Source organism: Cibotium barometz, chromosome 37 (assembly GCF_041138505.1).
Source record: "Cibotium barometz isolate CiBa-2024 chromosome 37, ASM4113850v1, whole genome shotgun sequence".
Taxonomy (NCBI): Eukaryota; Viridiplantae; Streptophyta; class Polypodiopsida; order Cyatheales; family Cibotiaceae; genus Cibotium; species Cibotium barometz.
Window position 1 is genome coordinate 11,998,187 of NC_141082.1, and position 72,089 is coordinate 12,070,275.

Sequence of the window (72,089 nt, forward strand, 5' to 3'; positions counted from 1 at the left end):
GCGGAGTTTGTCTTAGGGGAGGAGGTCGATTACACCAGCCATCGTCCGGGTGGTGGTGCTGGCCGAGGCCGTCTCCAGGACCAGGGTAGGCGGCCTCCACCAGCCCTTCGTGTAGCACCTACCACAGATCCTTCATTTGTGCCATTGTCGACAGTAGAGGCTCTTGGCACGCAGGTCGGCATTGACGTACGGAGTACCACGGAGAGCATCCAGCACGTGGTGCGCCTATTCTCACGATCTATACCGACGACAGATGTGGAGGTATTTACATATATATTACGTCTTAAGTTTTTTTGGTCATTTATCTTCATGTTTATATGTACTTTTCTATATTTTTACATGAGCAGCATGGTTGATTGTGTCACGCAAGTTCCCACACCTACCACTGAGAGGCTCACTCAGGAGTTGGTAGAGGCGAGAGCGGAGATTGACCGCCTCCGAGCTGCATTACAGATGGCAGGGGCAGCTACTGCAGAGGCACAGCATCTGAGAGAGTCCGACATCCAGCAGGTAGGTTTCTCTTGCACGTAAAAGAGTTATAATTAAGGTCCTAAGTTATAAATTTCTTTAAGTAATACCTAATGAGAGACTAATCAATTATTTTAATGCTTTACTTTTTTGCGTAGGCTCGGACCGAGGTAGAGAGCTCCAGAGCTGAGGCACAGCATCATCAGATTATGGAGCAGATTGCCCAGCACAGGGCAGAGCAGCTGATGCTGCATGTTTGAGAGTATCGTAGATCCTCGGACGTGACAGTGCCTTACCTACCGTTATATCCACGGCCTGTCACAGAGGTTTTTCGACGACCTCTCCCGCAGGATGCACCACCCTTCCTACGTGATGCGTGCTGCTGTTTATGTATCGAGGACATTGATAGTACAGGAGGATATGCCCTGGGATGTGGACATATTTTCCACTTGTCTTGCATCACCCAGGAGCTAGTCCGGTTCTCAGCATGCCCATCCTGCCGTGCACGCGTCGACCTAGCGACGTACAGGGTATTGGGCATCGATGATCTTCACCTAGGTCTTGTTCGAGTAGATGCCGGGACTGGCAGGCCTGTCGACTTTACATCGGCTATGGACTTGGGACTCGACGCCTTCGACGATAGAGCCCAGGAGCCTGAGGTGCCTCCTGAGATAGAGTGGAGCTCACATGAGTTCGACGCTTACCAGAGAGTCCTACATGAGAGCCAGGTCACAGCATATGAGCGCGTGGGTGGTGCTGGCCCTAGTGGCACATCGGGTGATGGTGCTAGCAGCGGTGCTGCTTCTCATGAGCAGCGTGTCCTTACAGCAGAGGAGCTTACACGAGCAGAGTGGCAGACATGCACCATTGCAGATTATAGATTTTGGGTTTACAGACAGAGGCGTCTTGCATTAGCACGACGTAGAGAGAGAGAGAGGGCCATAGCAGCTTTTGGGACTCGTGAGCTCCCGAGTACACCGGCACCAGCTCACGATCCTGCCTTTGAGGCAGACCTCCCCGCAGACATTCGACGACCCCCGCAGCCGGCACAGTCTCCTCGACGTGCACAGCAGCCTCGACGCGCATGTCGACCGGCAGTTAGAGATGACTATTTTGATTGGGTTGCTGCTGATAGTGACTAAACTCAGACTAGCTGGGTTAGCTCACTTACATTGTACTTAGATTTTTGGGCAGTGACTAACCTCAGACTAGCTGGGGTAGCTCATTTTCATTCTGATGTACTTATTTGATGTTTATATCATTATGAGTTTTTTCATTATTGAGTATCATTACATTTTAGTTGATGTTCTTGATTTTATTATATTTTTTAACACTTTGGCTATCATATTGTTTGTTGAAAATCTCCATGCCATCGTACCCAAACATGCTCTGATGGGGACCAAACTTTGCAAGCATGGGGAGGGGACCCACCCCCACATGCTTGCAAAGTTTGGTCACAATCAGAACATGTTTGGATTGGTAATTGGCGCCCAGTGCGGGTTTTTGAAGTCTCTTGGTGCTTAAGAGGCCATGGAAAATCCGGGCCTTTCCCATACCATCGTACCCAAACATGCTCCGATGGGGACCAAACTTTGCAAGCATGTGGGGGTGGGTCCCCCCCACATGCTTGCAAAAATTGGTCACAATCAGAGCATGTTTGGATTGGTAATTGGCGCCCAGTGCGGGTTTTTCAAGTCTCTTGGTGCTTAAGAGGCCATGGAAAATCCGGGCCTTCCCCATACCATCGTACCCAAACATGCTCCGATGGGGACCAAACTTTGCAAGCATGTGGGGGTGGGTCCCCCCCACATGCTTGCAAAGTTTGGTCACAATCAGAGCATGTTTGGATTGGCAATTAGCGCCCAGTGCGGGTTTTTCAAGTCTCTTGGTGCTTAAGAGGCCATGGAAAATCCGGGCCTTCCCCATACCATCGTACCCAAACATGCTCTGATGGGGACCAAACTTTGCAAGCATGGGGAGGGGACCCACCCCCACATGCTTGCAAAGTTTGGTCACAATCAGAATATGTTTGGATTGGTAATTAGCGCCCAGTGTGCGGGTTTTTGAAGTCTCTTGGTGCTTAAGAGGCCATGGAAAATCCGGGCCTTCCCCATACCATCGTACCCAAACATGCTCCGATGGGGACCAAACTTTGCAAGCATGTGGGGGTGGGTCCCCCCCACATGCTTGCAAAGTTTGGTCATAATCAGAGCATGTTTGGATTGGCAATTGGCGCCCAGTGTGGGTTTTTGAAGTCTCTTGGTGCTTAAGAGGCCATGGAAAATCCGGGCCTTCCCCATACCATCGTACCCAAACATACTCCGATGGGGACCAAACTTTGCAAGCATGTGGGGGTGGGTCCCCCCCCCCACATGCTTGCAAAGTTTGGTCACAATCAGAGCATGTTTGGATTGGTAATTGGCACCCAGTGCGGGTTTTTCAAGTCTCTTGGTGCTTAAGAGGCCATGGAAAATCCGGACCTTCCCCATACCATCGTACCCAAACATGCTCCGATGGGGACCAAACTTTGCAAGCATGTGGGGGTGGGTCCCCCCCACATGCTTGCAAAGTTTGGTCACAATCAGAGCATGTTTGGATTGGCAATTAGCGCCCAGTGCGGGTTTTTCAAGTCTCTTGGTGCTTAAGAGGCCATGGAAAATCCGAGCCTTCCCCATACCATCGTACCCAAACATGCTCTGATGGGGACCAAACTTTGCAAGCATGGGGAGGGGACCCACCCCCACATGCTTGCAAAGTTTGGTCACAATCAGAACATGTTTGGATTGGTAATTAGCGCCCAGTGCGGGTTTTTCAAGTCTCTTGGTGCTTAAGAGGCCATGGAAAATCCGGGCCTTCCCCATACCATCGTACCCAAACATGCTCCGATGGGGACCAAACTTTGCAAGCATGTGGGGGTGGGTCCCTGCCACATGCTTGCAAACTTTGGTCACAATCAGAGCATGTTTGGATTGGCAATTAGCGCCCAGTGCGGGGTTTTCAAGTCTCTTGGTGCTTAAGAGGCCATGGAAAATCCGGGCCTTCCCCATACCATCGTACCCAAACATGCTCCGATGGGGACCAAACTTTGCAAGCATGTGGGGGTGGGTTCCCCCCACATGCTTGCAAAGTTTGGTCACAATCAGAGCATGTTTGGATTGGCAATTAGCGCCCAGTGCAGGTTTTTCAAGTCTCTTGGTGCTTAAGAGGCCATGGAAAATCCGGGCCTTCCCCATACCATCGTACCCAAACATGCTCCGATGGGGACCAAACTTTGCTCCGATGTGGGGTGAAAAACCCACACTGGGCACCAATTACCAATCCAAATATGCTCTGATTGTGACCAAACTTTGCAAGCATGTGGGGGGGGACCCACCCCCACATGCTTGCAAAGTTTGGTCCCCATCGGAGCATGTTTGGGTACGATGGTATGGGGAAGGCCCGGATTTTCCATGGCCTCTTAAGCACCAAGAGACTTGAAAAACCCGCACTGGGCGCTAATTGCCAATCCAAACATGCTCTGATTGTGACCAAACTTTGCAAGCATGTGGGGGGGACCCGCCCCCACATGCTTGCAAAGTTTGGTCCCCATCGGAGCATGTTTGGGTACGATGGTATGGGGAAGGCCCGGATTTTCCATGGCCTCTTAAGCACCAAGGGACTTGAAAAACCCGCACTAGACGCCAATTACCAATCCAAACATGCTCTGATTGTGACCAAACTTTGCAAGCATGTGGGGGTGGGTCCCCTCCCCATGCTTGCAAAGTTTGGTCCCCATCAGAGCATGTTTGGGTACGATGGTATGGGGAAGGCCCGGATTTTCCATGGCCTCTTAAGCACCAAGAGACTTGAAAAACCCGCACTGGGTGCTAATTGCCAATCCAAACATGCTCTGATTGTGACCAAACTTTGCAAGCATGTGGGGGGGACCCACCCCCACATGCTTGCAAAGTTTGGTCCCCATCGGAGCATGTTTGGGTACGATGGTATGGGGAAGGCCCGGATTTTCCATGGCCTCTTAAGCACCAAGAGACTTGAAAAACCCGCACTGGGCGCCAATTGCCAATCCAAACATGCTCTGATTGTGACCAAACTTTGCAAGCATGTGGGGGGGACCCACCCCCACATGCTTGCAAAGTTTGGTCCCCATCGGAGCATGTTTGGGTACGATGGTATGGGGAAGGCCCGGATTTTCCATGGCCTCTTAAGCACCAAGAGACTTGAAAAACCCACACTGGGCGCTAATTGCCAATCCAAACATGCTCTGATTGTGACCAAACTTTGCAAGCATGTGGGGGGGACCCACCCCCAAATTCTTGCAAAGTTTGGTCCCCATCGGGGCATGTTTGGGTACGATGGTATGGGGAAGGCCCGGATTTTACATGGTCTCTTAAGCACCAAGAGACTTCAAAAACCCGCACTGGGCACTAATTACCAATCCAAACATGTTCTGATTGTAACCAAACTTTGCAAGCATGTGGGGGTGGGTCCCCTCCCCATGCTTGCAAGGTTTGGTCCCCATCAGAGCATGTTTGGGTACGATGGCATGGAGATTTTCAACAAACAATATGATAGCCAAAGTGTTAAAAAATATAATAAAATCAAGAACATCAACTAAAATGTATTGATACTCAATAATGAGAAAACTCATAATGATATAAACATGAAATAAGTACATCAGAATGAAAATGAGCTACCCCAGCTAGTCTGAGGTTAGTCACTGCCCAAAAATTTAAGTACAATGTAAGTGAGCTAACCCAGCTAGTCTGAGTTTAGTCACTATCAAGATAGAGATCTAGTAAGCAGCACCCTCTCTAGCTCTCAACTGCTCTAGAATGCTCTCATGGTCATCCACTCGAAGCCGAAAACGAGGGTGAGAATTGTGTTTTCGGCTATGTACTCGAACAAGAGTGAGCCTGGTAGCAACCACTAGATGAGAGAACTGAAATGCCTCTAACTCCCACTTCCACTGCTGGAACTCAAGACTCCCCCGATGAAGTCGAATCTGCTGGTAGAACCGGCCTGCCACAATCATGCTATGGGCGTCATAAGAAAACCCATGATCATCCACTGTATCCTGGTCAAGCATGCACTTTGGCCTAGTGCAACTCATCAGATAGTAGTCTACTCCCTCGCTATTTCCCTCACTGGCAATAACAGCAAATACATCACCCTCCTGTAGCAAATCTGTCAGGTCATCATAACTGACCATGAACGCAGGACCTGTGTGCTCATCAGACACCACTGGGATGTGAAGGATGCTCGGGGGAGAGGAATGTCTGTATCCATGCATCTGCCCATCCTCTCGAGGCACAATGTGACCAATCGCCATCCATACATGCTCCACAGAAGCATGCAAACCGTCGTGTATAAATCGTGGGGGCCGCCATGCACGTGCTCCTGATGGAATGTAAGCCCAAGGTGCCAGGTACTGTGTCACAATCATGGGAGGCTCTACGGTCAATCGTGCCACCATCCACATGCCAATCCGAGCATCACGTTTGGGGTACGATGATGCTGCACTCCCACACAAATGTTGGGAGCACCACTCGACTACGTGGCCCGCATCTCTGAACCGCTGAGCATCCTGCCACAGCTGATGACGCCTCAAGGCACGTTTCACACACGCGCCTGCACCATCATGCTCACCCTTCCCGTGACCAGTCTCAAAGAATGACCAAATCACTGGGATACTAGACTGCACATGCCACCTATAAATCCATAAAAGATAGTCTTAGTTATTGTTTTCTTTAAGATGTTCTAGTGAATTTAGTTTAATTGTAAATGTAAGAAAGCCATAAGTACAACCTGTAGAGCCAATAGAATTGACATGATGACTTGAACTGTGCGCCACAACCATCCGACCAAACCCATCGCTCGCTGGACATGTCTGATCCCACAATCTCCTAAAAAATCGTCATGGAGACGAAAACAGTGTTGCACAAAATGTGCATCATGTGAACGATCATCACTGATATAGAAATGATACTCTCGAATAATGACACGGGTCTCGGGGGTACTCGCTATCCCATCTACATGAGCCTCTGCATGTCGATAGCTAATGTGGACCAAAATAGCAACCTGGTGAGGTAAGCAATACATACGTTTAGGACACAAAAAATCAATTAAGCAATGTAGCTCAAACATAAAACAAATATTACAAAATATAACCATTACCTGCTCTGAGAAGTAATACTCAGATTGTATCTCCTGAAAAGGTGTGAAAGTGTAGTTCTCTGCAAAATCAATCACAGAGACGACCACACCAATAGGAAACTCTGCTAGGCATGCTTGGAACTGACGATCCTGCCACTTGGCACAATGACTGTGCCGTATGTAGGGGTAGATCTGCTCCCTAAATGTGGCTGTGAAGTGACAACGTGGTGTATGTTTGTCCACGAGCTGCAACTTCCTGGACTGTCCACCACTTTGGAGCTGGTGTGTCACATACTCATAACGTTGCCATGCCACTATCTCTTGGTCACTTGCATCAAGATCTACCATCTGTAGATGTGCAAGTGAACCACATGATGTGCAATTGCTCTCCACACAAGGCATCCTATGGAACTGGGCATCCTCCGTGCGTGCACACAAAAGAGAGTGGATGAAATCACGTGGACTACGAGGCAACTCTCTATGCCCACTAAGAGAACGGAACACATCATAAAAAAGTTTGAACTCAACATGGTAGCGACAACAACATGTGTCACGCTGACGTGAGTACCTCACAAACCAAGGCTTACACCCCTCAAATGACCTTTGCCCAATTTTAAGCTCTGTGGATACGAAGCCACAAACTGAGAATACAACTCAGTTTGGGACATTTCAAGAAAGCAAGCACCGTGCTCAATGAACACTCCTCTTGTCACTCTCTTACGCAAAGCTTTCTTGAAAACTGGCGATGCACGACAATTCTCCTCCCAAAAACTTTCTATCAAGGTTCTAGTGGTTTCATCTAGTAGGCGATCATGCCTAGCTACACGACCACTACTCGCCCACATAGCACCAACCTCATTGGCATCTAAACTTTGTCGCCTAATAGACCCAACTCTAAGTGCGTGTGGTGCTATGGAAAGGATGCGAGATGTGGCACTAACCTTACCCTTCATTTGGGAGCTACTTATGGTTGCCACAATAGCCCGTCGAGCAGCCAAAGCGTCCGCAGAGTTCCTCTTCTTGTTAACTATATAGGAATGACGAACACTTTGTAGCACCGCCATGCCAGCTCTCCTCTCTCTTCGACCTCCAATGTCGGAAAGCGCCCTGCAGTTGGCCATGTTGGGCAGATCAATCAAAGCATCAAGCACACATGCCTGTGATGAAGACGTGAGGTCTTTGAAATAGGAATGGAAGATTGCATGGGCACGACGATGTGCCCCTGACTTTGATAGTTCTTTCCTATCCACACGAAGGGCGCCCAAAGGAGGGGGGGTGGGTTCTTGTAGAAGAGAGGACTCAAGAAGGGCGGGTTCATGTGGATTATCTAAACTAAGGGGTAGTGGGGGGGAAGAGGGCGAAGGGAGAGGAAGTGGAAGAGGAGGAGCAAGGCTTGGATCATCGCCAACGGAAGGTGTTGCTCGTTGACGTGCTCTCCACTCTCTCTTTCTCTCACGAGCTACCCTTCTCCTCTCCTCCTCTTGAACTTGGTGGATGGGGGGGAGTCTAGTCCTATCACGTTTCCGACTCCTACGACTTTGAGAACCCATTCTCAAGGAAGCTAAGAGAGAAAATATTATAAAGGCTCAATGATGGGATAGTACTAGAGATAAGTGTGGGATAGTACTAGAGATGTGTGATTATATAGGAAAAATAGGTTATCCATTTCAAATCTCACTGGATTTCCTATCTAAGATTGATTGGATAACTAAGATAAACATAAAGATAATTAAAGATAAACTATTATCCACTTAAAAATTAATATTATTTATAATATTTATTAACAAGTCTAAATATTTATCATTACTAGATATATAAATATATCTTTAAAGAAATCTTTTATTTTATAATTATATAACTGCTTTTTTTAAATAAAGTATTTTTTTTAAATTTTATTCAAAGGTTTATTCTACATAAAAAAATTTCAAGAAATATAAAAATAAAAAATTTATTTTTTTTAAAATTAATAATATGATCTTTAATAATATTTTTATTGATCTAATCCCAAAATATAATCCTTTAAAATTAGTGATTTTAAATTCTTTTATTTAATAAGGTACATATATTTTATTATTTAAATTTCTAGATTCTATTTCTCTAAATTACTAAATTAACTTTTCCAAAAATATGTTTTTGAAAAAAGAGGGGAGGTGGGAAGGAGATGCCACGTGTCACAAGCGTGCATGACACGTGGCATTCTCTTGACATGTGGCACTATTATGGTTGATGTGGCAATTCCATGATGTGGCATGCCATGTCACCATGTGCGAGGTGGTATGCAAAGGTGGCAAGATGATGTGGCATTAATGATGACTAGGATGATGAGGTGGGGAGTCAACTAGGTTGACCATGTTGACATGGAGGGTGGAGGTGGCAAGCTAAGGTGGCAAGCTGCTTATGTGGATCCTCTCGATGCTCACGTGGACATAAAGTGGCATGCATATATAAGGTTTGGGCCTACCCAAGTCTCACACATGGAATGAAACCTAAGCTGTGAAGTTTACCAAGCCTAGATTTCCAAACCTAACTAGGATTGGTTTTAGACTTGAAAAGGGGAGAGTGGACACAATATGGGAATTTTCACTTGGGAGGATTGAAAATGGACCTTCCCATACTCAAATCAAGCCAAATTTTTTTTAATAAATTCATGGCAACAAGAGTATTGATCCCTTGAGTTTTTAGATTGAAAGATTCAATATTTAATTTTCTAGAATTAAATTACTATTGATTTAATGGGCCTCTAACAGTCATAATAAATTTTCCAAAGTAAATCTACAAAAATCAAACCGTTAGATTTATAATTTTACCTTATACCCACATTATACTAATCTTTCCCAATCTAATCATCACTAGATCCATACAATTTGAGCATTTTAAATGGTAGATGTGGTGGGAGGATAAAATAGTATGTTTTTTAACAATTCTAATATCTTTTAAATAATATAGAAAATAGTAGAACACATCAAAAATTACTCGATAAATCAAGTTAAGCTCTATGTTATTTGTATTTGTGATATGCAAAGTGGGAATATCATATGAGTAATAATGTAAAAGTTATAGGCAATTTACTCACATTCACTATACCTGTCTAAACCTAGGACAGGGCCTGCATACAAACTTGGTTCCCAAAGAAAAGGGGTTTGCAATTATTGGATATTCGATCAGATTATAGTTTTAGGTGCCCAACTTTGCATATGATGTTTCATTAGAAGACCTTGAAGTGAAACTCCTTGGCTAACTATGAGAGATTGGCTATTCTTCTTGAAAAAATGCCTGTTTTTCAGCTAAAGCCAAGGGCGCCCATGACATGAAACTAGATAACCTCATCTTGCAACCACCCCTGTAGTGATGGGATCCATTTAAGAATTTGGTTAGGTTTTGTCTCGGGTACGAGGGAAAAGAGTTCCCAAGCCCCCTAGCCGGATATTCATGCAAACTTAAAACTAGTCACACCACTTACACACCCAATATAAAATTGCTTTTCTCACAGATTAAGCTGTCTTTAAAACAATCTTTTAATGAAATTTAGTATCATTAATCATAATCTTCCAAAATATTTGGTTGAATCCTAATTTTTAATTTTTCCTTCATCAGTGTACTTATGGCATCATTGGCAACCAGAACGCTCACCACCTATCCACTCAAGGGCCTTTTCAATAGTTCCTAGCTCATAGTACCTGGCAATATATTTACTTTATAAAAATCAAAATGGAATCTCAGTCAAAGATCAGCAAGATCAATCCAACAGATCCATATAAAAGAGCCATGGACTTATCCGTTGAGGACTAGCAAGGTCAATCAACCAGATCCATGCCTGAATTTAGAAAACTACTCTTACTCCTTGTTCCAATATCTTCCACGATGTATGTGTGGGTATCTTCGGTGACCCAGAGCAGTCCGAGCTCCGTATGGTCAGCACCCTCTAGGATCCTTCGCAGGTCACCTAGCGCTTCACTCATAGGCTGCTTCCTTGGTCCCTCATCCACCATATCGGAAGCTCGCCATTTAAATCAAACTGAGGCTAGTCAAGACCTCGGCCGACCTTGCTACGTGAGATATCCTCCGTTGACTCTTCGTCAGCTGTTGCAACTTTATCAGATAAGTCTCCACGACCTCATTCATAAGATGGTCAAAATGCTTCCCCAGCATTTTTGACATAAAACAGTCATTTAAAAACAGGTCATAAATACAGTTTCTATAACGAACTCTCGTCTTTCCACATTGTTCCTCATCAATCCTCATTTATTTCATATGTATTCCCATTCTCATCACATCATTTTTCATCTCATCATGTCTTTTCTTATTTATCTGCATCAGATCTCATCACTCGTATCTATCCATATCCACATCTCATCACTCGTATCTACCCATATCCACATCTCATCACATCATATATTCATTCACATCACATATCACATCTATCCCAATTTACATTACATCTCATTCACTCACATCCCGATTCACATGACATCACATCTCATTCATTCACATCTCAATTCACATCACATCACATCTATTCACGTCCATCACATTCATTTTAATCACATCCATTTACACCCATCACATTACATTCAATCATATCCATCATATTCATTCATTCATATCCACCACATTCATTCTCATGACCATCCCATCACATGCATTCTATCCACATTTATCACATCACTTCTATCCACATCATATCTCATTCATACACATCTCATCTCATTCATCCACATCCATCCAATCGTTCACATGTACGACTACTCACATCTATCCATACATTCATATCTATCATTTCACATCCACATATATTCATGTCACATCACATTCTTTCACATACATCCACATCCATTCTTTCACATACTTATCCACATCCATTCTTCACATACATATTCACATCCATTCTTCACATACACATACACATTCACATCCATTCTTCACATACACATCCATATCCATTCTTCACATACACATTCACATCCATTCTTCACATACACATCCACACCCATCCATTCATTCACATCAATCTAATTCACATCAAATCTATTCTATGCAAGTTTTCAGTTTGATTTTCTTTTGAATACAAGAAGTATTTCTTGAATTAGTATCCCCAAAACTTCTTGATCAGAGTTCTGAATTTCATACTAGAATTTCTCGAATTCTATAACCTTGATCCACAGATCAATTCGAAGGGTCTCAAACTTAGTTTTGATTTCAGATTTGGTGGGAGTTTTGAGTGTATTTTTCTAAACTGGTCACACCTTTCTTCAAAACTGACGAAAGAGTTTGGTCTTGGTCATATTCTGATTCAAGGTTCGAGTCAGATAAGATTTTTCCTAATCTATCTTCTCGAAAAGGTTTGATAATTCACTTACTATTTTACTGAATTTCTTTCTTTAAATGTTCACTTTACTGATTTCTAAAGTAGTTACGAATTCCAATGAGGAAATAGATTAATCATTTATTTGAATATTTCGATCTCGATAGATTTCCTCAATTCTCTTTTTTACAATCCGTGTGAATATAAAAGGATGGAAATTTCTCTCTTAGAGTATCTAATTATTCATTTATCAAATACTCATAAAATTTAAAAATAGAATTTAGAGAATTCTAATTTTGATATAAAAATTCTTTATGCATCTATTTATGCATAAAAATCAACTTCAGTGGGAATAACTCTTTTATTTAAAAAAATCCTTTTATGCATCTATTTATGCGTAAAATCAAATTTAATAGGAATAACACTTTTAAAATAAAAAGAATTTCTTTATGCATCTATTTATGCATAAAAATCAATTTTTATAAAAATAAAGCTTTTATAATAAAAAATCCTTTATGCGTCTTTCTATGCATAAAAATCAAATTTAATTAGAATAACACTTTTGTAATAAAAACAAATCCTTTATGCATCTTTCTATGCATAAAAATTCAAATTTAATGAGAATAACACTTTTGTAATTTAAAAAAATCCTTTATGCATCTTTCTATGCATAAAAATAAAATTTAATGAGAATAACACTTTTGTAATCAAAAAATTTTCTTTATGCATCTTTCTATGCATAAAAAATAAATTTAATGAGAATAACTCTTTTGTAATAAAAAATTTATTTATACATCTTTCTATGCATAAGAATCAAATTTAATGAGAATAACACTTTTGTTTTAAAAAAAAAATCCTTTATGCATCTTTCTATGCGTAAAATCCAAATTTAATGAGAATAACACTTTTGTAATAAAAAATTTCCTTAATTCATCCTTCTATGCATAACAATCAAATTTAGTGAGAATAACACTTCTGTAATTAAAAAAAATCCTTTATGCATCTTTCTATGCATAAAAATCAAATTTAATGAGAATAACACTTTTGTGATGAAAAAAATACCTTTATGCATCTTTCTTTACATAAAAATTAAATTTACTGAGAATAACACTTTTGTGATAAAAAAAATCCTTTATGCATCTTTCTATGCATAAAAATCAAATTTAATGAGAATAACACTTTTGTGATACTAAAAATTTCTTTATGCATCTTTCTATGCATAAAAATCAAATTTAATGAGAATAACACTTTTGTTTAAAAAAAATCCTTTATGCATCTTTCTATGCATAAAAATCAAATTTAATAATAAATATTAGTGATATCCATGCATATTCATAGGTGAATATGTACATGGAGTAATTAGAATATTTCTTTTAGATGCAAAAATGGTGGGAATTACTCTTTTGGAATAACATAAAAACAAACTTTCTTTTCCACAAAATTATGAAAAATTTTGCCATAACCTCCTTTGTATTAATCTTTCTAGAATTGAGAAAGGTTGGAATGTAAAGAGGAGAAGGGGGTGGCCTTTTTATCAAAGGCATAGCATTTGAATTTAATTCAACATCTGCAAAACATAAAAATTAAGAAAACCATAGATTCTTCATTAAACAAGTAAGAAAAATAGCTTACATGGAGCTTGTAAGCTCTCCTTTGGCTTGAGAGATTGAGGGTTCTACTCTTGTTTGAAGCAAGAGTGGCCACCAATTCACTTTGGAGAGGATTAGGCCAAAAACAATTGAATTATTAAAAAATTCAATGTAGATGGCTCAGGACGACAGGAGCAGAGTAACACTGCAAAAACACCATTAACCTTCTACAAAGAGGGAGGCTTCTATTTATAGGAAAAAGTGAGCCTCTAATGAAGCAAACTGATTCTAGAATTTTCCAGATCAGTTTGGTCAATTTTTGACCATTTTTGGGTCAGTTGAGCTTACCTTTTGGATGTAGTTTTGAAATAGGAGAGAGGAGAGATGAAAATATCTCATTTTATTGATTAAAAATTGGGGGTAATGATGAGGAAAAGGTGCCTACTTCATGAGGGCAGATCCCCACAACACTGAGGTGTCGAAATTCATTTTTTAAATTTTTTTCTTTGGTCCTTAGTCCACTCTTCATCTTATGTGAGCATTTACCCATTTTTTTGGGGGGGGGGGGGGTTTCTTTTATTCTTCAATTTATCTCCTCCCTACATTTGGATTAATCTTATTGGTCCATAGGAACCTTAATTGGACCATAATCCAAAAATTTCTGAAAATATGGACCCTTAGGCTAATAATTCCATAATCCTTTTAGATTCTTCCAAGCTCACCACCCTCCTAAGGATCTTATCCTTTTACCTTGCTTGTATAGAACATCACCAAGGATTGTGTAAGGACGAGCTTTCCTTGTAAGTATTTGCTTCTGTTAAGGGGTCAATCCATGAGGGAAATATCCTTTATCAAAGTATTGTTGAACATCTTAGAGCTCTGGCGACCAGCCTATATTCATCAGCAGGCAGCAAGAGTAGCTTCTTTGAAAGAAGCCAAAGATTTAGTAGCCAATTCATCTGCCTTTGATTATCCTTCCTTTGAATATGCACAAATTTGCAAAACTTAAAAACTTCTTTTAACTCCATTGCTCTTTTATATAAATCTTACAGATTTAGACTCCTTGCTTTGTATTTTCCTAAGTTCATTTGCCTAATGACTAGAGAATCCCCTTTAGCCTCTACCTCTTTCAGCCCCTTCTAATCCAAAAATCAAGGCATTGTACTCAACCACATTATTTGATATAGCATTTGGAAATTCCCTACCCTTGGCCCATACCTCTTTTCCTTCTGGATCAATTAATACTATCCTCCCAGTCCCACATTGCTTGGAAGGGCTAAAGGCTCCATCAAAATGCAAAGTGTAAGCGGTTGGTGGAGTCTCCAAATCATCACATACTTTTTCCTTTGTCCTAGTTCCTTCTTCTTCTTCTTCCCTACCTGTAAGCAAATCTGCAAGAGAGTCTCTAGTGGTGCTTTCTGTAATAAAAGTGAAAGAGAATTCTTGAAGCTCACAAAGTCACTTTGTAAAATTTCCTATAGGATTGGGTTTACGAACAAGGAATTGTAAAGAAGGTTGAGATGTAAGGAAGAAAAAAGGGTGAGGCAATAAGTATGACCTGAACTTCTTCATTGCAAAGACCAAAGACAAACCTCCTTTCTCTATTTCACCATATATCTCCTTGGCATCATTGAGTTGTAGACTTGCATTAGTTTCATGCATCCTTGATCACCCTTTTGCAAGAGTATAGCACCCACTGAATGTGATGACACTTAGATTCACATAAAAGTCATCCCCCCACCTAGGAGGCTTCATAATTGGACCTTAACTCATGTATTCCTTAAGCAATCAAAAGGCTTGATTTTGCTATGGTCCCCACTGGAAGGAAACATTTTTCTTTGTCAACAAATTTATAGGATACATCTTCTCAGAAAACATGTCAAAACAAAGCATTAATAATACGTTGTTTTACCCAATATCCTCCTTACCTCCCTTACATTGGAAGGTGGTGGAAGGTCCATAATTGCTTGTACCTTCTCAGGGTCCATCTCTATGCCTTCCTCCGAGATAACATGTCCCAAAAGAACCACCTTCCTTTGTGCCACAGCATGCCATTAATAATGACATCAATAGGAACATCATCCCCCATATCTATATCTACCTTTTGAGCCATAGGGATCCCATTGATCCTTCTTCTTCTTTTTCTTGGACTCTCTTGTGCTGGCTAACTTACCCCATTCCTTCTTGAGTTTTGGAGAGAGTGTCAAAAGTTGCCCAAATGTGATTTGTGCAGTTTTCTTCCTAAAGGTCTGTTAAAAGGTCATAACTAAGAGATCCTTGTCTAAGAGAAAAATCCGATTGTCCAATTTTCCTCCTAGATGACTTTTTCTTCTTCTTTTGTTTCTCTTCTTCTTCTTTTTCTTCATCACTCCGTGCCAAATGAAAAGTTGGTGCAAGTGCCCATTCAAGAAATGGAGTCTTTGGCTATCATAAGTATAGGAATAAAGAAACAATTTAGGACTATGACATAACTATTCATGAAGTGACTATAAACTTAAGAGGGAAGATGGTGTCATAAGTCATCCTAGATGGGGGATCTAGAGTGTTGTTGAGATGATCGCTACCTCGATCAACCTACTGAGTATCTCTGGTTATGCGTGCAACAATACACCAGCTTGATACAAGACATGCATGGGAAGACCTAAAAATAACTTATCGGTTTACAAGGGATTGTACAAATGAAAACGGTTATACAAGACTAATCATCTCATGCGTGTGATCTGGATTGCAACATGGAACACCGAAGAATTATCACCTCCACCTCGGCCGGGTCCACGGCAATGCCTTCTTGAGATACCATGTGGCCAAGGAGCATACTGCTTTGGACAACAAATGCACATTTTGTGGGATTGAGGTTTAGTCTGGAACCTCGGCATTTGGATAAGAACATTTGTAGGTGCATTAGGTGTTGACATGATTTCTCAAAGACACTGAAGTCATCAATGAACACCCGCATGAAGCTTGTCAAATATTTGGCAAAAAGTTGAAATGTTTTTGGAGAATTCTTGAGCCCAAACATCGTCACATTGGATGCAAAGGCATCCCATTTTGTGATGAAGGTTGTCTTTTCTCAATCTTTTGATGCCATTTGGACCTAATTGTAGTCACTGAACCCATCCAAGAATGAATACATCTCATGACCAGCTACTACATCTCTAGCTGGGAGTCTATGAACAACAAACGGAAGAACACCATACTAGAGAATTTGGAAAAATCCCAATCCCATTTTGCATGATTGTAAAAAGAGACCATGGTGAACCTTTTTTCAAAACCCCCTCATGTGACATATCATTGGAAAGAGCTTAAAGAGTAGGTTCTAAATGCACATTCTCCAACAACTTTCAAGTTTGTATGCTTAAGATACATCAAAAATTAGATTGAAAAGAAAATTCCCAAAGTCTTGGGATTTTTCCAAATTCTCCAATATGGGAATGAAGGAGTCTGAGATTGTAGCAGCGTTAAACTTCTTATAATTCACACAGACCTTGAGGTTCTGATTCTTCTTCAGGATGATCACGATCAGGGACAACCACGTTGCTCGGTCAATCACAATCCTATAATTGACACAGACGCTGATGTTTTGATTCTTCTTGGTGACAATCACGATTGGGGACAATCGTGTCGCTCGGTCGATTGGATATGTGAATCCAACACAACAATTTATCTAGTTCCTCCTTGACTCATTTTGCATAGTTGGCATTTATCTGGTATCTTTGTTTGCCAAATGGGGACTGCATCTTCCCTCAGATTTATCCGATGATAGAAGCGAGGGTCAATCCCTTTCATCTTGGTGTAGTTCCATGAAGGACATCCTTGAACATGAGAAATACCCAAATCTCTTCCCGGAATGTAGTGTCCAGTTTGGCACTGACTCTTACAATCTTTGGGTTGGCATCTGAACCCACAGATTCATCTTGAACAGTTCATCTTCCTTGACCTATTTAGATTGCTTCATGTCCCTTTCAAAGGAATTCTCTCTGCAACAATGATTTGATGGAGACTCGGGACACTACCATCATTGGCTAGGGCTTCATAAAAAATCTTCGACCTCATTAAAAAATTTCCCTTTCCACAACAGATCATGCTGATCCTTTGGTGGCTTCATTCTTGTGATGATGAGACAGGTTGGTCGGTACCTCTCCCCATGACACATACCACATCAACCTTAAACAAACTGACCATATTTGTGTTCTACTAGAGATATTCCTCCCCTTCATTGAGGTCCAATCCTTCTAGCATGTTTACTCCTTTGACTACTTTTGGCCAAGAAGGATTCTCCACTTTCCTACGGCTTGCTACTGAAAGCCTCACTTTCTCTTTCCTCTCCAGATGGTCTATCCACATCCAATCTTGCTTAATCTGTTCTTGCCTGAGTCATGGTATTCCCGCGCTAACATCAGGTAGGCACCCTTTATGTACTCCATGCGAAGCACCACTACTGCAATGTGGAAAGTGAATCCAAAGACTTCAAGTGTGAGCTCATGGATTTATCCAAGCAGTTGGACTCGCCACCACTGATCTGTAATTTTACGGTAAAAGGGGTTGGATCCTATTCGCTTAATCCGAGCATCCGGCATGTTGTATCCAACAAATTGTTGACTCTTGATCTGCCATCCAGCAGTACTTCTACTATGTCCACTCTGACTTGGATCATTAGAACGGGTTCATTATAAATCGAGGTAGAGTTTCTGTCCTCTACATGGCTTCCAGAGCGTGTAAGGGTGCCCTCTTCTCCTCTTGGGACATCAGGAACTGTAAAGGTTGCTCTCTAAAGTTTGGCACTAATGTGAGGAGTTGTTCCATTGACATATGGATCGGCTTGATGTGAGGAATTGTTCCATTGACATATGGATCGGTTTGTTGCTTCATATCTTCCCATAAATCATACAGCGGTGTTTCTCCTTCTGTGAGCCTACATCAGCTTTCCTCTTGCTTTGGTGCCTTCGCACCTTTCTCTAGCCTCAGTGTCTTTGCACCTTTCTTCGGCCTTAGTGTCTCCACACCTTTCTCTGGCCTCGATGTCTCTACACCTTTCTCCTAGTTCTCGTTTGGTCATGGCAAGAGCACTTCGCCTCCTTGATCTGGGGTTTGTTGGCAAAAGGTTTATCGGCTATATGGTGACTTTGTCTTCTTGCCGACAGATTGGCCTCAAATTTTTTGGCTCCATCTTCTGTAGCACCTCTCGGGTCTGCTTCTTTTCCACCCAATTGGACACCTCCATCTGTACATTGTTTTGATTTGGCCAAGTGACAACGTTTTTCTTCCCCCTCTTCTCCAAGGCTGGTTCTTTCCCCCCCTACCGAGTCTCGCGCTGCATAGATCTAGTCACTACCCATGGTTGATGATCCTGCCACCTCTATGGTCGGCTTGATTCCTTCTTTCTCGTCCAAATCCTAGATTTCCATAGCATTTATTACTAATAGGTCTGATATTGAAGCCTAGGTTCCTTCCACCTTGGCTTTATACATCCTTGAGATCTCTAGTGAGATTTTTGATGACATGGGACATGGCAATAGAAGCATGTGAAAGCACGGGTCATTGAGCATCAGGCACATCCCTAGGAGGAAAACATGTTGCAAAGCCATCGGTGGAGTGGATTGGATTGTGGCTATTCTGCAAATGGCACACCAAAGCTCATTTAAGCCGCATTCTTTAGCTCCGTGTGTCTATGATTTTGATACCTTGAGTTCTTGATCAAACTTTGGGAGGGGAATTTTCTCCTTCACTGATCAATAGAGCCATGGTTGCAGCCAACTCCTTAGTTGTTTCTCTTGCCTTCTTTCTCTTTGACCTTGTCTTGTGATTTTCCTCCTCCTCCTTTGATTCCTCACTTGAAGTTGAGTGATCAAAATCATCCTCCGCATTCTTTGAAGATGCAAAAGAGGACCTTTTGGACTTCCTCTAGACTTTGCTCTTGACAGACCCTACCAACAAGTGCTCTAACGTGAGAGCTGATTCAACAAGCTTCTCGAGAGTTATTGCTTTATGAGATCGGCATCAAAAACTACTGCCCTTTTCAATTTCTTACTTAATCCCTTCATGAAATAGGAATTAAGGATCTCCTCTGCTCGCCGATTGGATGCATCCAATCCTCGGGGAAAGCTTCCGAAACCTGAAGCAAAGTCTTCGACCATGAGGTTTTTCTGGTTCATCCAGCAAAGTTTATCAAGAACATGCATGGATATTTTATATTCCTTGAATCTTTTAAGAAAGGCATCTCTGATTGTATCATATGTCAATGGGAAATGAGCATACTTGTACTGAGTAATTGAGAGAGCGGCACTTTTTTATAAAATTTGATCCACTAGCGCATGAGGAAGTTCACGTGCCATGCACTATCAAAGATAAGCATGTGAGCATCCGGCTCCTCTGAGGATTTTGTGGAGAATTTTGGATACTTCACTTTGACAAATGGTCGGAAACATGTTGTAATGTAGAAGCTTGGGAGGCGGCAACACAGTGGTGGTGGTGGGGGAGTTACAAGTTCTTCTTCTAGTTCTTTTTTTGGTTCTTCTCCTTGCCTTGTGATGATTTGGAGCCAAATCTAGCAAACTGGAGTTCCCGAGCTTTGAGCCAAACCAAGTAGTGTTGTTCATGTGTGCTGACATGAAGGATTGATTCGCACACAAAGGAAATTGATTCCAACACAAAGGAAATCAAGTAGCAAGTTGAATAGGTAGCAACACACATCGTGGTCACCAAAGTGTTGTCACACGATGACCGGCTACCTCAATCAACCTACTAAGTGTCTCTAGTTATGTATGAAACAATACACCAGGAAGATGCAAAAACATTGTATCGATTTACAAGAAGCGATTGCACAAACAGAAACAGTTATACAAGATTGATCGGCTCGCGCGTGTGATCCGGATTGTAACATGAAACAAATAATACTTAAAAGACCGAGTCATAGAAAATAATAGACAAGATGTATATATAGAAAAATGACATACACGATGAATATACAGAGATGATACATAATGATTCTTCTTTGATAAATGAAAACACCCCGCACCGAAAGAAAAATAATGAGCATGTGTACAAAGTTCTGATTAAATCTAGTTATACTGCTTAAAGCATAGTTGTAGAGTGGTACAAAGATACCCTCATACTTTGAGCATGGCTAATTTACAGAAGTAATGACCTAATTAACTGGCTAGACCATAATGTTAAGTGTGCTACCTCTAGCATTTCGGTGGCATTCCAACTCAATGACGATTGTCCCGTTTGGCAGGGTTATGTGGCCTAGCAATCTGTTCCAGAGTAGGTGGCTGATCAAAGGAGGGTTAGCCTACTCCGTTCCAGATTAGGTGACTGATCAAAGGAGGGTTCGGCTAGTCAAAATTATCAAAGGAGAGAAGATTGAAGTGGCTGGATGCATATTCACTATTGTATTCATAGTTCTAAAAATGACTAAGATCTCAGGAGCATGTCCCATATTGTTGGGAAGACCGTGGCTTAGGAATTGAAAAATCAAACATATTTAGGAAACTGACAAGATCATGATCCGGAAAGGAAAGAAGAAGGCCCGCCTCTTGATTTCCAAGAAAGAACAAGATAAGTCCAGCCAACTGGCCATTGCATGCAGAAGGATTAAACTACTTGGAAGGAGTAGAAGATGACAAAGAAGAGCAGATCCTGAGAGAGAAACCGGAATTATTGTCACTCTTCGAAGTGGATGTAGAAAAAAATTTTCAAAGGTATGATCCATAAGTCCTGATCACTCAATAAAAATTGGCAATGAGTGAAGGAAATAAAAAAGAACAAGATGGGGGGAAGTTAAAGACGGTGAGGATAAGATAATAGATGTATATACAAATCAAGAAAAGGCTCTATTCATTTTGAAGTAGGAAGAAGAGAAAATAAAGAGACACAACATCAGAGTACAAGAAGATTAATTTGAAGAAATAAACCTAGGAGATGAAAAAGCACCCAAGACAGTCACAATGTTAGTGCAAAAATGAGTCAAGAATTTAAGGAATAACTTTTGGGGCTATTGAAATTCTACAAAGGTGTAATTGCTTGGAACTATGCTGATATGATGGGAATTGTTCCTAGTTTCTATCAGTGCAAAATCAATATGAAGGAGGATGCAATTCCAACAAAGAAGAGTAGATAGAGGATGAGTCACCTATAGTCATTGTGCCCAAGAAAAATGGAAAGCTCAAAGTTTTCATAGACTATAGGAAGTTGATCACCTTTACAATATTAGATCTATTCCCTCTACCATTCTTAGACTCACTATTGGATGTTGTAGAAAGACATGAGATATATTCATTTTTGGATGGATTCAGTGGTTACAATTAGGTTTGCATCCACAAGATAAAGAAAAAATAGAATTTGTGAATGGGGTGAATTTGCCTTGTGATGACCTTCAGACTGAAGAATGCTAATGGTGCAAGAAATATTCTATGAATATTTGATCACCTTCATGAAGGTATTAATTCCCTCTATGATCTCCACACTCCAATATATTATGACATGTTATGACAATATTTTCCCATTCCTCTATGCATGATATCCTTAAATTTGGAAATGACTTCAAGCAAAGCACAAGGGAACCATCTTGATTTTGATCCAAGCAAAGGTTTTCCTTCATTTGCCTCCATTTCTTCAGATCAAGAATTCCTCTAGAATCGAAAGTCTTAAGACTCTCAATGGTCATCGATAAATTTCCTTGAATAACACTGACCATCACATCATAACTTCTCCTATCAAAGGAGAAGTATATAGGCGATAGATAAAGCAGTGGATTAAGTGACTCTTTGGCACTTTCTTCCATTTCTTTGCTTTCAACTCTTTGTGCAAAGAAACCATCCTCTTCTTGACTCTCACTAGATTCTTGGCTACTTGTATCAGGCACCAAGTATTCTTCTATTGTAGTTTACTCACTTGAGCCATTTTCAATCCGAGGATCTTCAATCCACAAGATCATCCTACACACACATGGACATATTTAGAAAGTTATTATGTTTTAAAAAGAATTTTTTTAAATATAATGCTATTCAGCTATCCCTTTGACCGTCATAGTTTTCTCACAGTCCTAGTTTACTACACAGTCCTACTTTCCCTAGTTTTTCTAGTTTACTGCATAGACCTTGTTTTTTTATTTTCTCACCACATCAAATAGACTGTGTGATTTAGAGGCAAGGGAGAGAGAGAGAGAGAGAGAAAATTACCTTCAATGTTTAGTCAATAGCAAGCTTCTTCGAGTAAAAGAGGTGGTGGAAGCAACATATGACAAGGTGGAAGCGGGCATTTTTGAATGACAATGAAAATCTTGCATATGTCTTGCGTGTCCTAGTTTACCTTGGGAAGATGCTCAAACCTCATTAATTGACCACTACATGCAGCCAATAGATTTCTTAAGAAGAAGAAAGTATTGAAAAATGATTAAGATTCAAAAATCTCTAAATCTAATACAAATCCACATGACCTCTTGAATCTATAATCCGCCGTCCTTTTCCCAGCTGCCACCCTCGTCTCTAGTTTACTTTTTATCCCAAGTTTATTTTTGATTCCTAGTTTACTTTTTGGGCGCTTTTGATTCGACGACTGAGATCTTTGCACCCACCTCAGCCGTGGATCCCACTTGAAGTGCCTCTTAAAGGCACCGTGGGATTTAGAGATGAGGCTTTGCAGCTGTGTTGCTTTTGGCTGCTTTGCCACACTATCTTACACTTGTTGCAGCCGCCTGCAGTGCGTTGCTATGGGTGGCGATGCTCTATCTATGCAATTTATAGCTCTACATAGAGCTCTTATCCATAGGGCCCTATCTATGCATAGTTAGGGCTCTTTACATAGTCACGGCTCTTTGCATGTATATATAGAGCTCTATATGTATGCATAGAACTCTATGCAAGAACTGCAAGCATGCATAGAGCTCTATGTGTACATAAGAGCTTATGTATAGCTCTATCAATACATACATAGAGCCCTATCTATACATAATAGAGCCCTATATATACATAATAGAGCTCTATATAGATAGAGCTCTATGCATTCATGGATAGAGCTTTATGTATGGATAGATCTTAATGTATAGATAGAGCTCTATGCATGCATGGATCTCTCTATGCATACATAGAGCATAGATTGCAAGTATGCATGCATAGAGGTAAAATAAGGTCTAAATTTTAAAATATATAAGAATAAAGAGAGATTTGGGAAGATGATTAAAACTCAAAGGAGTGTATTTTTAGAGAGAGACAAAAATAAGCACTAACCACACAAATAAGGGTCCAAGACTTGGGAGCTTAGAGCCTCACCAACAAGGAGACATGCACATAGTAACTTTATGAGGAAACTTCATGCCATGAGATAACTCACAAGTATCAACCACGCATTTGTGAAGGCCTTTTAAACTGCTTGTAAATAAGCTAATAAGTCAAGTTTACATAGATTGAGTACACATCACGTGACTAGACCCCCTTAAGGGATAGAATCTTAAAAAATTCGCTTTCATCTTGCCCGCCCAAGTGCATTCCTGCTTTTGCAGATATTTTTAGTTGGAAAAATCATGGCCACTTCTTTCAGATAACCCCTTAAAGTTATGTATATTTTCTAACTCAAGTTAAAAATAAAATTTGTACTAGCCTTACCATTAATGATCCAATCACTACAAGAGACGGGGCCATTATCCACGCTTTTTTCGATGCTTTAGAACTAAGCTTAAAATCCCTTAAACGTCAAAATATGTGTCGAAAAAAGCGTCGAAATGGAAATGTTGAAATAGGCACCGAAATAAGCGTCCAAACAAGAGTCCAAAAAAGTAATTTTACCACTTATTTTTTGACATTCTTTTCAACGATTATTTCGACTGACATTTTGACTCTGATTCTGATTGATATTTCGACACCTATTTTGACTGGCATTTTGACACTTATTTCGACTGTCATTTAGACGCTATTTTCGACGGATACAGGAAACGTTCGATGCTATTTTCGACGGATGTAGGAAACTTTCGACGTTGTTTTCGACGGATAGAGACAGAGTGATTGCATTCACACGTGAGATTTTGGGGGAAACGTTCTTGGTGTGGACGCATGGGGGCCGGGCCTCTTGAGGAGCATCGTCATTGATGGGCCGGCATGTTTATTGTGAGCATTCGGAAAGCATGAGCGAGACTACATGCGCGGACAGGAGAATAAAAGGAGCTGCACAACACATGGTGGAGAATGGATGGGGAATTTAAGTGCTAGAGATGTCTTTTCGTGTGGCTTACAACGGCAATGTGTGTGTGTGTGTGTGTGTGTGTGTGTGTGTGTGTGTGAGAGAGAGAGAGAGAGAGAGAGAGAGAGAGAGAGAGAGGATATATTATTATATTATAATGAGAGCAGTTAATGTGAAGGGAAAGCATTATATTAATCGTCCAAATTCTTGTACGTCGTCCATGACAGTTTTAGGTAGGGAGAGAGAGAGAGAGAGAGAGAGAGAGAACTGTGGTGCAGAAGGACATGTAGGGTAGGGCTAGAGATGTCTTTTCCTTGTGGGCGCCCTAATAACGGCACTATAACGTTAACCAGTGTGTGTGTGCGCGCGCGCACTGAGTGTGTATAAGGGGGGAGAGCGCGCGCGCGTGGATACAATATAATAACAGTAGTTAATGCACTTGAACCGTCAAGGGAAAGCTTTTGATATATCGCCACAGTTACGTCGTCCATGCCACTCTACCTGCATACACGCATACACAACTCTGCTCTGAAGAGCTGGACTGAGAAGCTCTCCTTGACTTCAAAGTTCAGAGCATGCGGTTGCCCAAAGCCTTGAAGTCCAGAAGGGCTTCTCTGTCTCTCATGGCTCTTCTCTTTGCACAGAGAGTGGCTAGAGAAAGAAATAGCTCACTTTCTGCCTGCCCCAGAAGCTCACAAACGTTCCGGCTGAGTAATCTTTTACTTACACTTTTCCATGGATCCGGTAACTGTTACACCTTCCGCCTGCATGCCGGCCATGCTTATGTTATTATTCTTTTATCTGGCCAGTTAGGACTCTACTTTACTTGATTCTTTTTGCTCATTTGCAGGTACATGTGTGCAGCGTTTAGCACAGAGGCGGCAAAGCGATTACACAATATTGGGCCTCCTTCTACTAGTGTTATTATCAAAGCAACTTCTGTGCGTGAGACAGTAGTCGTAATTTGTAGCTTAGCTTGCTGTCTCAAAAAAGATAAACGATGGCCAGTTGGTCTCTAGTTATCTTAACCTCAAAAAGTCCAATGTGTTGCATGCCTTTAATGGCATGTTTGGTTTAGGGTTGAGTTAATTGTCAAATCAAGTAGAAAAACCTCTAGTATTTGTGTGTTTTGTTGGATTGAGGTACCTAATGCTCAAATTGGGTTTAGTGTCTGGTTTAGTTTGAGTTAATGCTCAAATCGTCTCTTTTCTATGAGAAAAACCTCTTTGTGTTTTTTGTTGGATTGAGGTACCTAAGGCAAGACATTGTGAGGAGTGGGTGCTTGGTTCACTAGAAGTACCTAATGCAAGACATCATTGTGAGGAGTGGATGCTTGGTACATCATGGATAATTTTCTGAATTATTTACAAATTAGAAAACTTGATTTTGTGAAGATTTTTGTTTATAAGCCTTGCTATTTGGTGTACATGGCAAATTGGGTCACTAATTATCAAAGTCTTTTATGGTCAATCATCAAGGGATCCAAGAATGATTTTTGACACATTGGGTGACCCTTTAAAAATGATTGCCTTACCAAAACTCTCTTCATTCCAAGGGAGTATTGTCTATCCATCTCCAAGTGCACTTCTTTGAGTTTTAATCGCCTTTCCAAAACTCTCTTCATTTCTAGTAAGAGACCTTCACACTGACTTGCTCTTTACTATTGTAACCTAGGGTGCTTGGGGAGTTTTTTTTTCCTATATATTTTAAATATAGATCTTCTTAACTCTATGCATACTTGTAGTCTATGCTCTATATATGCATAGAGAGCTCCATGCATAGAGCTCTATCTATGTATTAAGATCTATCCATACATAGAGCTCTATCCATGCATGCATAGATAGGGCTCTATGTATCTATAGATACATAGAGCCCGATCTATGCATGCATGGATAGAGTGAATAAGAACCAGATGTATATAAGTAACTTTTTCTCATAAGCAAGGGGACAATCCGCTTTTATGTATACTTGTAATCTATGCTCTATATATGTATAGAGAGCTCCATGCATGCATAGAACTTATCTATGTAGAGCACTATCATGCATGCATAGAGCTCTATCTATGTATTAAGATCTATCCATACATAGAGCTCTATCCATGTATTTAGGTGGGTCCCAAAAAGTGATTTTTTTAACATTTTGAAGTGGAAAAAATACCACCCAACCAATATGTATGATGAAAATAATTTTTTCTTCTAAAAATCTTGTAATTCAAGGGTCACGTCAGAAGCCTGTCAGGAGCCGGTACATCCATAACTAACTGTCAGGACCCCACAACCCCATAAATATAACTAACTATCAGATCCTGAAATTGTGGGGATCTTAAAAATTATTATTTTTTAAATTTTCTCATAAATATAATTTATTGATGTATATTTGTATATCAAAAATATCATTTTCTACTTAGAAAAACGGATTTGTGTTGAACTTGCACAACAGCAAAGTTTTTAACAGTCTCTCACTCACTCCCTCTCTCTCTCTCTCTCTCTCTCTGTGTGCTTTAGCTTTTTCCTTTGCTTAGCTATGAAGCTTTTGCAAGCTGTGTATATAGTCCCTTGTGAAGCTAAAAAAACGGAAGGTTGATTTACACATTCGTATTCCTGAAGAGTATGGCAGCTCTAAAAAAACCCATCCTACTGATGCACAATCTGTCCATGCTTGTAGGATAGCTAAGGAGAAAAATGTAGATCTTTGGGTTGATGGGCATCTCTATCCAGTTGATCCTCCATTAAGAGCAAACCCTCCTTTCCACAATTTATCATCTTTTATGCAATTTATTGGTGAAGGAGAGCTTGGCTTGTTAGGATACTACAGAAGATTAATCTACAAGTGGAGCTTGGCAAACCCATATTCTTCAATCTCAATTTACAAGCATCACAATTCAACCTTTTACAATGTCAAGAAGGACTTAAAACATCATCAGATAAAATGAAAGAGATCCTCGTAGAGAATGTGGAGAAGGATGCAAAGATTCAAAGGCTAGAGGAACTTATTAAACGACTCAAAGCAACGCCAAATGGTGCTCGTGAATGCAAAGACATTGACTGGTATAGAATCTCTTGCGTTTAAAGGTGGAGCACGGAAGAAAAGGATTCGTACAACAAAGTAAGTAACATAAACTTTCATTATGCACTTAGTGATTTAAATAAAATAGTCATGATTTGTGTTCTGCCATGAATTTTCTGCAAGAGGTGTGGTTCTAATGAAGAGGGATGGAAGGATTTGGTCAAAGCCATTCTGAATACCAAGGATATTCTCTCAATTATTACTGACCCTCATCATCCTAAAATACGCCAAGCTATTATCAGCAATGTAGTGAGCGAGATTACCACCTCCATCAATTCTTCATTAATTCAACATGCTTGTGATAAGGCTGGAATCAGCATGAAAGGGTACCAAGCAATCCGTCAGGTTGTAAAAGATACATTTCTAAGACAAGGAATCACTGGTACTTTATTTCCTACACTCAAGGTGATTCTTCACAATGTCAAGCGTAGCAATAATGATGATGTGCAACGAGAGCAATAGGACAGTTTTATCACGTTGAGGGTACACTAACATTAGACACAGGGTTGAGCAGAAAGAAAATCAAGAGAAGTATAAAATTTCACTATGATGTTTACAATAACATCTTTGTTCATATTGAGAGACTACAACAAGCTATGGTGAAGTTCTATGGTCTTTCACCAGAAGGTGAGAACTTGCAATTGCTACTATTCATGTTTTTCAGTAGAAAATGAAGACGATTATTTTGTTTTGAATATTGTAAATTATCATTTATTTGCAGTTTTGGGGAGCATACTTTCATTTGTGCTCAAGCTAGATGAGTGCCAAATTGTGAAAGGTCGGAAGCTAGAATGTATGAGCATTACGCTCATGAATGAGGCCATGATTTGTGCATGGAAAAAGACTACCAAACCAAGTTTTAGTGTGCAATTTGAGAAAGAGGTCTGGTGGCTTGGTGCATTCGAGGTACCGAAGGAGACACATGAGGTATTGACATGGATGTTTGAAAGGACTCCCTGGATAACAGATGTAATCAAAAAGCAAATTGATGGTCAACTTTTAGATGTAGAAAACATAGGAAAGTTCAAGGTGGATTGGCATCATGGGAGAGATTTGAAGACAATTAAATGCATGATGGGTTGTGCTCAAGGCGTGACATCAAGATGGCCTTGTCCATACTGCAATGCTCAGATTGATATTCCTAGGTAGAAAAAGACAAATGGAAAAGGTATACAGAAGGTTAGTTCTATTGGGAAGGATGCCCCAAAAGGTAATAGATCCAACCGAGTCAACTAATGATGAAGATGAGGAACAACCAAATGCAAGATAGGTGAAAGGTGTCATGTCTCGTGATATGCTAGGAGGAGAACCAAACAGGAATTCAAATTGGAGCCCCATCATTAATTTTCCACTAAAGAATATTCACTTTTGTACACTTCATGCATTCATGAGAATCTTTGATCGATTGCTTAAGTGCCATATCGATTATGCATTCACAATGCCTACACAAGAGAGGAAAGTTTCAGCCCTTGGTAAATTAGAGCATCTTTTGAATTCTCTAGGCTGCCATAGCAGAAACATGAAAATTGCAGTGAATAAGCAGGCCTCTAGTACACCTTTAATCATGTGTAAAAATATTGTGTTTATCATCTAATGCATCAAAATTGCTCCTGGAGGACTGGGAAAGCTATGCTAGAACAGTGCGAATTTAGGCTCTGTGCGGGCGGTGCAAGCTCAAAATTTGCACTGTTCTGGCACTGCTCCCCCAGCCACTCAGGATCATTTCTGATGCATTTATAAATGAAGTTGAGTACACTAATTGTGAGAAACAATAGTTTGTAAGATAAAAACAGCTTTAATCATATGTAAAATTATATTATTTGTCATTCACTGCATCAGAATTGCTCGTGGAGGACTAGGGAAGCTATGCCATAACAGTGCGAATTTTGGCTCTGCAGCAGCGGTGAAGGCTCAAAATTCGCACTGTTCTGGCATTGCTCCCCCAACCACTCAAGATCATTTTTGATGCATTTATAATGAAGTTAAGCACACTAGTTGTGAGAAATATTAGTTTATAAGATAAAAATACCTTTAATCATGTGTAAAAATATAGTGTTTATCATCCAATGCATCAGAATTGCTCTTGGAGAGGACTGGGGAAGCTATGTCAGAACAGTGCAAATTTAGGCTCTGCAACGGTGGTGCAGGCTCAAAATTCGCACTGCTCCCCCAGCCACTCAGGATCATTTTTGATGCTTTTATAATGAAGTTGAGTACACTAATTATGAGAAATAATAGTTTATAAGATAAAAACAGCTTTAATCATGTGTAAAATTACATTATTTGTCATCCAATGCATCAGAATTGCTCCTGGAGGACTGAAGAAGCTATGCCAGAACAATGCGAATTTAGGCTCTGCACAGCGGTGGTGCATGCTCAAAATTCGCACTGTTCTGGCACTGCTCCCCCAGCCACTCAGGATCATTTCTGATGCATTTATAATAAAGTTTAGTACAGTAATTATAAAAATAATAATTTACAAAATAAAAATACCTTTGATCATGTATAAAAATATATTATTTGTCATCCAATGCAGCAAAATTTCTCCTGGAGGGCTGGGGAAGCTATGCTAGAACAGTGCGAATTTGGGCTCTACAGCAGCGGTGCAGGCTCAAAATTCGCACTGTTTTGGCACTGCTCTCCCAGCCACTCAGAATCGTTTTTGATGCATTTATAATCAATTTGAGTACACTGATTATGAGAAACAGTAATTTACAAGATAAAAATACATTTAATCATGTGTAAAAATACATTATTTATCATCCAATGCATAAGAATTGCTCTTGACTCGGGCTGGGAAAGCTGTGCCAAAACAGTGCGAATTTGGGCTCTACACGGTAGTGGTGCAGGCTCAAAATTCGCACTGTTCTGGCACTACTCCCCCAAGCTCCCATGGTCATTTCTGATGCATTCACAAAAACATTAATGGTACAAACTAGAAAAAATAATGATATACTTGATGAAAATAAGTTTGCAAAAATTATATTGTATTCATAATAAGAAATGATACATCATCTTTACAAAAGCTTTCTTACAATATTGAGCTTCCTTCTCTTGTTATTGGGCAGAGTGTGCTCAAGGAGTGATTGGGCTATTTCTTGAGGATCCTCTATGCCTATGCTTTTGGCTATACCTATACGAGCAAGAAGCTTACCCCTAAATCTAGAACCAAAAACATCGAAGGCAAGGGATTTTTTAATCAGAACTATACATTTGGTGCTCTGTGCCATAGAGGCTACACAGAGCACCTTAGAGAGGGCTTTCAAAAAGAAGAGAGTGAAGGCAGATTGAGGGGTGTAGTCCCTGTGGTAATGGCGATGCCATCCACAAGAAGTCAACCAAGATAGTGCGCCAACGCAGCATCATATCCATGGACCTTGGCTTGGTACTCTGTTGCCGCCGCCTCTCCTAGCAAATGCGTCAATTTCAACCACCCTCTCTACAAAGGAAAAATCAAAATATTTTTTATACATAATTACAAATGTTTCTAGGTTGTAAAAGGTCGATTATTACCTCTTGCTCAATGTCTTCTTTTGCCAAAGTGCTGTGGGGGCGGAAAGGTCAATCGAGGACTTAGCCTCATCCTTTTTTGGTGCTTTGGTCTCCTCCATTACTCCAGCAGCAAGGGTATCCTTTCCAGCCTCTAGCTTGTCTTGTAAGGTTGTGAATTCCTCCTCTAGAACTAAGGCTTACTCCACAGTCTCAACCACAGTTTCCTTGACCAAAGCATCTGTCTCTGCGAGATAGATTCTCCAAGGGTTAATATAGCACTATCTAGGTGAGAACCAAGGTTGGACGTATCAAGGTCCATCTCACATCGCGTGCATATAATGCCCAAGCATTATATAGCACTATCTAGGCGAGGACCGAGGTTGGACGTATATCAAGGTCCACCTCACATCGCGTGCATATAATGCCCAAGCATTCATCCATTCTCAAGCCATTTGTCTTTTCAAGGTCATGAGAAATAAGTATTCTTCACCTTCCACCACAATGGTGCTCAAGAGATTGATCTCAAGCTCTGGTAGCACCTTGCTCTCCTCGTGTGGGGAATATGGCCCTGCATCGTCTACTACAGCGGGCTGTTCTGGAAAGTGCTTTGATGCAAGCTGTTCTTCTACACCAGCACTCGTTCCTACTACCTTCACTTCCTTGTCATCCCTGAAATACCCTGCCAACTGCAATGTAGGCATCTCTACCTCCTCATCCGAATCCTCATCGGATGAGGAGCGCAAAAGTGGCGAGCCACGAGAGGAACCTAGTTCCTAAATTGCCCTTCCCCAACCTCTTCACCTCTTGCTTATTGAAGGTACAGTAAGCAGCTCAACAGGCACCCATCGATCATTGGGGCAATGGGGAAAGGAGATGGAGTGGGGAGCCAAGTATTTCTTCATGTATGCAATCTGCGTCTCATAATGTTGGGACGGACGTAAGGGCGAGCGACTTTTCAAAGTTGACTTCACGAGAGAACATGACAAAGAGCTCGCTCTTGCCCGCCCACAGGGTGGTGGAGAGTAACTCACAGAAGTGGTCAAAGTGGGTAGCCATGTGAATGCAAAGAGATAGTGTGAGCTCGTGCTTGGTTTCTATCGCGTGAAAATGAGAAAGAAGGCACCTTTGGCTATTTATAGTTAAAATTTAAAGTTTGGCCTTTTCACAATAGATCGCTAGATTAAAAAAATTACAGTTTGTAAAAATATTAAGATTTCAACTAAATAAAGATTGGTTAAAAAAGAGCCTGCTACAAAATTACAAGCATGTCATCTAATCTAAAATTGTTATAATGTCTTCATTTTTTGCCCCTCTTGTGACATTTACTTCATGTTGATCTCCATCTCCTTGTTGACTTGAAAGCTTGTCATTGCCTTCACCTCGAACCTGAAACTCTTGCCCCTCTCGTGCATCAAACAGAGGTTATTTTTCCATATACTCAATTCATCTTCAAGCTCTTCCACATGCCTACTATGTGTTGGTAGGGCTATGCACCTTGCTGCTGAAAATTCAAGGTTCCCCACCATTTGCCATGATTCTGAGACCATGGTTGTCCCCTCCTTACGCTTCCCAATCTGTAAAAATATAAAAAGTGGCACAATAACCAGAAAGTGTAAGGGTTAACTCTAGACATGCAATGGAATCAGATATACCTTGCTTCTCATCAACTTGAAACTTGACTCTTCCACATTGTCAAAGCCCATGATGCTAAAGTGTTGACGCAGGTCTGTTAGGATCCAATGCTTGCTTGTTGCCACTCGCTCAATCTATCCATTTTGCATCATCACAGCTACCTCAATAGGCATAATTTCTTCTTCTAAGGCTTGAAGTGGGATCCATGTCCCGTGCTTTTGCATCCATCTTTGGTAGTGCAGATGCATGTACAAAATAGAGCGTGCCTTCAAGAACCTGAAAGACACTGTAGAATCTACTACATTGCACTTGTACACATCACCTTGATGTGAGCCCTCATTAACCAACCCTCTCCTAGTAATCCTTGAATAAGGTCAGACCGTACCTTCTTACAAATATACATAGTTTTTGTTTGGTGCAATGGCATGGAATTGAACATGTGCACAAAAACATGTAAAGGACAAAACCAATTTAGCCCTACTGACCTAGATGTACTGACCTAGATGCCTTTGAAAACTTGAGTGATGTCTTGATATCACTTACCATCTTAAACTTTAAGCATAAGATGGTCCAAGCATCAGGTTTGGGCCATTTGGGATTGTTAAGAGGGGGGTTGGGGATCTCTTCTAGCTTGCCAAATAAACCTGTTAAAGCTGTGTTTATGTTACACTGACAATTTGAAGGAAACCTTGGTCGTTGGCCTTGAATGTACAGGTCTCCAAGGGTATACACATGTTGCACTATGGCAACCAGTCCTTCCTTCTTAGTATGCTTGAAGCCTTGTAGCTGCCTCTTCCAATGATGTAGCATATTCCCCAGTTGACACACTTAATGTGGTCCCTTAGAGCTTGGCTGCATGTAGACCCAAGCCCCAACCCTGAATCTTGTTGGAGCCCAAAATCCATTCTCATCTGTTGTGTTATGCAGCACAAGCTCTTCCACCTTCTCCCTAGGTCTTCTCACATTACTGGAAGAGGCCATGGTGGTAAGAAAAGAGAAGAAGGGAAAAGAAAAGCTTGTTTACAACAGAAGAGTGGAGAGGAGAGAAAGTTCAGGGTTTTTAGTGCAGAAATGGAAAGCTTGTTTTACAACAGAAGAGTGGAGAGGAGAGAAAGTTCAGGGTTTTCAATGCAGCAATGGAAAGCTTAAAAGAGGGTTAGAGTTTGAGAATAGGATTCCTGAACCTAGAGTAGACTAAAGAGAGATAGAGTTTCTGCAGCAACAATGGAGAGGGAGGAAGCTTGAGAGAGAGAGAGAGAGAGAGAGAGAGAGAGAGAGAGAGAGAGAGAGAGAGGAGATTGAGAGGGAGGGAGCTTGAGAAGGATGGAGTTTCTGCACCAATGGAGAGCTTAGAAAAGGAAGAAAGAGGGAGAGGGAGCTTGAGAGGTAGGAGAGGGAGGGAGCTTGAGACTGAGGGAGAGGGAGCTTGAGAGGTATGGAGTTTTTGCAGCAATGGAGAGCTTAGAAGAGGAAGAAAGAGGTTCAAAATGAGCTTTCCAAACCTAGAGTATGTTGGAGGAAAGTTTGAGAGGGAAAACACACTTTTGGAAAAAATTTAAAAATTTTCAATTTTTAGGGTTTTTCATCTGCGCGATTCTAGGTGGGGGGACCTCTAAGTTTGGGTCCAAGAGGTAGGGGGACAAGAGTAGTAATTAGGCCCCATTAGCAAACCAAAGCCTAGGCCCCCTAGGGTCAAAGAAGTCAAAAATGTGCACCCAGCCCTCTTCCTATTGGTTCATTCCTAATCAAAAGTTAATCCAAGAGGTCCTCTTTGGGTCCAAAAAATTCCTAATGTCCTCTTACTTTCTTGTGCACTACTCTTATGAGAGAGAGAGAGAGAGAGAGAGAGAGAGTTCAGAGAGGAGTATGTATGATTCTTGGTGCATGTGTGTCTTGTGTATTATGTGAGAGTGAGAAAGAGTGAGAGGTGTGAGAGTCCTTGTGGGTGTACATAGAGCTCCTTAAAGTCACACCCACGAGAGGATTTTAGAGGAGAGGAAGCTAGCTAGCTTATCGTTTGAGAATTCTTGCGAGGGGTTGTGCAAGCCATATCATTTTTGGTGCCACCTATCGGGGATGCAACCAATTCTTTTTCTACTTCTTCTTAAGTCACCCTTTTTCTACTTCTTCTTAAGTCACCCTTTTTCTAAAACATGGCTTCTTGAAGCAATTGTTAGAATTAGGGTTAGGGTTGCAACAATGCACACACACAAGATAGAGAAGCTTGAGAGCACACAAACTCACAAGATTAGAATGAACAAATGTGTGCCGCCAGTTTACAAAAGATAAGTACACACCCCAAAATGAGTAAATAAGAGAGTGTACATATGCACGAGGAAAAAAACCTCCTAGTGAGGAAAAACGTGTCCCAACGGTCCTAAGTGTGTTCACACATATCACTACCATATAATGCTACAAATCCTCCTTAGAGTGATGATGTGAACATGTACAGGGTATGGCCGATCAATCCTAAAAAGACAGTAAGCTCAAAGCTTTATGAAAAGCTTTGAACTTTTCACGAGCCACGACGACGAGGAAGAGCCTTTCGTCAATAAATCTGCCATGTTGTTATGTGTAGGCCACCTATCGGGGATGCAACCGATTCTTTTTCTACTTCTTCTTAAGTCGACCCTTTTCCTAAAACATGGCTTCTTGAAGCAATTGTTGGAATAAGGGTTAGGGTTGCAACAATGCACACACACAAGATAGAGAAGCTTGAGTGCACACAAACTCACAAGATTAGTATGAACGAATGTGTGTCGCCAGTTTACAAAAGATAAGTACACATCCCAAAATGAGTAGATAAGAGGGTGTACATACGCACGGGAAAAAAAACCTCCTAGTGAGGGAAAAAGTGTCCCCGACGATCCTAAGTGTGTTCACACATATCACTACCATATAATGCTACAAATCCTCCTTAGAGTGATGATGTGAACATGTACAGGGTATGGCCGATCAATCCTAAAAAGACAGTAAGCTCAAAGCTTTATGAAAAGCTTTGAACTTTTCACGAGCCACGACGACGAGGAAGAGCCTTTCGTCAATAAATCTGCCATGTTGTTATGTGTAGGCCACCTATCGGGGATGCAACCGATTCTTTTTCTACTTCTTCTTAAGTCGACCCTTTTCCTAAAACATGGCTTCTTGAAGCAATTGTTGGAATAAGGGTTAGGGTTGCAACAATGCACACACACAAGATAGAGAAGCTTGAGTGCACACAAACTCACAAGATTAGTATGAACGAATGTGTGTCGCCAGTTTACAAAAGATAAGTACACATCCCAAAATGAGTAGATAAGAGGGTGTACATACGCACGGGGAAAAAAACCTCCTAGTGAGGGAAAAAGTGTCCCCGACGATCCTAAGTGTGTTCACACATATCACTACCATATAATGCTACAAATCCTCCTTAGAGTGATGATGTGAACATGTACAGGGTATGGTCGATCAATCCTAAAAAGGTAGTAACTCAAAGCTTTACGAAAAGCTTCGAACTTTTCACGAGGAAGAGCCTTTCGTGAATAAATCTGCCATGTTGTCATATGTAGGCACATAGACCAAGCTGATCTCTGATGTAGAGAGTCTTTTCCTGACATAGTGGTAATGCACCTCAATGTGCTTAGTGCAAGCATGAAACATTGGGTTCCTCGCAATTGCTAATGTGCTCTGGTGTTAGTGAAAATTGTAGTGTTAGAAGACTATCCAACACCTAAATCAATCCCATAAGACATCTGAGCCACACAGTTAACTGTAACTATAAAAGTTGCCTTGTACTCAGCTTCATAGCTGGAAGTGGCCACTGTAGGCTGATTCTTGCTGAGGCTGAGCCATGATTGATATACATGAATCACCAAGATGAAAGCAAAATTCACTAGTGGACACTTGTGTGTTATAACATCCAGCCCAATCTGAATCACTAAAAGCATGCAGCTGTGACTCACCTCACCTCCCTTTGGATAAAATAATCCAAAATATTGAGTGTCAAGTCAATATTAGGTAATTTGGAAAAAATCTCACATTTTGGGAATCAATTACTCCATATAGTTTTGGACATATCTTAAACATACTAACTCCAAATTTGTCGGAGATCACAGATTTAGATTCTACTCTTCAAGATCTTTTCGATGATATGTCACATGAGGGGGTTTTGACAAACTTTTGGACAAGTTCACCATGCTCCCATTTTTCAAATGGGAATGGGATTTTTCCCAAATTATCTAATATGGTGTTTGTCCTGTAAATAGTGAAAAACCCGCTTAATAGCTTGCCAATGCTTCGTACCTAGGCTATGCATAAATCTGCTCAATTGTGAGACCGCATACTATATATCTGGCCTCATGTTGCACACATTAAGAAGGGATTCAACAGCCCACTGATACTATATATTTAGCCTCATGTTGCACACATTAAGAAGGGATTCAACAGCCTGCTGATACAAACTAGCATCAAAAGAGTCTCTTGCATCTTAAAGACTAAAGCCGAGTACGTGTCTCCATAGCTGTAGCCAAATTTACAAGCTTCAAGATTAAACCTCTTCAATAGCTACTGTATATATTTAGACTGCAGCATATAACAATGCCATCATTGCGCTGCATAAACTAATCCCCAAATAGTAATGCAAGGGTCCCAAATTTGATATCTCAAATGATGACTGCAAATTAGCCTTAAAGGTTGAAATTTGATCTGTATCGGGTCCCATGAGCAGCATGTCATCAACGTATAGAACGATGACAAAAAAATTATCCGTACTCCTCTTCACATAGAGGGTACTCTCTGTTGGACTATTGCAAAAATCATTTGCAACCAAGTATGCATGAATCTTCTCATACCATGCTCTAGGAGCCTGCTTAAAGCCATAAAGAGCCTTTTTCAACATGCATACTTTAGACTCTTCTCCTTTCACGGCAAAAGCAAGAGGCTGCGGTACATACACCTCCTTATGTAAATCACAATTCAAGAATGCAGTCTTAATGACCAATTGATGTACATTCCATCCATGATGTGCTACCAAAGCAATGAGACACCTAATGGTAGTCATACGAGATGTGAGTACAAAGGTCTCATCATAATCAATATGCCCTTTTGCTGAGCATACTCCTTTGCAACAACAAGTCTAGCCTTGTAGCGATCAATGCTACCATCTACTTTACGTTTTAACTTGTAAACCCACTTAGTACCAATGGCCTTCTTGCCATGAGGTAGATATGTCAAATACCAAGTGTCATTCTTGAGTATAGAGTTATACTCATCCTATGCATAGCATGCATCCAATTATCATCATGTGCTTCCTCAAAGGAAACAGGTTCCTCCTCATTACATAAAGTAGAAATGAGAACATGATCCACATGAGAATAGTCGAGAACGTGTACAAGACTCTGCTACTACTACGTAAAGGAGCTGCCAACTTGCTCAATGTTTGCACAAGACATTTTGGCATATGCCTAGATTCTTCTATGGTGGCTCTCTCCTCATCCACTACATCCTCAATAATTGCCTCATCAAAAGGCTGATTTTGCACTTGCAAAGATTGAATTTTCGCACTTGGTTGAGCATTCAATTGCTCTACATATGGCTGTCCTCCAAACAAAGGCAGGAGAGAATCAAACATGTCCTGTGAGCATACATATGGCTGTCCTCCAAACAAAGGCAGGAGAGAATCAAACATGTCCTGTGAGCATACATTTTGTTATTTTTGCATGAAAGCATGGGCTGAACTGAGTTTTCAACAAAAACAATGTCTCTATACTTACCAAATTATCCGCTTTGAGGCTGGATGGTAGAGTCTATATCCCTTACTTTCTGAATTATATCCCACAAATATGCATTTAACTACCTTATCATCAAGCTTACAACGTTGTTGTTCAGGCATAAGAGCATAAACAAGACAACCAAAAACACGCAAATGAGCCACAGAAGGCTTCCTACCATGCCAAGCTTCATAAGGAGTTTTAGACTGCAAGGCCTCGGTAGGGCATTCGTTCAACACATAGTTTGCGCACATAGTTGCCTCTAACCAAAAACCATGAGGTAAATCTTGGGCTTTCACTATACATCGTGCAATCTCCATGAGAGACCTGTTCTTCCTCTTAGCCACACCATTTTGCTAAGGTGTGTATGGCATTGTACATTGATGCCTTATGCCTTTTTCAACCACTATATATGCATGAAATTCCTTGGACATATACTCCCCCCCTTGATCTAAACAAAGGGTGCCAACTTTACATTCACATGCATTTTTAGCCATGGGTACAAAGTGCCTAAAGCACATAAAAAAACCTATGATTTTTGTTTAATGGATACACCCAGCTATATCTGGAGTAATCATTAATAAAAGTGATGAAGTAGAGATATCCCCCAATAGATGGTGTCCTCATAGGACCACATACATCACTATGTATAAGCAGTAATTTCTTAATAGCTCTCACAAATCCATCCTTTGGAAATGATGCCCAATGGATTTTACCAAGAATACACCCCTCACATACATGTCTAGCAGGGATATCAAGTGTTGGCAACTTAGATACCATATCATGCCTTTGAAGGCGTAATAAAATGCCATAATTCAGATGGCCTCTCCAAGGGACCTGGCTGGTCCTATGCTCAAAGCATCCCATGGCACATGAGGTTGGGCCCCCAACATGTGCCAACTGATGAGTAAACAATTCAGGGAGTTCCAGACTAGGCTGTCACATCCGCTCCTCTGAGGCTATCAGAGCTATTTGCCTAAGGGTCAGCCTGATGTGATCCCAAGCTCGGAGTATGCTGGTTGCAAATATCTCTTCAAAACTATACTAAAGTAGCGGGCTCGTATCTCTGTGAAGATCCATCTAGTGCTCTGTAGCCAAGGCCCCCCTAGACTTGAGGTGCACCAAACAAGAGGAAATCCTTCCAAGGCTCACCACACCAGGTAGAAGTCCTCTAACGATTAGCTTTCCCTATAAGGTATGACTCTAAATAGCAATGTCAATGAGGCCTAGCCCCCCTCGATGATGTGGCTGAATAATCACTCTCCACCACCTTGGTGCTAGTGGGCCTTCCATTCACTATCGGCCCATAAGAAGTTCCAGATCAATCGTGCTGAATATGACCAATACATGCTTGAGAGAAAGCCTAGCATGAAGTGATATACCACATGGTGGCAACAAGAAGAACCCTGGTTCTACCTCTTCCAGGGAGATTCTCGTAGAACTCCAGTATAGAAGCTTCTTTCTGAATACTCAAAAGAAGAGGTGCAAGCTGCTACTCCGAAGAGATATCAATGCCCACCTAGCATCCAACGTAGCGAATTGGAGTTCCTCTTGGGATCCACTAGAAAGCCTGAACTTCCTGCCAAGTCGGCGTGGGTGTAGAGCTTACGCAAAAACCACATGACTTGTGCCAGTTGATCTGTACTCCTGATGCGTGGCATACTGTGTCATCTACAAACTTTGAATCAAGAAGCTCCTCCTACATGAGGAGGGAGAGACGCAATACCTGGAGCCTAGTCTCCTACACTGAGAGAAAACTTCTCATGGCCTCAACGACGAATAGGAAAAGGTATGGTGCCAAAGGACAGCCATGTCGTATATCGGAGCAGGAAAGGAGGAATCTATCCCCCATGGGCTCCTTGAATAAGGACCTAGCTCCATGAGGCTGGGTAAAGTCCTAAAACCCCACGAATCCACTCTACGGGGAATCCCATCTGGCACATTGTGTGCTCCAAAAAGCTCCAATCCACTCTATCATAGGCTTTCTCAAAGTCTAGGAGAAGCAAAATGAGGTCATGTCGCATCCTAGCCGAAGTTGTCGCCTCCTAGAAGGTAGAGATGTTGAGAATGCTCTGATCCTTAACAAAGCTAGTATGCATGTCGTGAATCAATTTTGGGAGAAAAGGCTGAAGTCTCATATGCTGATGGCCTTGGCCAAAATCTTATAGACGGTCCCTAGGACAGTGATGGGTATCCACTACCGGATCTCCAATCTGTCACCACCTTCCTTGGGAATCAAGTGAATCAAGCCCTTTGAGAGCCTCTTTGGCATGGCACCTATGAGCATAATCTCATTGAAGGCAGCTCGAAGGCCGCCTTCCATGAGGTCCCTAATGAAGAAAGAAAGAAACTAGAAGTCCATCTGCCCCCCCAGGAATTTTCCCCTAGGAAGTGTAGTCACGCCTCCACCAACTCCTTAGAAGTGAATGGTGTCAATAAGAAAGATTGAAGAGAGGGGGGAACAACATCTATCATGTGCTGCAAGACCCTCGCTTGCATCCATCACCTAGGGAGATAATGGGGCACCAGTGAGAAAAGAGATTGGAAAAACTCAGTGATGGGGGGATCAGAAACAATAGCTCCATCCTGACCACACAACATGCGAATGCCATCTCTCCTCCTGTGGGGGCCGACTATCTCAAAAAAATCCCCTATGAATCTGTCACCGCCTGGAGTCTAGAATGAAGCTCTGGCATGATACCTTTACTCCACTTTCCTCTCCTCGATGGATCTACTCTCCGTGCAGGCACCAGCTAGATGACTCTCAATCCACTGGGGATCTCTCCTGAAGCCGCTCTCTCTAAAGAGGCAAGACCCCTCCTCAGATTCCTCTCCTACTCCCAAAATCCCTCCAACTTGCTCTATGCTACCTCCTTTAAAGAAACCACCGATCTCCCCTAGGCCCACATCCACCAATGTACACGCAGCAGAGCCTAAGATAAAGTCCAGTCCCGCCCATAGCTACTCTATCCTGTTGCTAAGATCTTGGGGTTCTGAATGAGGTTGTCCAGAATCCTAGAGCTGGCATGCTTTTCATGCCTCTAAGGGTCCTCTAAGGACAAAATAACCGAGGCGTGATCTCAAAAAGTAGTGCCTACAAAGATACCGACCATGCCCCCATGGCTGCAAGCCCACTCAAACATAAAACTTGCCCAATCTAGAGAGGTTAGGGCTGTGCTCTTCCTATCTGATTGTGAGACGAGAAGCAAAGTGTCCCACAGGCATTGCGCCCAAACTCTGAAAGATGTGAAGGGTCCTACCCTTGTGTACCATTATCATCTCCTTATACGCAGAATACTTTGCTCATGAGACTATGGCTATGCCACCTTCAAGTCTTTCCTCTGCTGCCTCTATCATGTTGAAGTCACCACCCATGTACCGAAATTCAGCCTGGGGGAGGGCCTGCCACACTATGCTCCTCCAAAAGATGGCTCTACTTGTAGTGGTGTTCAGAGCATAAACATTGAGGAAGCAAACCGGTGTGTAATGTGTTCTTATTTCTTCCTGAACACGCTAAAGTCATCCACAAACACCCTCATAAAGGTGGTCAAATATTCATAGAATATTTCTTGAACCATCCTTTGGAATGTAGCAAGAGCAGGGGTGACAGGCAGGGGCGACAAGCTACTTTGGCCATTTCTCAGCGCATGAGTACATCATTAGTCTCAGAGGAGGCTGGATTACAAAAGCAATTTTTGTAGAAAGAAGGGGTGAAGCATACATGTTTTCCTTTGTCTTTAAAAGAGTGTTTCTGAAGCATCTATGGCTTCGGTGAAGTTGGCTTGATTCTTTTTCCCATAGCAGTTTTCTTCTAGGTGGCCAATTTTACCACAATGATCACATACAAGTTTAGGCTTGTCCCTCTTACAACACTCATTGATAACATGACCAAGTTTTCCACACTGAAAACACCTTGGTAACATTGTGCCTGAGCTAGTTGCTTTGTTGTTCTTGAATCTTTCTCCTTTGGTGAAGAGTGAAGTGTCTCTTGAGTGTGAAGTGGGTGGCTTGTGTTTTGCTTCATACTCTAACAAAGAAGACTCTACTTCTGATAGAGTTTTATCCACATTTTGAAGTGTTGAAACAATGGTGTCATATGGCTTTTTATCCACACTATTAAGAAATACAACAATAGCTTCATCTTCATCAATTTTCTTCTTAATTGCATGGAGTTGTTGTTTTATCGCCTTGAATTTGTTGATGTGTGAGGCCATGCTTTCATTGTTTGCTTTGTCGAGCTTGTAAAATTGCATGAGCAAGTTGATTTTGGAGTGCTTTGATTCGGTGCCGAAGATCTTGTTCAGCTCCTTCCATGTCGCCTTTGCTTCTTTGATGCCTGCAATATGATGAATCACTTCATCGCCAAGATTTTGAGCGATTATACCCAAGGCCTTGTGATTGTTTTGAGGATTCATTCATGTGGAGGTTGCTTCTTCTTCACTCTCAAACAATGAGCTCCCAAAAACCCTTCCGCATAAGCATGTACATGGTCTTCATTTGCCATGTATAAAACCCATCACCATTGAATTTATTAATCTCTTGTTCCATGTTTTAGGGGTCTTACTGAGTACTACTCAGCAATGTCTACCTCTTCATTACAAGATGGGCATGTGCAGCAATACAAGCAAGATTAATGCAAAGAGTTGGTGCAATACAAATAATAACTTTTCACTTCCCACTTTTGATTTTTGATTTTGGAGCTCTTGAGAGAAGCCCCTATGCAATATGAGTGCTTTTGGTGTCAATTCAAGGTTAATGCAAGCTTTGCAAAATTTTGAAAATGTTAAAAATCTCAATAGAAAAACTGGACAGTTTTGACATGCCTACATTGCAGAGAAAATCTAAGAAGATCCAACCGTTGGATCGACTTCATTTAAAAATAAAAGTTATTTTTTACCTTATGATCTACACTTTCACCGTTGGGATTTCCAAAATCATCTCTCAAATGCTAATGGGGTGCACTTTACTAAAGTCCAAATTTCTAGCAGTTTGCAGCAACTACAGCCTCCTTGTTGGCATTTGGTTTTTTTTGCTTGCTCCAACTCACCCAATGGACCAAATGGCATGAGATTTGGGATGTGGGTAGCTCATAACATTTCTAAACTTAAACTAAGAGGAATTAGCCCAATTGTGAGTAGAGAGAAAGAATGAATCAAAAAACTTGGATAGTAGCCCGTCGGTTTGCAACACAAAAATCGGGAGGTAGAGGATAAAATTGGCCAAACCCTTGGATGTGTAGCTTAGAAATAGGTTGAGGAATGTGTGGCTAAGAGGGTTTAGGTAATGGTGCAAAGGATTGAAAGAAAAGAGCACATCAAATTTGGGCCACAAGTGGGACAAATGGATAAGATGTGATTAGTGATATGATTAGTGCTAATTGAGCTATGGGAAGACTAATGAGAAGAGGGAAGATATGTAGGAGAGCTATGGGGAGGCTCTGATACCATGTTGAGATTTTGGGAGACCCAAGCTCTCCATGGCAATGATGCTAATCCCACACTAATCACCTACTAAATTACACATGTATAAAATGACCTAAGGTGGATGGTGTCTAATTATACACATGATGATGTGTATGTGCAATAGACTCAAATCAATTAGGTTCCAAGATAGATTAGCTTGGACTCATAGAGAGACTTGAGATGTGCAAAGTGCATGAGATGATTCATTGCTTGAAAAATGACCCCTTTTATAGGGTGGAGGTACAAATCTCATGGGACTTCCGTTGCATATGGGATACATGTCTACTTGCCATATGGCATTTCTCACTCCATACCTCTTGTCTAGTGCACTTTGGCACCACAATTCTCAACACTTCATTGAGATGAAGTTAGTCCCTTGGTCACTAACTATATCTATACGGCATCCAAATCTAGTCATTATGGTTTCATAAAGAAATTTTGCTATGGATGACGCCTTGCAGTCTCTAAGGGCCTTGGCCTCTACCCATTTTGTGCAATAATCAGTGGTTTCATAAAGAAACTTTACTACGAATGATACCTTGTAGTCTAAGGGCCTTGGCCTCTACCCATTTTGTGCAATAATCAATGGCCACCAGGATGTATTTGTTTCTTGTCCCAACTAGTTTGAATGGGCTGACAAAGTCCAAACCCCACTTCTGCATCACTTGGTTGCCCCCCCAACCTCTGGCGGCACATGTCGCACTCTTTTGCCAACTTGTGTGCATATTTGAATGGAGTTGGCCACCACATACCTGCCTGGAACACCTTCTATCATGTAACCTCTCTAGATAAACTCCCACCGCTTATACCTTGATGCACTTCTACTAGCACAGCCTGTTGCTTGTGCTCGGGGACACATCTGCTCGGAATCAGGTTAATGCCCATCTTGTAGAGATGCACCCAACCACCACCATGAATGATTTGCTCTAGAGAGTCAGCTTCTTTCTCTGATCTCTCTGGATATGTACTCTAGAAAGGATAAGTCAGACAAGAATTGTAGCATTTTGTCATACTAGCGGGGTCTCTCTCCTTCTATGAATAAAAGCTGCGCATCTGGGAAATCATCTTCCACCCCTCCTGGTTCTTCTCCTGTTTCTAGTTTTGACAGGAGGTTTGCCTGCATGCTTGTTCCTGGGGGTGTGCCTTATGTTGAACTCAAATTCCTACAACAAGAGCATCCATTTGGCTAATGTTCTTGCCAGGTTTGCTTTGTTTATTAGGTATAGGAGAGCTTTGTGATCTACATGAAATTCAAACATATTACCCAGTAAGTAGTGCTTGAACTTCTTGATGGAGTAGATCATTCCTAGTGACTCCTTCTCTATGGTGGAGTAGTTCTTTTTTGGCCTGGACAGCCTCCTCCTTGCATAGTAGATTGGTATGTACCATCCCTCTTGTGCTTCCTGAATCAGAGCACTTCAATGGCTACATCTGAGGCATCGACAAACACATGGAATACCTAGAGGATGGGAGCTGCTGATAGTATCCTCTTGAGATTCCAAAATACCTCTTGATAGAATCCGGACCAGACATATTCTGCATCCTCATCATCAGACTGTACAGGGGAACCGCCACCACGTTTTCCAGGAACCTCATGAATCTCCTACACCACTTGATTACCCCCAAGAATCTTGCAAGATCTTTGGCATTCTTGGGTGGCTGCAGCTTCACAATGATTGCGACCTTGGCTAGATCCACCGCAAGCCCTTTTGCAGCCCCAAGAGGGATCCACTAGTTAGCTAGATTTAGGCTCAGTCTGGCCCTCCTCTACACTTTTAGAGGCACATTATGAGGTGTGTGATGTGTTCTTATTTCTTCCTGAACACGCTAAAGTCATCCACAAACACCCTCATGAAGGTGGTCAGATATTCATAGAATATTTCTTGAACCATCCTTTGGAATGTAGCAGGAGCATTTATCAGCCCAAATGTCATCACATTGGAGGCAAATGCTCCGCATTTCATCACAAACACAGTCTTTTCTTTATCTTCCTAGGCCATTTGCACAAGATTGTACCCACTATATCCATCCACAAAAGAGTATGTGGTCAGATATTCATAGAATATTTCTTGAACCATCCTTTGGAATGTAGCAGGAGCATTATCAGCCCAAATGTCATCACATTGGACGAAAATGCCCCCCATTCCGTCACAAACACAATCTTTTCTTTATCTTTGTGGGCCATTTGCACAAGATTGTACCCACTAAATCCATTCCGTCACAAACACAGTCTTTTCTTTATCTTCCTGGGCCATTTGCACAAGATTGTACCCACTAAATCCATCCACGAAAGAGTATGTTTCATGCCCTGCTACTACACCTAGCAAGGAATCAATGAACGGCAATGGGAATGGGTCGGATATAGTGGAAGCATTCATCTTGCGGTAGTCTATACAAACCCTCAGTTTCCCATTCTTTTTTAGAACAATGACTATCGATGATAGCCATTCCACCCTATCTATAGGATAGATGAATCCTACCTTTAGTAATTTGTCAATCTCTTCCTTCACCTGTTTGGCATAGTTGGGGTTCATTCTGTATTTTCTCTCCTGATTGGGGCTACATCCTCTTTCAGATTGATTTTATGCCAGTAGAAACTTGGATTAATCACCTTCATATCTTAGAATAGTTCTAGGAAAATACATCCTTGTAGGACTTCAGTAATTCTAGGAGTCTCCCTCTAAACTCTTGATTCAATTTGGCACTAATCTTGACTCTCTTAGACTACTGATCATCCCCCTAGGTTAACCTCTTTGAGCTCATCTTCTTGAACTTTAATATTCCTTTTCCTGAGTTTGGCTTCCTCTTGCTTTAGAAGAGCGACCATGGCTTTTTCCTGTTCTGCTGTAACTCTTCCACATTATCCTGAGTTTCCTCTTCCTCTTTACAAGTGCTTTCCTGATTCACTATCACTTCATGATGGGCTACGAGGACCTATGGATCATACCTTTACACAATCCTCTCTATGTCCACTTCAAACAGTGATAGGAGATCCAGATTCTCCTTCAAGATTTGCTCTTCTTCATCATCTTCTGCCCCTTCTAGGTAGTTTAGGTCTTCTGCATGCATTGGTCGGCTTGCCGGTGTCAGGCGAAAATCTGAAAGGTGTTTTGGGCTTGTGTACATATGGGATGCATGGTATGTGAAAAGACTTTGCCCTGGAATGCCTTGGCAGATGTACAGGGTGGATGGTTTTGCTATAGGCTTGTACAGGTTTGTTCGGAGCGTGGTCTGCTCTGGAGGTGGTATCAGCTGTTCGGCCGCTTTGTTTATGTACGCATCCCAAAAGAATGGGCACTAGGATGTATGCAAAGGTGTGGAAACATGTGGGCAATTAATGGTCGGGATGCCAAATTAAAATGTGTGTATGGGCTAAATCTTTAAAGTCTAGATATGGAAGGTATTGGACGTATGCATGGTAGGATGGAGATGGCGCAAAAGTATTGGATGGAGGGAATATGCTGAATTGGATGGTGGCCATCTTTTAGGCCTTTTTAAAAAAATATACATTCATGTGGCCAGCAGAAAAAAGCCACATGGCCGCTTGTTCAATTGCCAGTGCCTCTGCCAGCACAACAATGGAGTCGCCTAGAAGGTTGGCAAAGAGAAAAGTATGGAAGGTGGCCGCCTTGTAAAAAGGATGCTTCTCGGACCAGTGAGGGAGAGCGAACGGAGAAGAGGGAGCTGAAGAGGGCTCTGGTGTTGGCGTAGCTGCTGTTGTGGCGACACACACAGAAGCGACACACACAGAAGTGATGGGCTGCTGCTCGCGACACACACATAGAAGTGATGGGCTACAGAGAGGAAGTTAAGGGTTGCTGGTGGGGCGCCCTCTGAAGAGAGAGAGAGAGTGGCCGGGTTCTTTCTGGTGTGGTTGGCGCAGCACGCAGGCGCAGGGGAGAAGCCTTGCATTGGGTTTTGAAGCATTCGCTGCAACTGCTGATGAAGAGAGGTGGGCCGACTGGCTGAAGAGGCTTGGTTGTCAGACGCAAGGTTGTAATTCGTGAGGCAGTGAGGCCGTGGTTGAATTCCCTTGGCAGTAAATCCAAGCCAGAGTGTTTGTAAGGTTGTGTGAGTAAGGCTTCTGTGTCGAGAGAAGCTTGTATGAAGTGTTGATTTGGAATTTAATTGCTGGGTGTTTACTGTGGTGTTTACTGTGGTGCCCCTATTTTGTGCTATCTTTCGCGTGTGGGTGTGGTGTGGTGAGTTTTGTGAGAAGTGTTCCAGCCGGTGGCTTGTGGCCGGTGGCCGTTGTCGTGGTGTTTTCCAAGGCTGTTGGAGGGACAGCTATAGTGGCAGGTGATTCCGTGTCTGGAATTTTTGACACCGGGTTTACCCTATCTTTTCCTGCACTAAAATGTAGACTTTCTTTTTAACCCTCCTGATCGTGATCTTATCCCCATCTTCCAGTTGTGTTTTACCCTTTTGCCCCTAAGCCACAACCTTCTTAGGAGCATGGGATATGCACTTGCTATTTCAGTCATCTTGAGAACAATGAACATAGTAGTGAAGCTACATCCTGATACCTCTATCTATTCTCGTCTGATTATCCCAACAAGTTGGACCCTTCTTTGGTCAGCCACCCACCATGAAAATTTGGAATGGAGCTGGTTGTATGTCAATAATCCCTAGCTTTTTAGTCCTAGACTGTCTCCACATTTCTACATTCAGTGCAAGGTGTTCTAGATCTTGCAATGGCATCTTTGCCAAATTCTCATTTGGCACTATAGCTTGAAGCAGCCTATGCCTATAATTTGGAACCATATTCAACATTTGATCTAACGTGATGTTCAATTTCATCTTAATGAGGTCCTCCCACAAGTCATTTTCCTTGTTGCTGCTTTTCTCCTATCAGTTGTGGCATGCCTTGACTTCTGTATGTCCTTTCTTTCTCTTTTTCTTCTGCATACCTCTTGGTGGTATGGGACACCAAGGTTAGGTATGTGGTTCTTCATTATGTTGATGTGTGCACCCTTGGGCTCAAGGTGGTTGGATGGATGAGTATATGCATGTTTATGCATAGTGATTAGCTAGAGATATCTATGGGATTTTAAAAGTGGTACCAAAGTGGTCTCTAATTAATTTTTAGTTTTTTTCTCCTCTTAATTCTCTCAAAATACTATTTTTAAGCATTTTTTAAGTAAATTTTAAACATTTACTAAGCAAAAAAAATGCTATTTTTGGTTTATTTTGGTGGCCTATGCATTTGGAACATCAATATGGCAATCAAAACATGGGCCTTCTTGACTTGGATGGACGTATTGATGTTGTGGGAAAATTTCGTGAGTGAAAATGCTACTTTTCTCTATTTTTATGGTTTAAAAATAAGTATTTTATGGATTTTTTTACCAAAATACCACACATGCTATTGCGGGTATTTTTTGGTAGAAAGGATTCCCTACATTACTACAATTTTTCAGAATCTATCCTAATTTTTTAGGACATTTTTTAAGCATGAATGTCTAATAAGGCTTTTTGTCACGTTTTTGCAGGTTTCCCGCGCGAGCGTGTGGGTTGAATTTTGCTGATTTTCTGCTGAAAATCAATAATAGATTTCATGCTTGTGCATTGGGTTCTTTCTCGTGTGTGTGACGATGGATTTTTTGCTCTTTTCCGGATTTTCTTCCTTCTTCCTTCTTCCTTCTTCCTTTTGCCTTCTTCCTTCTCTTTTGTGTGGGAACACCCCTTATGTGGGTAAAATGGATTAATATCTAATTATATCATTAGTGGTTATTAACCATGATTAATAGAGGAAGAGAAGAAGTGGCATGATCACATGACCATTAGATGGCATGCATTGATTTTTATGATCAACTATGGTTTTCATGGATTCGAGGCGCTCCTATGCTTCTATCCATGGTTTTATGAGAGGATCTTTTGATCTTTTGGATAATATCATCATGTGCTTTGAAGGTAGCGTTTGCCTTCGTTTTTGTATATAATTTTGGAGTATGTTCCTTGTACTCTTGTACATATTCCAACTTAGATACCTAGTTGCTTATGTATCTAGGTGAATTGTTATTTTTCTACCCCAGCTTTATTGTGTTTATTGGGTAGTTATCATTAGAAAGGCACCAATACTTCAAATTTTTTTCTAATGATGTACTCGGAAAGACTTATTCCTTGATGTGGTCTCAAGTATATAGAGATAGATTTTAGTATGTGAAAGTTTGGAATAAGGCCATCGCATTCCTCTTATGTGCATATACTAGGAGACTAACCCACCCTATGCATGTGAGCATGGGATCATGGGAACATGGGAACATGCTCTAGTGGGACAAGGGTTAGACCTAACCTTGGGTTGAGGTCAGGGTCAAGCAAGCAAGGGTCACACATGGAAATGGGCCAAGAGTCACTCTGGAAATGGAAGGCCAAGAGTCACTCTGGAAATGGAAGATCAAGAGTCATTTTGGAAAAGGAAGGTCAAGAGTCCCTTGAGTGCTCTCCTATATAATAGGGGCATGGGACACTCTCAAGGGATTTTCTCGTGTAGAGCATAGTATCTACTCTCTTGCCATTTCATGATAGAGTTGTGTGCTGTTGGATTGAAGGCATACGTCTTGGTAGTATGGGACACCAAGGTTAGGTATGTGGTTCTTCATTATGTTGATGTGTACACCCTTGGGCTTAGGGGTGATCGGCGGGTGGATGAGTATTCCTACCCTAGCTTTATTATGTTTATTGGGTTGTTATCATTAGAAAGGTGCCAATAATTCAAATTGTTTTCTATTGATGTACTTAGAAAGACTTATTCCTTGATGTGGTCTCAGATATATAGAGACAAGTTTTAGTATGTGAAAGTATGGAATAAGGCCATTGCATTCCTTTTATGCAAGATTTTGTGCATATTTCCTAGCTGGCATACTAGGGAGTTCCAAATTGGTAAGGCTCCCGATGTTTATATGGTAACTCAGGACGCCGATAATTCCCTGTGCAGATGTGGGTAATTCGAGCCGCCGATGGATCCCTAGTTCCTACCGTTATAATGCCATGTCTTCCTACTTTATTTCGAATCGTTTACAACAAGTTTTCAATAAATTGGAAACTACTTTGAGTATGAGTTCCTCTTATCATCACCCGCAGTGTCTGATGGGCAAACAAAGCATGTGAATTAGATTTTAGAGGACATCCTTCGTGTGTATATCTCTAGAAAACCATCGAGTTGGGAAAAGTATCTTCCAATGATGGAATTTGCATATAACAATTCTAAGCATACGGCTACTCGTTATAGTCCATTTATGCTTATGTATGGGCATCAGCCCAGGACACCTGTTAATGTTGGTTTTAAGGACATTTAGCTTGATGCATTGAGGGATTTCTTGCATGATATGCAGGAAATGCTGACCCAAGCTCACGATTCTATTAGGAGTGCTTAGGATAGAGCACGGTTTTATGCTCATAGGGGACGCTCACCTCAGTCTTTTGAGCCACGAGCGTTGGTTTATTTGAAAGATCCTAAAGATTCTCAGACTTCGTCAACAGGAAAGTGCTCAAAATTATCTCCTATATAGTGTGGTCCATTTTGAGTTATATATCGGATTGGCACGGTTACGTATGAGCTAAAACTACCTCCACATGTCAGAGTTCATCCAGTCTTTCATGTCAACAGACTGAAAGAGAAGCTCCGAGATGAGGATAACATAGTTACTTCTCAAGAACTCGTTGAGGTCAAGGATTTATCCTATGTTCCACATGAACCTGAAAAGGTACTTGACTTCAGGGAAAGAAAATTTTGTAATCACTTAATCCCTGAGGTTAAAATTAAGTGGAAAGATACGTAAATCGAGGATTTGACTTAGGAGTTAGTTGAGAGCATTCAGCGCATGTTTCCTTCTTTTCATTGCAAGAGTGCAATGTTTTGAGAGAGGGGAAGTATGTTATGTGCATATACTAGGAGACTAACCCACCCTAGGCATGTGAGCATGGGAGCATGGGAACATACTCTAGTGGGACAAGGGTTAGAGCGAGGCCCTCAGTGAGGGACCCTGTCCCACGCAAGAAATGCTACTTCCACTGCTAGCACCCCTGAATTTGTTGCATGGTGTGAACAGGGATCTTTCAGCTGGTATCAGAGAAAATTTGGCTAATGTGGATCAACCAAGAAGCCAAAAATGTCAAAAATTTATGTAGCAGTAAAAGGTTGTAATTGTGTGATGAAATTCACACAAATTGATATTCAGACTGAAACTCATAAATTAGTAATTGGGTCTTCAGATGGAAGTACGGCAATTGCATGGAATCCAAGCATAAACACACATAATCCAAGCATATACTCATCCACCCGACCACCCGAGCCCAAGGGTACACACATTAACATAATGAAGAACCACATACCTAACCTTGGTGTCCCATACCACCAAGAGGTATGCCTTCAATCTAGCAACACATAGCTCTAGTATGAAATGGTAAGAGAGTAGATACAATGCTCTACACAAGAGAACATCCCTTGAGAGTGTCCCATGCTCCTATTATATAGGAGAGCTCTCAAGTGACTTGACTCTCCATTTCCAGAGTGACTCTTGGCCTTCTATTTCCAAAGTGACTCTTAGCCTTCCATTTCATGTGTGACCCTTGGTTGCCTAACCACCCTAACCTCAACCCAAGGTTAGGCCTAACCCTAGTCCCACTAGAGCATGTTCCCATGCTCCCATGCTCACATGCCTAGGGTGGGTTACACCGTCTAGAATTAATCCAAATGAAAATAATTATTAATACGAGGCATAGTCACATTAACAATATGCGAATAACCCGCATCTATCTAATGTCAGTATGTGAAAACATACTTCAACACTAAATAACCCCTAAAAATATTAAATTCTTGAGAAAAAAAATTATCATGATTTTTTTCTAATTTTTTCTATTTCTCTACGGCCTCAAAATTTACTAATGTTGAACTCCACCAAATCCTATCTTATGGCACTCCAAATCTAAATTTTCTAGAAAATGTTAGCGATAAAATTTACCAAAATACAGTTGGTATAACAAAAATATCAATTTCTAAGATTTCTAAAATATTTTTTAGAAATTTTCCTAGGTCACAAGTTATAAAAAAATACCCCGAGGATTCCATTGAGCAAGAAATTTTTTAATTTCGACCGACAATCCTCAAATCCAATTAAAATCTATAATTTTAATGGAATTTCCTATGTTTTGGGCAAAAAATAGATTTTTACAAAAATCGAACCATCACCACGGGTGCCTGAACGGACACGCCACATACAGGACGACAAACCCGGATATTCCAAAAATTGAAAAAAAAAACTTTGTCTAATTTTTCATGAATTTTTAGAAATTTAATTATACCCTGAACGCACGAAAATACGAACGGACACATATTTCGAAACCCAAGCAGTCGCCCCAGAATGCGAACAGCCAAGGGTTGTAGAAATTGAAAAAGTAAGTAACTCCCAAAATTTGAAAGGTAAAAAAAAATGGAGCCCAAAGGCCAAATAGAGAAAAACAAATATTTAAAAAAACATGAAAATTAAAGATTTTCTTTTTTTTTAGCTTTGAATTAAAGCTTTTTTTTTAATTGAAGAAATGTGGGGGGCGCAAGCTGTTGCCGGCCAGAAAAAAAATCCCCCCCTCCCTCGGCTGTGCGCGATTTCATATGAGAGAGGGAGGAGAAGCAAAAGCTTCTCTCTTCCCCTCCACTTCTCCATCTCATCACCCATTTCAACTACTTCTCTCATCTCTTCTTCTCTTCCTCTGTTAATCATGGTTAATAACCCTAATGATGTAATTAGAGATTAATCCATTTTATCCACATAAGGGGTGTTCCCACACGGAAGAGAAAGAAGAAAGGAGAAAATCCAGAAAAGAGCAAAGAATCCATTGTCAGACACACGGGAGAGAACCCAATGTGCAAGCATGAAATCTATTACTGATTTTCAACAGAAAATCAGCAAAATTCAGCCCACGCCCATGGGAAACCCGCACAAAAACATGACAAAAAAGCCTAATTACCACATTCATGCTCAAAAAATGTCCTAAAAAACTAGGATAAATTCCTAAAAATTGTAGCAATGTAGGGAATTCTTTCTACCAAAATAATACCTACAATAGCATTTGCGGTATTTTGGTTTTAAAAAAATCTATAAAATGCTTATTTTAACCACATAAAAATAGAGGAAAATAGCATTTTCACTCATGGAATTTCCTCGCATCGATACATCCATCCAAGTTGAGAAGCATCACATTCCGACTGCCATATTGACATTCCCAATGCATAGGCAACCAAAACAAACAAAAAAAATATCATTTTTTTGCTTAGTAAACATTAAAATTTACTTAAAAATGCTAACAATTTGGAATAATGAGAAAATTAAGAGGAAAAAAACATCAAAAACTAACTAGAGACCACTCTGATACCACTATTGAAATCCCATAGATCTCTGTAGCTAATCACTATGCATAAACTATGTGAAAATATACCCAAAAGGGTATTTTATCCAGTGTAAAAAGGGCTATTTTAACATCTTACTCCAACTTTATCTGTTGGTCGACAGCCTCTACTAACCGCCGACCAGCACCCACTCTACCTATATATATATGAAGTGCATCCTTATTCAGCATGTACACAAATATAAGAATCTCTTCTATTGGTCACCTACATCAGGGCTACCATCAACGTTTACATCTAGGGTTGCTACTCTGTTGGTGCAAGCCGCGGTGCAAGCTGCCTATGTCAGGTGCAATTGCCGTACTTCCATCTGAAGACCCAATTGCCGTACTTCCATCTACTGCTGAAGTAACTGCCTACATCAGGTGTACCTTCAACATTTTTTTGCTACTGGATTGGCTGCCTACACCAGGGCTATCTTCAGTAGTTTCCATTGCCTACATCAAGGGTGACCTAAGCATTTCATCATCAGGTGTAATTTAGCATTTACTTCAGCACACCATCAGGCTTACCTCAACGTTTATCATCTGAGCTCACATCAACCTTACATGGCTTATATCAGTGCTTACATCAGGTTTACTTCAGCATTGTTATCTGCGTTCTTGGGACAGCATCCCTCTCTGCTCCTTCGGAGTCTCATATAGAGCTCCTGTACTGGATTTCATCATATATATATGTACCCCCATTGCATGCTATGTGATTTTCTCTGATCTCTCGTATATTCCGTCCTTTGGTCTCTTTTGCTCCTTCGGAGTCTCATATAGAGCTCCTGTACTGGATTTCATCATATATATATGTACCCCCATTGCATGCTGTGTGATTTTCTCTGATCTCTCGTATATTCCGTCCTTTGGTCTCTTTTGCCCTCACATGGTATCAAAGATATCGTGAGCAAAAGGATTGAATACCTTGAGAGCACACAGCATGGATCGTCTACCCATGATTTCAGAGGATCAACCTTTTTTACCAGATGTTGATTCTCCTTATTCAGATATAGATCACATGGAGGATGGGACTCCTTATTCACTGGAGAGCCCCATTTGTGGTCTTTCATTGGGAGATGACCAGCCTATTTTTACCTACTCACCCTCTACACCCTTAGCATCGTCTTTCTTCTTCGAGCTCATCAGGGCATTACTTCCATAGAAGGATACATGCCTACAGCTAGTGTGCCAGTATTGGACCTAGGTATTCAGCCTCATTTGGAGAGCCATGCTTCTCATTCTACCTGGGTATCTTCTTTTGTAGCACAGGTTCAACATATGGTACCATCAACTACCCTCGATCCCTGGCATTTTGGAACCCAAACAAAGGAGGGTCGAGGAGTACAATTCACTCTCAAACTCTTGGAGGGTCGAGGAGGGTCGAGGAGTACAATTCACTCTCAAACTCTTGGTGTTCAAGGAGGTAACATTGTTTTCTCCTCTAGTTCACTTTCTGTTCCTGCTCCTAATGTGTTTTGGAAACTGCTCAACTTCAAGCACAAAACCCTCCCACCCAACCCATGTCTTTTCTTGCTAGTTTTGGCGTGTAGTCATCACCAACTACACCTCCTTTAGGTCTTGCATTTGGGTTTTACCCATCACACGTATCTTTCAACACTATGCCTTCTGGCACTGCAGTGCTACCCAGCATTCCGGGGTACCAACCCATCTCTGGCACTAATGCTTTTCCTAATTATGTGTCCTCTCAAGGTTTTGTGCCTCAGCCAGGTATTCCACCTATGCCAAGTGCCCAAACTTATATTCCATCTTATGAAGTACCCTCAAGTCCTACACCTATGCCTGGTCCTGGTGGATTTTCAAGCCCCCCCAACTAGTCAGTTTCTTTCACCACCCTGGAAGAGATGTCTGATTGGTCTTCCCTTACACCTCATCCCGACCCCTCGGCCAATATCGCTCAAGTTACGTTTAATGTTTACTGTAGCCACTCCTCCAAAAGGAAGAAGAAACAAAGGCCTAGACGAGGCCATCCGTGTGTGAAAGTCTCTGCTTTTATTCAGATCTATCAGTTACTTGACAATCCTCCTATGCCCATCATTGAAGCCCACCCAACTCTTCCATGTGGTCATCTGGTCACTTGGGTAGTTGACAGTGGAGCTACACACCATATGGCATGCAATGCTGACATTTTCATCTCTTAGCGTCCTGCTAAGGGAGAATTTCAATGTGGCAACAACACAATGATGCCCATCAAATCTGTTGGCACCGTCTTATTTGACACTAACACAGGCCCCAACTAGGCTACCTTGGACGTCTATCTTGTCCCTAATTTAGGCTTCAACTTACTTTGTGTATCCCAGTTGACCCAACTCGACCATGGAGTTTACTTCAACAAACGAGTTGTGGAGGTAATTAATGATGAAATTACCAGTCTTATTGTTGCCAGAGGTCAAGCTCAGAAGGATGGCTTGTACCGGATGTCTACTTTTTTATCTGAGCCATCTTCCGATCGTTCCGAGTTTCATCAGGTTCATGCCTATGTGACCTGAGATCCATCCAACATTGAACGACTATGGCACTTTTGCTATGGTCATCTACCCTATGACACACTCTATGAGTTGTCTCAAGACCAGTTAGTTGAAGGCATACCTAGCCTCAAACTGACCAAGGATGTCTGCCAGCCATGTCAAATGCGTAAGCAGTATCGCTCACCATTCCCACAACATGCTACTAATCATGCTCAGGGAATCCTCAAGTTGATTCATTTCGACTTGAGTGGCCAATCCCCAACCCCTTCCTTGAATGGATCTCTCTACTACATGCTAATTGTTGATGATTATTCAAGGTACATGTGGGTGTATTTCCTAAAGCATAAATACGAGGCCTTCCAATACTTTTCCATGTGGTTTCGATTAGTCACTAATTAAATGGGCATCTCCATTGGGATTGCTTGCAATGACAATGGTGGTGAGTTTATCTCCCATCAATTTACTGAGTTCTTGCAAGACCGGGGTTTCACCGCTGCCAACTCACCTCCACCAACTCTCCCTCACAAAATGGAGTGGTCGAGCGCAAGAACCAAACTATGATGGATATGGCACGCTCCAATTAGGTCTCCACGACCTCATTCACAAGACGATCAAAATGCTTCCCCAGCATTCTTTACATAAAACAGTCATTTTACAAACAGGTCATAAATACAATTTCTATAGCGAATTCTCGTCTTTCCACATTGTTCCACATCAATCCTCATTTATTTCATCTGTATTCCCATTCTCATCACATCACATATCACATCTATCCCAATTTACATCACATCTCATTCATTCACATCCGAATTCACATGACATCACATCTCATTCATTCACATCCCGATTCACATGTCATCACATCTATTCACGTCCATCACATTCATTTACATTACATCCATTTACATCCATCACATTACATTCATTCATATCCATCACATTCATTCATTCATATCGACCACATACATTCTCATAACCATCCTATCACATACATTCTTTCCACATTATATCACATCACTTCTATCCACATCATATCTCATTCATACACATCCATCCAATCGTTCACCTGTACCACTACCCACATCTATTCATACATTCATATCTATCACTTCACATCCACATATATTTATGTCACATCACATCTCTTTTCATCACATCACATTCTTTCACATACACATCCACATCACATTCTTTCACATACACATCCACATCCATTCTTTCACATACATCCACATCCATTCTTTCACATCCATTCTTCACATACACATTCACATCCATTCTTTCACATACATCCACTCACATCCCATATCATTCATTTCATCCTGATTCACATGACATCACATCTCATCAATTCATTCAAATCTATCTGATTCACATCACATCTCATCACATCTATTCACCTCACATCTCGTCACCTCTATTCACATCACATCCATCCATCCATTCATTCACATCCATCTGATTCACATCACATCTCATCACATCTATTCACCTCACATCTCATCACCTCTATTCACATCACATCCATTCATCCATTCATTCACATCTAATCTGATTCACATCACATCCATTCATCCATTCATTCACATCTAATCTGATTCACATCACATCTATTCACCTCACATCTCATCACCTCTATTCACATCACATCCATCCATCCATTCATTCACATCCATCTAATTCACATCACATCTCATCACATATATTCACCTCACATCTCATCACCTCACATCTATTCACCTCACATCTCATCACCTCGTATCTATTCACCTCACATCTCATCACCTCTATTCACATCACATCCACCCATCCATTCATTCACATCCATCTGATTCACATCACATCTCATCACATCTATTTACCTCACATCTCATCACCTCTATTCACATCACATCCAACCATCCATTCATTCACATCCATATGATTCACATCACATCTATTCACCTCACATCTCATCACCTCTATTCACATCACATCCATCCATCCATTCATTCACATCTAATCTGATTCACATCACATCTATTCACCTCACATCTCGTCACCTCTATTCACATCACATCCATCCATCCATTCATTCACATCTAATCTGATTCACATCACATCTCATCAAATCTATTCACCTCACATCTCATCACCTCTATTCACCTCACATGTCATCGCCTCTATTCACATCACATCCATCCATCCATTCACATCTATTTCATAGAATTTAAACATAGAATTTAAGAGAATTCTAATTTTGATATAAAGATTCTTTACGCATCTATTTATGCATAAAAATCAACTTCAGTGGGAATAACACTTTTATAAAAATCCTTTTATGCATCTATTTATGCATAAAAATCAACTTTAAAGAGAATAACACTTTTGAAATAAGAATAAATCCTTTATGCATCTTTCTATGCATAAAAACAATTTTAATGAGAATAACACTTTTGAAATAAGAAGAAATCCCTTATGCATCTTTCTATGCATAAAAATAATTTTAATGAGAATAACACTTTTGAAATAAGAAGAAATCCCTTATGCATCTTTCTATGCATAAAATCAATTTTAATGAGAATAACACTTTTGAAAGAAGAATAAATCCTTTATGCATCTTTCCATGCATAAAATCAATTTTAATGAGAATAACACTTTTGAAAGAAGAATAAATCCTATAGCACCTTTTGAAATAAGAATAAATCCTTTATGCATATTTCTATGCATAGAAATTAATTTTAATAATTAATATCAGTGATATCCATGCATATTCATAGGTGAATATGTACATGGAGTAATTAGAATATTTCTTTTAGAATGCACAAATGGTGGGAATTACTCGTTTGGAATAGCATAAAAACAAACTTTCTTTTCCACAAAATTCTGGAAAATTTTGCCATAACCTCCTTTGTATGGCTTACCATTTCTCATTTTTATCATTCTAATTTCAATTTAAATTAACCCAATCTAGATGTATATGACTCTTATCTACTCAATTTTTAGAAATCAAGAGAGTAAATAATAAGAAAAGATTAATTAATCATTTAACTAATCTTTTTGAGATTAAGAAAGGCTGAATTGTAAAGAATAGAAGGGGGTGGCCTTTTCCTCAAAGACATAGCATTTGATTTTAATTCAAGCAACTATAAAACAAGAAAATCAAGAAAACCATAGATTTTAAATTAAAAAGTAAGAAAATTTAGCTTACATGGAGTTGTAAGCTTTCCTTTGGCTTGAGGGATTGAGAGTTCTACTCTTGTTTGAAGCAAGAGTGGCCGCCAATTACTTTGGAGAGGATTAAGCCAAAAATAATTGAATTATCAAGAAATCCAATGCTCAAGACAGGAGCAGAGTAATAGTGCATAAACACCATTAAGCTTTTACAAAGGGGGAGGCTTCTATTTATAGGAAAAAGTGGGCCTCTAACCAAGCAAACTGATTCTAGAATTTTCCACATCAGTTTGGTCAATTTTTGACTATTTTTAGGTCAGTTTAGCTTACTTTTTGGATCTAGTTGAAACAAGAGAGAGAAGAGATGAAAATATCTCATTATTTTTTCATTTAAAACTCCTCCACAACCGTGAAATAGGCACCTCCTCCATGAGGGGAGATCCCCACACTGAGGTGTCAAAAATGCATCATGTCCTCTAAATATCTCTTAGTTTTTAACTAATAAACCTTTGTACTTAGTCAACTCTTTATCTTATGTGAGCATTTACTCATTTTTGGGGGTTTTTCTTTTATTCTTCAATTTATCTCCTCCCTACATTTGGATTAATCTTATTGATCCATAGGAACCTTAATTGGACCATAATCCAAAAATTTCTGAAAATGTGGACCCTTAGGCTAGGTCCTTTTCACCTATTTTCAATTAATTCCAATTGCACATTGGGAAAGCTCTTTTTGAATTTTTGTTTCAGGGGTAACCATTTTAGACACTAGGAGGATTTTTATATCCAAAAATATCTCAATTTTGAATTACCTTCCTCTAGACATTTTCTCTCTCCAGGCCAAAATAGGATAAAATAGGATCTTTCTTTTATTTCAGAGAGGGGAATAATTATAAGATCAGAAGGGAAAGTTCTTACACTTGCACACTTGGAGGGAGGAATATTACATCCTACCCCACTTAAAAAACACGAGATGTTCTCATCTCGCAAAAATTAGAGGATAACTCTTTCCCTTAAGATCCAACTGATTCTGGGGTTCCCAACAAAATCCTAGCAAAAAGATCCCTTATATAGAACTCATCATCAGATAACAATTCACTCAGATCATATCATTCAAATCCTTATCACAATAATGGTCCATCAGACCGAAATTTCCATCTGAACAGTCCTTCATGGAAATTTCCATCTGAACAGTCCTTCATGGAAATTTTCAATTATACAGATTTTTAATTTGACATCCCTTAACTTGATCCCCTAGGTCAAGGGTTAACAGTAGCAATTTGTCAACACAATCCACTAATCTCATAGTGATTTGCTGAAGTCATTATCGTCATTCCAGTTACGAACATCATCACAGGAACTCGTCCCATTCATCCTCATTGTGGTTTTGCTCAGCTTATCGTTTTTCAACCAAAACTCAGGAATCATCATTTTTCAATAAGAATCCAAATCAACTCATCAGTTCTCAACCAAAGTTTTTAAAATCATATCAACCACATTCGAATTTATCATCTGGATAGCATTTTTGCTTATAATTTCAAGTCTAAGATTTACTCATATATATACTGTCAGTAAAGAGCTGTAGTTATACCCTCGGTATATACGGGTAGTCACAGTCCTTGGAATTATAAGTAAATAACATCATGTCTAGGCCTCAAGCAAGTCAGGGATTCCATGCAATTGCGATACTTCCATCTGAAGACCCAATTACTAATTTATGAATTTCAGTCTGAATATCAATTTGTATGAATTTCATCACAAAATTATAACCTTTTACTGCTACATAAATTTTTGACATTTTTGGCTTCTCGGTTGATCCACATTAGCCAAATTTGCTCTAATACCAGCTGAAAGATCCCTGTCCCCACCGTGCAACAAATTCAGGGGTGCTAGCAGAAGCGGAAGTAGCATTTCTTGCACGGGGCAGGGTCCCTCACTCAGGGCCTCGCCCACGGATATCGGACAAGAGACTAATCCATATGTTCTTCCAAAATCGAACCCGAAAAAACCTCCCTCCCCCAGAAAGCATGGGCGAGTCCGCCAAGATGATTTTACTCTAACGTAGTCAAAAGCCTTAACTAACTGAACTGATCTGACTGAACCCGTAAGTCCCATAGTCAGATCAAGGAAAAGATTGCACTTGGATCATAGAGACCAACGCTTTTTTCCTCATTGTTGAGAGGCATAGCCGCTGATTCTTTTTCATAGAACAATTTTTATCTCGGGATTTACTTCATCTATCGTACCATAACAGAATTGACTCTCATTTTAGGGATCCATCAATCCAGCCTAACCCCATCTAGTCCCGTGAGTTAGCTAACAGCCGACCACTGTAGTGACGGAATCCATTTAAGAATTTGGTTAGGTTTTATCCCGGGTACCAGGGAAAAGAGTTCCTAGGCCCCCTAGCCGGATATTCATGCAAACTTAAAACTGATCACACCACTTACACACCCAATATGAAATTGCCTTTTTCACAGAATCAGCTGTCTTTAAAACAATCATTTAATGAAACCATAATGTCACTGATCATAATCCTCCAAAATATCTGGTTGAATCCTAATTTCTAATTTTTCACATCACATCTCATCACATCTATTCACATCTCATCACCTCTATTCACCTCACATCTCATCACCTCTATTCACATCACATCCATCCATTCATTCACATCTACTTCATAAAATTTAAGAGAATTCTAATTTTGATATAAAGATTCTTTACGCATCTTTTTATGCATAAAAATCAACTTCAGTGGGAATAACACTTTTATAAAAATCCTTTTATGCATCTATTTATGCATAAAAATCAACTTTAATGAGAATAACACTTTTGAAATAAGAATAAATCCTTTATGCATCTTTCTATGCATAAAAATAATTTTAATGAGAATAACACTTTTGAAATAAGAATAAATCCCTTATGCATCTTTCTATGCATAAAAACAATTTTAATGAGAATAACACTTTTGAAATAAGAATAAATCCCTTATGCATCTTTATATGCATAAAATCAATTTTAATGAGAATAACACTTTTGAAAGAAGAATAAATCCCTTATGCATCTTTCTATGCATAAAATCAATTTTAATGAGAATAACACTTTTGAAAGAAGAATAAATCCTTTATGCATCTTTCTATGCATAAAATCAATTTTAATGAGAATAACACTTTTGAAATAAAAATAAATCCTTTATGCATCTTTCTATGCATAGAAATCCATTTTAATCATTAATATCAGTGATATCCATGCATATTCATAGGTGAATATGTACATGGAGTAATTAGAATATTTCTTCTAGAATGCACAAACGGTGGGAATTACTCGTTTGGAATAACATAAAAACAAACTTTCTTTTTCACAAAATTTTGGAAAATTTTACCATAACCTCCTTTGTATGGCTTACCATTTCTCATTTTTATCATTCTAATTTCAACTTAAATTAACCCAATCTAGATGTATATGACTCTAATCTACTCAATTTTTAGAAATCAGGAGAGTAAATAATAAGAAAAGTTTAATTAATCATTTAACTAATCTTTTTGAGATTAAGAAAGGCTGAATTGTAAAGAAGAGAAGAGGGTGGCCTTTTCCTCAATAAAGGCATAGCATTTGAATTTAATTCAAGCAATTGTAAAACAAGAAAATCAAGAAAACCATAGATTTTAAATTAAAAAGTAAGAAAATTTAGCTTACATGGAATTGTAAGATTTCCTTTGGCTTGAGGGAATGAGGGTTCTACTCTTGTTTGAAGCAAGAGTGGCCACCAATTACTTTGGAGAGGATTAAGCCAAAAACAATTGAATTATCAAGAAATCCAATGTAAATGGCTCAGGACAGGAGCAGAGTAACAGTGCATAAACACCATTAAGCTTTTACAAAGATGGAGGCTTCTATTTATAGGAAAAAGTGGGCCTCTAACCAAGCAAACTGATTCTAGAATTTTCCACATCAGTTTGGTCAATTTTTGACCATTTTTAGGTCAGTTTAGCTTACTTTTTGGATCTAGTTGAAACAGGAGAGAGGAGAGATGAAAATATCTCATTATTTTTTAGTTTAAAACTCCTACACACATGTGAATTAGGCGCCTCCTTCATGAGGGGAGATCCCCACACTGAGGTGTCAAAAATGCATCATGTCCTCTAAATATCTCTTAGTTTTTAACTAATAAACCTTGTACTCAGTCAACTCTTCATCTTATGTGAGCATTTACTCATTTTTGGGGGTTTTTCTTTTATTCTTCAATTTATCTCCTCCCTAAATTTGGATTAATCTTATTGGTCCATAGGAACCTTAATTGGACCATAATCTAAAAATTTCTGAAAATGTGGACCCTTAGGCTAAGGTCCTTTTTACCTATTTTCAATTAATTCCAATTGCACATTGGAAAGTTTTTTTTGAATTTATGTTTCAGGGGAAACCGTTTTAGACACTAGGAGGATTTTTATATCCAAAAATATCTCAATTTTGAATTACCTCCCTCTAGACATTTTCTCTCTCCAGGCCAAAATAGGGTAAAATAGGATCTTTCTTTTATTTCAGAGAGGGGAATAATTATAAGATCAGAAGGGGAGGTTCTTACACCTACACACCTCAAAAGCTGGAGGGAGAAATATTATATCCTACCCCACTTAAAAAACACGAGATGTCCTCATCTCGCAAAATTAGAGGACAACTCTTTCCCTTAAGATCCAACAAATTTTGGGGTTCCTTATAGTCTAGTGAACCCAACAAAATCCTGGGAAAAAGATCCCTTATATAGAACTCATCATCAGATAACAATTCACTCAAATCATATCATTCAAATCCTTATCACAATAATGGTCCATTAGACCAAAATTTCCATCTGAACAGTCCATGGAAATTTTCAATTATACAGATTTTTAATTTGACATCCCTTAACTTGATCCCCTGGGTAAAGTGTTAACAGTAGCAATCTCTCAACATAATCCACTAATCTCATAGTGATTTGCTGAAGTCATTATCATCATTCCAGTTACGAACATCATCACAGAAACTCGTCCCATTCATCCTCATTGTGGTTTTGCTCAGCTTATCGCTTTTCAACCAAAACTCAAGAATCATCATTTTTCAATCAGAATCCAAATCAACTCATCAGTTCTCAACTAGAGTTTTTAAAATCAGATCAACCACATTCGAATTCATCATCTGGATAGCATTTTTGCTTATAATTTCAAGTCTTAGATTTACTCGTAAATACTATCAGACTAATTTATGAGTTTCAGTCTGAATATCAATTTGTGTGAATTTCATCACACAATTACAACCTTTTACTGCTACATAAATTTTTGACATTTTTGGCTTCTTGGTTGATCCACATTAGCCAAATTTTCTCTGATACCAGCTGAAAGATCCCTGTTCACACCATGCAACAAATTCAGGGGTGCTAGTAGTGGAAGTAGCATTTCTTGCGTGGGACAGGGTCCCTCACTGAGGGCCTCGCCCAACGGATATCCGGACAAGAGACTAATCCATATGTTCTTCCAAAACCGAACTCGGAGAAGCTTCCCTCCCCCGAAAAGCATGGGCGATTCCGCCAAGATAATTTTACTCTAACGTAGTCACAAGCCTTAACTAACTGAACTGATCTGACCGAACCCGTAAGTCCCATAGTCAGATCAAGGAAAATATTGTACTTGGATCATAGAGATCAACACTTTTTTCCTCATTGAGAGGCACAGCCATTGATTCTTTTCCATAGAACAATTTTTATCTGGGATTTACTTCATCTATCGTACCATAATAGAATTGAGTCTCATTTTAGGGATCCATTAATCCAGCCTAACCCCATCTAGTCCCGTGGGTTAGCCAACCGCCCCCGACCACTGTAGTGATGGGATCCATCTAAGAATTTGGTTCGGTTTTGTCCCGGGTACCATGGAAAAGAGTTTCGAGGCCCCCTAGCCGAATATTCATGCAAACTTAAAACTAGTCACACCACTTACACACCCAATATGAAATTGCCTTTTTCACAAAATCAGCTGTCTTTAAAACAATCATTTAATGAAACCATAATGTCACTGATCATAATCCTCCAAGATATCCGGTTGAATCCTAATTTCTAATTTTTCCTTCATCGATGTACCTATGGCATCATTGGCAACCAGAACGCTCACCACCTGTCCACTCAAGGGCCTTTTCGATAGTTCCTAGCTTATAGTACCCGGCAATATATTCACTTATAAAAATCAAAATGGAATCTCCATTGAAGATCAGCAAGATCAACCAACAGATCCATATAAAAGAGCCATGGACTCATCCGTTGGACCAGCAAAGTCAATCAACCAGATCCATGCCCGAATTCAGAAAACAACTCTTACTCCTTGCTCCAATATCTTCCACGATGCACATGTGGGTATCTTTGACGACCCAGAGCCCGAGCACCGTATGGTCAGCACCCTCTAGGATCCTTCGCAGGTCACCTAGCGCTTCACTCATAGGCCGCTTCCTTGGTCCCTCATCCACCGTACCGGAAGCTCACCATTAAAATCCAACCGAGGCTGGTCAAGACCTCGGCCAACCTTGCTATACGCGAGACGTCCTCCATTGACTCTCTGTCAGCTGTTGTAACTTTATCAGATTAGGTCCCCACCACAACCTCATTCACAAGATGGTCAAAATGCTTCCCCACCATTCTTGACATAAAAGAGTCATTTTAAAAACAGATAAATACAGTTTCTATAGCAAACTCTCGTCTTTCCACATTGTTCCACATCAATCCTCATTTATTTCATCTGTATTCCCATTCTCATGACATCACATATCACATCTATCCCAATTTACATCACATCTCATTTATTCACATCCCGATTCACATGACATCACATCTTACTCATTCACATCCCGATTCACATGTCATCACATCTATTCACGTCCACCATCACATTCATTTACATCACATCCATTTACATCCATCACATCTATTCACGTCCATCACATTCATTTACATCACATCCATTTACATGCATCACATTGTATTCATTTATATCCATCACATTCATTCATTCATATCCACCACATACATTCTCATAACCATCCCATCACATACATTCTTTCCACATTATATCATATCACTTCTATCCACATCATATCTCATTCATATACATCCATCCAATCGTTCACCTGTACGACTACCCACATCTATTCATACATTCATATCTATCACTTCACATCCAGATATATTCATGTCACATCACATCTCTTTTCATCACATCACATTCTTTCACATACACATCCACATCACATTCTTTCACATACACATCCACATCCATTCTTTCGCATACATATCCACATCCAATCTTCACATACACATTCACATCCATTCTTTCACATACATCCACTCACATCCCATATCATTTATTTACATCCTGATTCACATGACATCACATCTCATCCATTCATTCACATCTATCTGATTCACGTTACATCTCATCACATCTATTCACCTCACATCTCATCACCTCTATTCACATCACATTCATCCATCCATTCATTCACATCCATCTGATTCACATCACATCTCATCACATCTATTCACCTCACATCTCATCACCTCTATTCACATCACATCCATTCATCCATTCATTCACATCTAATCTAGTTCACATCACATCTCATCACCTCTATTCACATCACATCCATCCATCCATTCATTCACATCCATCTGATTCACATCACATCTCATCACCTCTATTCACATCACATCGATCCATCCATTCATTCACATCCATCTGATTCACATCACATCTATTCACCTCACATCTCATCACCTCTATTCACATCACATCCATCCATCCATTTATTCACATCCATCTGATACACATCACATCTCATCACATCTATTTACCTCACATCTCATCACCTCTATTCACACCACATCCAACCATCCATTAATTCATGTTGCATGACGAATGAAGATCAATACAAGGATGCAACAAAAAAGACACTTAGGGCTCTTGAAAAGAGTTCCAAGTTGTAGATGAATGTGGGAGAGGGCTTGACAATAATCCCACATGGGAACTTTTGGGAGTTCTAGAGTTTTTGTATAAAAGGTGGCCCATTTGAGAGCTAGGGGGACTCTTTGGTCATTTGGTTGAGAGGCTCATAGAGAGAGCTTGCTCCATAGCTCCTTCTCATGTGCTCTCCCAAGGCTCTCCATCTCCATTCTTGCTTCAATCTTGTACTCTCTATTCTCTACATTTTCAATGATATAAGGTTATGGTCTACACTCTTGCTAATCTAGATTTCTTAATGATGTTATCATGCTAAAATCTGATTTGTAGAGTGCATGTGATGAAGCTTGTGCATGAAATGATGTGTAGTTGAGGCTTGTGTGATAGCTCTTTGCATGTTAGATTCTTTGCATAAGTTGCATTTTTGTGCTTAAGTGTAGCCTAATCTTGATGCTTTGATTATGTTAGATTGAGAAGGAATCAACGATTGATTGCTTGATTGTTGAAGAAGGATTGAGTAGGATTAGAAGTCATTAGTGTGTGGTTAACTAATCTTCTCCCATTCGGGATAGCCTCTATGCGCTAACCGGGTTGCATTCACGGATTGACAAGTGTGTGGGTTGGAGTGTAGCCTCCGCTATGCTATGATGCCCCAAACAATGGCGCCATGCCGGGGATCGCACACCTAAGTTAGTGAAGGATGTTAACCATTACTTCTTACTAAGTGCTCCATTGATTGCAAAATCGTGGATTAGGGTAGATTAGAGTAGAGTTTGCAAGGGCATTGAGTGTGTGATCTCAAGGGCGCCTTGTGTGTTTTCGGTTTTTTTGATTAGAAGCAAAAAAAAAAAATTAAAAACCCCAATGCCGTAGAGAAATCCCGCCATTAATCAGATTTAAGTACTTTCTGTTGTTGCATCTTTGACGGGGTTGGCGAGAGGTAGATAGGAAGTGTTGGAGGCGGCCTTTTTTTTATTGTGTGTGTGTGTGTGTGTGTGCATCTGTAAGGCGGCCAGTTGAAAACGCAGTAAGGCGGCTTTTAAAGAAATATATTGTTGGCCGAGGTCTTGACCAGCCTCGATTTTTAAATGGTAAGCTTCCGGTACGGTGGATGAGGGACCAAGGAAGCGGCCTATAAGTGAAGCGCTAGGTGACCTACGAAGGATCCTAGAGGGTGCTGACCATACAATGCTAGGGCTCTGGGTCGTCGAAGATACCACACGTGTGTCATGGAAGATATTGGAGCAAGGAGTAAGAGTTGTTTTATGAATTCGGGCATGGATCTGGTTGATTGACTTCGCTGGTCCTCAACGGATGAGTCCATGGCTCTTTTATATGGATCTGTTGGTTGATGGTTCTGATCTTCAACGGAGATTCCTTTTTTATTTTTATAAGTGAATATATTGCCGGGTACTATGAGTTAGGAACTATCGAAAAGGCCCCTGAGTGGACAGGTGGTGAGCGTTCTGGTTGCCAATGATGCCATAGGTACACCGATGTAGGAAAAATTAGAAATTAGGATTCAACCGGATATTTTGGAGGATTATGATGAGTGATATTATGGTTTCATTAAATGATTGTTTGAAAGACAGCTGATTATTAGAAAAAGGCATATTCATATTGGGTGTGAAGTGGTGTGACTAGTTTTAAGTTTGCATGAATATCCGGCTAGGGGGCCTGGGAACTCTTTTCCCTGGTACCCGGGACAAAAAATAACCAAATTCTTAAATGGATCCCATCTCACTACAGTGGTCAGGGGCTGTTGGCTAACCCACGGGACTAGATGGGGTTAGGATGGATTGATGGATCCCTAAAATGAGACTCAATTCTGTTATGGTACAATAGATGAAGTAAATCCCGGATAAAAATTGTTCTACGGAAAAGAATCAACGGCTGTGCCTCTCAATGGGGAAAAAAGTGTTGGTCTCTATGATCCAAGTGTAATCTTTTTCTTGATCTGACTATGGGACTTACGGGTTTGGTCAAATTAGTTTAGTTAGTTAAGGCTTTTGACTACGTTAGAGTAAAATTATCCTCGCGGAATCGCCCATGCTTTTCGGGGGAGGGAAGTTTCTCCGGGTTCGGTTTTGGAAGAACATATGGATTAGTGTCTTGTCCGGATATCCCTGGGCGAGGCCCTGAGTGAGGGACCCTGCCCCATGCAAGAAATGCTACTTCCCCTGCTAGCACCCCTGAATTTGTTACGCGGTGGGAACAGGGATCTTTCAGCTGGTATCAGAGCAAATTTGGCTAATGTGGATCAACCAAGAAGCCAAAAATGTCAAAAATTTATGTAGTAGTAAAAGGTTGTAATTGTGTGATGAAATTAATACAAATTGATATTCAGACTGAAATTCATAAATTAGTAATTGGATCTTCAGATGGAAGTACGGCAATTGCATGGAATCCCTGACTTACTTGAGGCCTAGACATGATGGTATTTACTTTATAATTCCAAGGACCGTGACTACCCATACATACCCAGGGTATAACTGTAGGTCTTTATTGACAGTATATACGAGTAAATCTAAGACTTGAAATTATAAGTAAAAATGCTATCCAGATGATGAATTCGAATGTGGTTGATCTGATTTTAAAAACTCTGGTTGAGAACTGATGAGTTGATTTGGATTCTGATTGAAAAATGATGATTCTTGAGTTTTGGTTGAAAAGCGATAAGCTAAGCAAAACCACAATGAGGATGAATGGGATGAGTTCCTGTGATGATGTTCGTAACTGGAATGATGATAATGACTTTAGCAAATCACTATGAGATTAGTGGATTGTGTTGATAGATTACTACTATTTACAATTGACCCAGGGGATCAAGTTAAGGGATGTCAAATTAAAAATCTGTATAAATTTCCATGAAGGACTGTTCAGATGGAAATTTCGGTCTAATGGATCATTATTGTGATGAGGATTTGAATGATATGATCTGAGTGAATTGTTATCTGATGATGACTTCTATATAAGGGATCTTTTTCCCAGGATTTTGTTGGGTTCACAGACTATAAGGAACCCCAGAATCAGTTAGATCTTAAGGGAAAGAGTTGTCCTCTAATTTTGCGAGATGAGGACATCTCGTGTTTTTTAAGTGGGGCAGGATGTAATATTCCTCCCTCCAGCCTTTGAGGTGTGCAGGTGTAAGAACCTCCCGTTCTAATCTTATAATTATTCCCCTCTCTGAAATAAAAGAAAGATCCTATTTTACCCTATTTTGGCCTGGAGAGAGAAAATGTCTAGAGGGAGGTAATTCAAAATTGAGATATTTTTTGATATAAAAATCCTCCTAGTGTCTAAAACGGTTTCCCCTGAAACAGAAATTTAAAAAGAACTTTCCAATGTGCAATTGGAATTAATTGAAAATAGGTAAAAAGGACCTTAGCCTAAGGGTCCACATTTTCAGAAATTTTTGGATTATGGTCCAATTAAGGTTCCTATGGACCAATAAGATTAATCCAAATGTAGGGAGGAGATAAATTGAAGGATAAAAGAAAACCCCCCAAAAATGAGTAAATGCTCACTTAAGATGAAGAGTTGACTAAGTACAAGGTTTATTAGTTAAAAACTAAGAGATATTTAGAGGACATGATGCATTTTTGTCAACTTTAGTGTGGGGATCTCCCCTCATGAAGGAGGCGCCTATTTCACATGTGTGGAGGAGTTTTAAACTAAAAAATAATGAGATATTTTCATCTCTCCTCTCTCCTGTTTCAACTAGATCCAAAAAGTAAGCTAAACTGACCTAAAAATGATCAAAAATTGACCAAACTGATGTGAAAAATTCTAGAATCAGTTTGCTTGGTTAGAGGCCCACTTTTTCCTATAAATAGAAGCCTCCCCCTTTGTAAAATCTTAATGGTGTTTATGCACTGTTACTCTGCTCCTGTCCTGAGCCATTTACATTGGATTTCTTGATAATTCAATTGTTTTTGGCTTAATCCTCTCCAAAGTAATTGGTGGCCACTCTTGCTTCAAACAAGAGTAGAACCCTCAATCCCTCAAG

At 40.4% G+C, this 72,089-nt stretch overlaps 1 long non-coding RNA gene across 1 annotated transcript; it reads left to right on the top strand.

The window, feature by feature from the left end:
• The first annotated feature begins 25,200 nt into the window (after positions 1–25,200).
• Positions 25,201–25,758, top strand: LOC147616949 (uncharacterized). The gene is made up of 2 exons (XR_015262306.1): positions 25,201–25,428; positions 25,535–25,758. It is a non-coding gene; the product is annotated as an uncharacterized LOC147616949 (long non-coding RNA).
• Positions 25,759–72,089: the final 46,331 nt, after the last annotated feature.